Below are 72,089 nucleotides of genomic sequence, written 5' to 3'. Positions count from 1 at the left end.
ATAATCAGTCATATTAGGAGGATCACAAAAGGGGAGATGATATTGCAGACTTGATCAAATTTTAATTGTTCTTACAGGAAGCTGTAGGCGACCATGCCCCCAACGAAACTCAATAGCCATTTCATACTGCCAAGATGAAGCCGGCCGCGAACAGCAAAGGACTGAGTGGAGGCGGCCTTAGTAACAAACTCACAATTGCAAGGAAATCTGGGAACTAACAAGTAAAACTAAGTCTTTCCCTGATCATTTTGTCCTTCCTATTCACTTTAAATACTCATTTTTATTTTTAATTTCCAACCCAATTCATACTCACCACCTTCATCTTCTCTTTCTATGAACATTCCCCCTTGACGTCTTTTCTCCTTTCCTCTCTTTTTATATATGTATTTTCCTCTGAAAGCCAACTTACAGTGACCACCACATATTGATCACCCAATACCATCAGTTTCTTTTTCTTTTTCTTTTTGTCTGTGAGAGACAATGGACTGCTTCCACCATTTTTCTAAGAGGAACACTGGTAGGCTAGTTCTTTTTGAAAGACTTGTAACACAAGGGAGTCAACTTAAATAAACAAATGTCTTCAATGTCGAAAGGCTTTGTTTCCACATGAGAGAGAGAAGGTGGGAAATGGGTAGTGAGTTTCTTGGACATTAAAGAAGCTGGTGCAGTATATGTAATCCTCTGTATAAAACTCAAAACACCTTGTTGAAGAGGTAAACATTAGATACTAGAGCTATGTACAATTATATGGAGAAGGTGTTTTTTTTTTTTTTTAATTTTTTAATTTTTATTATTATTTTTTAAAAATATTCTAATTGAAGTTGAAATATTTTTATATATTTGAATCTCATACTAAAAATGTCAGTTTATTTAAAATTGTTAATTTATTAGGTGGATTGATGATGTATATAAAGGTATAAGTTAATTTTATCATGGTTTGATGGTTATCAATTTTCATTTATTAACAATTAGTTAATATTGATGTAGCAATAGATCCTTGATCCTTGCATTGTGTGTTTTTTCATGGGTTGACTGGAGGAGAATGTAGACTTCTAATTTTGTTTTTGTGCATATACATTTTTTTTTATTATTACCATTATTATTTTATTTTTATTTTTGGTTTTCCTTTTTCTTAATTTTATTTTCATCATTTGATCATTTTACTTTGTTTAATGCTCTTATATTTTATTTATTGCATATTTTGATTCAATTTAAATATAACCATAATCAAATTAAGAAGGTGAAGTACAAGAAAAAAAAAGGGAACATATAATAGCTCGGTTGATGATATGATTTAAAAACAATTTTTTGTTGTTAACAATGTATGAGTCGTTTGGAAGTTGTTCTTTAAAAGTAATTTTTTTAAAATAAAGTGAAATAAAGAACAATTTGAGAGATTAAATAAAAGTTATTTTTACCTTTTTTTTTTAAAGAAAAATATGAGAAATGAAAAATAGCATGAAAAGAATCACAAAAACAAATAAATTATGACATGATTTCATTTTATATTTATTCTCTCTCCATCAACAAATATAAAAAATTTTCAATGATGATTTATTTTCTTAAATTTACATGATTTGTGAACTTCTTATAACTTGAATCTTTAAATTATTTTGATTAAACAAATAAATTTCAAATCTAGTGATATTTGATACATAACATTTATTAAACTAACAAACTAATTCAGTTAGTATTAGAAAGTCATGGATCCTAAAGGTATTTTGTTAGTTTTTTCCTTATGTATAAAGATATTTTTGTAAATTTCTTTTTACTAAGGCAAAAAAACTCCAAATAAAAAGTTTTAATGTGTTTGATTCATTAACGAGTTTAATAGGTTTTAAAAATAATTTGAAACTCAAATAGTAAACTATGTAATACAAGAAATTTATAAATAGAAAAAGTAGAAGATGCAACAAAAAAAAGGAAGAAATTTAGCATAAAAATTAAATATTTCCAACAACCAAATTATTTGTGAAATATGTGAGGGATGAGAGTTTTTATCCATGAAATTTCATTATCAAAATTTTTATCTCTTGAAGAAGATATAAAAATAAGGAATTTGACATTTTTGTTGTAGGGGTTGGATTGAGAAGGGAGAGAGAACATGAACTGAGAGAGAGAGAGAGAGAGAGAGAGAGAGAGAGAGAGAGAGAGAGAGAGAGAGAGAGAGAGAGAGAGAGAGAGAGAGAGAGAGAGAGAGAGAGAGAGAGAGAGAGAGAGAGAGAGAGAGAGAGAGAGAGAGATGGATTAGGAATGGGAGAGAAACAACATTTTTGAAGGAAATAAAGGAGGATATAAATTTCAAAACTAAATAAATCATTTTTTAAAGAACAAGAGTGTTCAATTTTCAAGCTCATGCAAAACAGAGATCTTTGGGGAATGTAGAACCCAACTTGTACATATCCTCGAGAAAATCAGTTCAGACCATAATTAAGCAGCTATACTTCAGCTGATGTGTTTCTAATCAGCTTGACAATAGAAGATAAGATTGTACATTTGATGCCTTTGGAAAGCTTTGTAGCACTACCACCTAAGGTTGTAAATCCATGTGAAAAAATAATAATAATAATTGAAGGATAAGGCCAATGGACAAGGGGATAGGCCTAGAAAGCTGGAATTTTGACAAAATACTGTCTTTTTTAAATATTCCAATTGAATTTGAAATATTTTTCTGTATTTGAATTTCATTAGTATTTGCTACACTACAATGCTAAGATATTAAAGCGTAATAAAAAGTAAGGTTGGCTAAACAAGGGAATAGATACACCATCACTCAGTCTGTTCTTAACCTATGTTAAAACCCTAATACTAGGCTTTACTGATACTTCATTTGAGATTATACATAAATTTAATAAAATTAGAGGGATATACCATCACTAAGTTTCAATATCATATTAAAAATATGAATTTATTTAAAATTGTTAATTTATTAAGTTGATCGATAATGCATATTTATAAAGGTATTCATTGTAAAACTTGATAGTACAATTTTAGTCAGAGTAATTAATTTAGGATTTAACATGGAACTGTCATTTGAAAAGACCAGATTCAATGTAAAAAATTAACTTGTCTTTTCAAAGTATAAGTTCAATGTAAAAACAAAATGGCTAATAAAATGTATATTTTTATGTTTTCTTTTTTTGCTTTTTTTTTAAAAAAAACCTTTTTTAAAATAATATTTGAAAAAATTCTCATCAGTTGTCATGGGCTTGTAAAATCTTGAAATGTTCACTTATAACAAAAGGAGCCATCAGAAGCCATACATGGGTGAGCAGCTCTCCCCCTCGTCTCAACTGCTTGGCAAGTTGGCATGGAGATTCCATCGACACTGACTTGCAGCATAACACAGCATCTCCACCCACACATCACATATCATATGCCCTTTCTGTTCTGGACTCCATTTCTCATATGTCCCCAGGAGTTGTAGGGACTTAGCAAGCCTACAGGCATCGAATAGCACATGCTTGCTTTTGTCTCCTTTCACTTGCAGAGTTAGAACTTCAGTACTGATGGGTACGTAACCTTTGGCAAGCCTTCTTCCTTCTATGCCCTTGTTGTGCTTAAAAAACTGTATGGCCTTGGCGAATCTGTCCTGAAATCAGATCTGTCCTGTACCAGCAGGAAGCATGAAAGGGCACATGACCAGAAGATACAACATATTGTCTGGCAGCAACTTCCTGGCTTTACATTCAACTGGGTTTGGATTCTGTAAATTGCCCTGTTTCAAATACCCAAACCACAAGCTAAATGTATTAATTAGGTGAAAGCTCTGCTGTTCATTTCCAGAACCCACACTGACCACACCAAAAGAAGAAAAAGAAAAAGCAGATGGACTGTAACAGGTTGAAATTAAGGAAGCAGCACAGAGATAGATATCTTATGTCAGGAAGCATTGGATGGAGGTTGTTAGAGAAACTCTCTGTTCTTCTCCTTCAATAACCAGCAACTTTGGTTTGGAGGTGGATGAATCCCATTTCAAATGGGTGTTGTAACTATTGCTCCATAATTATATTGTACGATCCAATATCCAAATCTGTAGTGGTAGGCTCTTCTAAATTGAAAAAAAGGAAAGGGTGTAAGCTTTGAGATTGTATTTGGACTAAATGGACTAACTATTGGAATGGGCAGAGCATGTAAGCGCCCATGCAAGCCATGGTGGGCTCGGATCTGAGCTTGTGAGCAACAGAGTATTACTTTGATATATTAATATAACGTATTTGAAGACTTTGAACCTAATACACTTACAAAATAAGCTACAGAAAGGTGGAGGATTAATCTTACTCTCCTTCATCCATCTGGGCAAGAAGAGAATAGTTATTTTCTCCCTATGTGCATTCCAGCAGACTGGTTAAATTCTATCCAACAAACATCAACTGAAAGAAAAAAAAAACTCTATTCAATCCAAATACAATCACAAAGCAAAATTCTATAACATTCACACCCACAACACCATTGTGTTCATGGTGCCCTGATTCTACAGTTCACAAACACTAGTTATAGAATCTACTAACAAGTACAATACAGTATGCATTTAAGGTTTGAAAGACAAGAACATAGCATCAATGGTAGAACAGAATAATGAGCAGAAGGGATGGAAACCCAATTAAAAAAAATGAGCTCTATAAATTGTTGCAACTGAGAACGGCCCTCATGAGTATTTGAATATCTGCTCCAACAGCAAAAACATTGAAATGGAAAGCAAAGCCCAACACGAAGAAGTAGACCAGAACCTTCTCGCTTACCTTCTCACACCCTAATCAAACAAAAAAAAAAAAAAAAAGAAAGAAAGAAAACACAATGGCATATCAGGTTGTTTGTTAAACAAAACAATCATCTCATGTTAAAGTAGGTTATGAACCAAATTTCAAGAGATGAAGTAGTGAACTTACTGGTCAGATATAATTTCAATTTTCAAGAGAGTTCTATGTAGCAATTCTGCAGGAAGATTTTTCAGATTTCTGCAGAACCTAATCTCCAAATCTCGGAGAGCTTGCAGTGCTCCTTTCTCTACATTCCATTCCTCCAGTTGCTCTAACTTCCATAGTTTAAGAACTCGAAGCTGAGGAAAGCCTCCTAAAGAGCAAAGCATGTTCTTCCCTAAATAAGATTTGGCAAGCAATTTAAGACTTCTAAGATTGGGAAGCTTATCCAGTGACTGCATTGGATCTTCTACAAGCCCTGACCCTGATAAGGTGAGGTCAATGAGGTTGTATGGGAATTGGGTCATAATGGATGGATTCCTTAACCGTCCTAGCAAGTAAATGTAAGAAAGATTCACAAGGGTTACTAAAGGCTTCAATTCTAGATCCCATGGCTGATTGCTTTCATCAATAGATTTGAGCCTTAAAGACCGGAGTTGGTTCAGTTTTAGAACCCAGTCAACTACTGCCTGCAGTTGCAATGTTATTGCCTCTTGTTTAGATGATATTGTCAATCCCAATTTCCTAATATTGAGTAACCTGTCTAGGCCATCTCTTACGGGAGTCTCCTCATCTACAAGAAGCCCACACAATGTTTGGAGAATTGTAGGAAAATTTGTATCATGTCGAAGCATAAGTTTACTTCGACAACTCTCACTCAAGTGTAAGTGTCGCAATTGTTGTAGCTTCCAGATTGAATTAGGAAGAGTGTTGATGCAAGTATGCTTCATGTCCAGTGTTTGAACATTCTGCAACTTGCTTAAAGATGATGGAAGTATCTCGAGGAATGTAGATCTTAAGCCAAGGTACCTTAATCGAGTTAGTTTGCCAATTGCCTCAGGTAACTTTGGTCTGAATACATTTTCGAGATCAAGCACGAGCAGTACTAGGAAGCAACCGCTAGATATGCTTTGACGAAGAAAGTTTCCCACTTCTTCTCCTGGTTTGCTTTCTTTTCGAGTATCAAAGGACAGAAAAGAAAGTACATCTCCGTAATAAGGTGTCAAAGAAGTACTAGAAGTTGTGTTGTTATTACCATGAATATGGTCAAAGCTGATATCTTCTTTGTCAAGATGATCAACAAGACGACGGATCTTATTGGTGCCTAGGGACAAGTCAGATCTTGTGTTAGTATGAACTCCAAGAAATGTGGCTTGTTGAGCTTTGGATGACCAATATTGTCTTAGGGCTTCGGGCAATCGCACCATTTTAACATTCCCATTAAGCTTCTTCTTTGTCACTTGAACCATTCCCTGGGCTATCAACAAATTCAAACACCTTTCTGCAACATCTTCTGGAGTTTCATTCTCGCCCTCTGGCTGTACCAAGTCCTCTGCAACCCACAATGTTATCAATCTTCTTGCCGGAATATCAAAATCTTGAGGAAATAGAGTGAAATAAAATAGACATCTCCTCATGTACAAGGACAAATCCTTATGGATCTTGTAGAGGGTACTGGGCCAAAGTTGCTGTTGGTCATGATGAAATTGTTGAAGTGCAGTGGACCACTCCTCAAGGGTTGCATCCTTGTGTGAGAGTGCTTCTGCCAATTTTACAATCAGCAGTGGCAGCCCCCCACATCTTTTTGCAATTTCGTCTTTCAGCTTTAGCAATTCTGGGGGTATCCTAAATTTCAAGGCATGGGTAAACAATGCCCAACTCTCCTCATCTGTCCGTAACCGCAGTTGGTGAGGATCACTCTTCATTTTGAGATTTGGAGGTAGGATTGTTTCGCAAGTAGTCAAAATCATTCTACTGCCATTTAATGTATCTGGAAGCACTTCTAGCATGTCGTACAAGAGATGCGAATCATCTAGAACTGTGAGAGACCTGTTATTAATCAAGAAAGCTTTCAGCCGTTGCATCTCGTCATCATAACTCCACACATCTCCCAATTGACTTAGATCGGACTCCATCAATTCTTCCTTGTTACGAAGCTGAAGTCGACAGCCATCTGACCTCCTAAGAGCAATGGGGAAATGATCCAGAACAGCTTTATGGTTAAAGATCAAATTTGCTAGGGTTGTCTTTCCAATGCCTTGCATACCCATAATTGGAATCACTGTGAAACTCTCATCATCTGTAAGCAACCGTGCTATCATTGCATGAACATCATCATCAAAGCTGGCGAGATCAGGTTCTTGCGTTGTTGGCTGTCGTGGGATTCGGGCGGTAGAACCCAAGGTAGACTTTGGGTTCCTACTTTGACCTTGTGGGTTGACTGCTGTTGGCCGGTGGATAGAGAGGTTTTGGATCTTGGCATATATTTTGTCCATCTCCACAGCAAGCTTATCCTGAGATTTGAATTTGCCAAAAGCCAAAAGAAATCCCTTGGAAGGTCCCATCCAACTTCTTTTTGTGTGCTGTTCTGTTCTGTTGATGAAGTCCTCAATGGCTATCACAGCAGACAGGCAAACATGGGACAGCTCCTCCATCCAAACCATTCCACCATCATTTAATTCTACTGATTCTAAGCCTTTGAGAAAACCATTCAGAGACCTGAGTTTGTCTAGTACCCGCATGGCCTTCTTCTTGGTATAGGGATGAATTGCCTCCTGAGTTAGCAGAGCTGATACCTTCTCTTCCACTGGGGAAACAGCCGTGTTTGCCACACTCTGACCATGTATCAAGGAGATGTCTGACCAGACTATTTCTTCAATACTGTAGTTAAAAGGGCAGGCACTATGTGCTTCCATAAAATATGGGAGATGAGGAAGAGCGGGGATCTTAGACATGATCAATTCCAGCTTCATGTGAATTCTTATTAACAAAAGCCACCTCTTCCAGTTTCCTATTCTCCTTTGCTTTGCGGCTGATCTGAGTATAAGGTCATCAATCACATCTTCAAAATCATAGGCAACATCCATTAATTGTTCTGGGACATAACTATATGTTAGCCGAGCGTGCATCAACTCTCTTTGGATCCATTGGACCTCCTCTTCAACTCCAGCGAAAACTGCTGGTTCTTGAATCCTCACAACACTTGGTTTCTCTATGACCCTCGACAAGACTATCTTCACCAAATCTCGTGAGTCATCTACCTCCGCCCGATCTATAGTGTCCCAGTCTGGTGTGTCGTTCATCTTCATCGTAGAGTTTCTATGCCGCATCTCCCTAGCTTCTTCATTTCTACCCTCTGCCATCATCCTCCACGCCTCGTCCCTTTGCTTCCTTGTAGAGTATGCAGCCAGCATTTTCCTGCGGGGAAAGGAACAGAAAGGCATTCACACAAATCTTAATTAAAACATATCTTAATAATTATCTAGACGTGTGGATTTTTCTTTTCAATGCGAACAAGAACATATAAACTAAACCAAGGGAAAAAACAAAGAAGAAAAAACTCAGGCAAAATGTCAATATAATGCTGGAGGATGATGAATAAAACTAAACAACTACCAAAATGATTATTAACGCATAAATATTTAATAAAAGGGGAGATGATATTGCAGACTTGTTAAAATTTCATTGTTCTTACAGGAGGCTGTAGGCGACCATGCCCCCGACGAAACCCAATAGCCATTTCATACTGCCAAGATGAAGCCGGTCGCGAACAGCAAAGGACTGAGTGGAGGCGACCTTAGTAACAAACTCACAATTGCAAGGAAATCTGGGAACTAACAAGTAAAACTAAGTCTTTCCCTGATCATTTTGTCCTTCCTTTTCACTTTAAATACTCATTTTTATTTTTAATTTCCAACCCAATTCATACTCACCACCTTCATCTTCTCTTTCTAAGAACATTCCCCCCTTGACGTCTTTTCTCCTTTCCTCTCTCTATATATGTATTTTCCTCTGAAAGCCAACTTACCGTGACCACCACATATTGACCACCCAATACCATCAGTTTCTTTTTCTTTTTCTTTTTGTCTATGAGAGGCAGTGGACTGCTTCCACCATTTTTCTAAGAGGAACACAGGTAGGCTAGTTCTTTTTGAAAGACTTGTAACACAAGGGAGTCAACTTAAATAAACAAATGTCTCCGATGTCGAAAGGTTTTGTTTCCACATGAGAGAGATAAGGTGGGAAATGGGTAGTGAGTTTCTTGGACATTAAAGAAGCTGGTGCAATATATGTAATCCTCTGTATAAAACTCAACACACCTTGTTGAAGAGGTAAACATTAGATACACGAGTTATGTACAATTATATGGAGCAGTTTTTTTTTCTTTTTTTTAAAAAATATTCCAATTGAAGTTGAAATATTTTTCTATATTTGAATCTCATACTAAAAATATCAGTTTATTTAAAATTGTTAATTTATTAAGTGAATTGATTTAAAATTGTTAATTTATTAGGTGAATTGATGATGTATATAAAGGTATAAGTTAAATTTATGAGTCCTCCTAAGGTTTGATGGTTACTAATTTTTGTTTATTAACAATTAGTTAACATTGACAAGCAATAGATCCTTGATCCTTGCATTGTGTGATTTTTCATGGGTTGACCGGAGGAGAATTGTAGACTTCTAATTTTGTTTTTGTGAATATACATTTTTTTTTATTATTACCATTATTATTTTATTTTTATTTTTGGTTTTCCTTTTTCTTATTTTTATTTTCATCCTTTGATCATTTTACTTTATTTAATGCTCTTATATTTTATTTATTGCATATTTTGATTCCATTTAAATATAACCATAATAAAATTAAGAAGGTGAAGTACAAGAAAAAAAAAGGGAACATACAATGGCTCGGTTGATGAAATGATTTAAAAACAATTTTTTGTTGTTAAAAATTTATGAGTGGTTTGGTAGTTGTTCTTTAAAAGTAATTTTTAAAAATAAAGTGAAATAAAGAACAATTTGAGAGATTAAGTAAAAGTTATTTTTACCTGTTTGTTTTAAAGAAAAATATGAGAAATGAAAAATAACATGAAAAGAAATCACAAAAACAAATAAATTATGACACTTTATTTTATATTTATTCTCTCTCCATCATCAAATATAAAAAATTTTCAAAGATGATTTGTTTTCTTAAACATACGTAGTTGTAAACTTCTTTTAACTTGGATCTTTAAATTATTTTGATTAAGCAAATAAATTTCAAATCTAGTGATATTTGATACATAACATTTATTAAACTAAAAAACTAATTCAGTTAGTACTAGAAAGTTATGGATTTTAAAGGTGAGCCTAATTAATATTAGAAATTTATTCCCAATGATTTTGTTAGTTTTTTCTTTTATGTATAACGATATTTTTGTAAATTTCTTTTTTAACTAAGGCAAAAAAACTCCAAATAAAAAAGTTTTAATGTGTTTGATTCATTAACGAGTTTAAATTAAGTGAGATTTAATGTATTGAAATTATTAAGGAGTTGAATAATTTTGAAAAATAATTTGGAACTCAGATATATATCCAATCACTATCAAATATAATATATCAAAACTAATCCATAATGAGTTATGACTTTATTATTTATTGTATATAAACAATTATATTTTTTAAAATTTTCTCACTAAATAAATAGATTCTAAATCAATTGAGATTCAATGCTTTAAATTATTTAATGAATCTTTTAATTCTTAAAAATAATTTAATTAAAAATTGATATGAATAATTGCATATTAAATAAAAAATAGTTCTGAATACTCTCTTTATAATTAAGTATTAAAGGTGTATATGTAACTAAAGAAATTGGTTTATTTATATATGAAAAAAATTAAATAATTTTTTGTTTTAAAATTTATTTTAAATAAAATATTATTAATCATAATTAATTTTAAATTATTATAATTATTTATTTGGAAAAGAATTCAATTTATCCATATTTTTATAATATATGCTAAACTAATATCATTTATATGAACAATATAATATGTGATTTTATTAAAATATTTGTATTTAAATTTTACTAAAAATATTTATTTTAAATGTAATTTATAATTTTGAATTAAATTAAATTAATATTTTATAAATTAAATTTACAAATTTTTTACAAAATTAAAATAGGAAAAGTATTTGTAACATCAACTTAGTTTTTATTTTTATGAATAGTAGTTTTAAAAAAATTGACTTGCCAATCACCTTTGGTTGTAGGAATTATTAAAAGGAAAACTGATTTTTTTTAACCCTGGAAAATACTATCTTCATCCAAGACTGTAGTTCTCCATTATGACCTTCATCTTCAACTTAGAGTTTGCATGCTGCATCTTCTTCATTATTACCTTTATTTTCTCTTTCTAAGAACAATCCTCCTTGACCTCCTTTCCTCTCTATGTATATATATATTTTTCTCTGAAAGCCAACTTACAGCAACCACCACGTATTGACTGCCTAATACCACCAGTTCCTTTTTCTTTTTCTTTTTCTCTATCAAAGACGATGAACTGCTTCTATCCTTTTTCTAGGAGGAATACTGGTAGACTCTTTTTGAAAGACTTGTAACACAAGGAGTCAACATAAACAAACAGATGCCTCTGGAAAGGAAAGGTTTTGTTTTCGCATGACAAAGGTAAGGTGCATGGGAAATGGGTAATGGTTTTGTAGTGACGCCTCTGGTAGAGTTTCATGGACTCTTCAATGGATCGAAAGCAAATTGCGTATTGAGGTTCATAGGCTTTATGAATTTATACTGAAATTAATGGACCTGACCTATGATGATTACCTTATACTCAAATCAGCAGCACATGAGACAGAAGAAGTTTGGGAGATCCGCTTTGTTCAATCATGATTTTTCGGATCAAATTGAATTCAATAAAGCAAAAATAAGGTTAAGATCCTTGCTCTTTCTCTTTGCATTTTAAAAGTTGCCACTTGTATTGTGGACATTGAAGACATAGATCGGTCATACTGGAGCTGGATACAATATCAGAGCACGGGCAATACACTTGCTAGTCCATGATTCAATTTATCCCAAAATGAAGAAGGCCTGACATATATGAGACAAATTCAGGTTCATAAACATTTTCAATTAAGGAGTCAGAAGAGAAGAATTAGATGATAAAGGACTGATTTGAATGGAAGAACTTGGCAGTATTTTAGTATCAGCTTTGGATGTTATGTGGTTATTTCATGTGAGCGACTTAAAAAGTAATTGGAGACATTTTAAAAAGTTATTTTGGTTTTTGACAACTTGAAATTTCAGCATAAGCTTCACTTGGTGATGGACTAAATAAACACTAAGATCTTGGAAATATCAACAGAGGTCAGCATCAAACCTAGAAATAGCCTAAATAGATAGCTAAGTGTTTTCATTATCAGGTTTCCCAAAAGCTAATTCAAGACCATGATTCTATGTTTGGTTTTGATGAGGATATACAGGGAGGGTATTGGTAACATGACTCTATACTTTGACAACCTTCTTCAACGCTTCCAACATGGATAATGCACTAATATTGGCAATTGCAAACTAATCCACAGTGATATTAATTTTTGGCATCCTCCAATATCCCAGAATGCATGCTTCCTCGGCTTCATCATGTTCAGAAGTATTGCTGTTATATTTGTTAATCTTACAGTTCAATGATTTTTTCAAATTTAAAGTAACCTTCAATATTAAGTAATTAATGGTGGCAGGCATATCACACAATTCATTTTTTTTCGAAAACACATTCTATATGTCGTGCTAAGCATACCACAAATTTTACATTTCAGTATAGTTTCTTGGCTAACAACACTCCAAATGAGTATACTCCAAATACGCATTGGAGTGAGATTTCTTTACAAACAGGTGTAGGAGTTCACAAAAATGTAAACCAACGCAAGCTCAACCTTAACCACTGTAAAAGCCTCCTCTGAAAGATTTTTTCGATAGGCTGGTATTGCAGTTGAAAGTGTTGAACAAATGGAATAGGCTGCAGGAGATCTTGAAATGATCATTTTGTTTGGATGAATAGAATCAAATGATGTCTGGGTCACCAAGGGCAAGACACTTGTCGCAGCCCAATCAATAAGGGAGCTAAATGATGACTCTGACCTATCTTGTCCATATACATTTTCTCTCCTTGCTCAACAAGATGATGACAACTTTAGGCTCAGTAAAATCATATCACAGGGTTCCCAGATTTTCTCAAGCTTTTTGGGAAGATCTCCATTTATCTCCTAAAATACCAAACATCTTTATCATTATAAACAACAGAGACGAATTGGTAAGTTGATCTGTAGGTAGCATTTTCTCTGTGAACGTATATATTTAGGAAAGCATAGAAATTTTTATCAATTAGTTCATGTGCGTAATGTGAAAATCCAAGTAGGATATCAAACACAATTCCAAAAGCTATAGCAATAATCCTTGAATTAATGAATAAAAACCTGTAAGACACAAATGGTGGAAATGGGCGTCAGATCTAATAAAAGATGAAAAGAAGATAAGATGAAAAGATTGGACATTCATTTCTATCAAAATCAGCGAAGGCAAACATAAGTGAGCAGCTCTTCACCTTATCTGAGCTACTTGGTATCTTGATCTGGTCAACCCTGTCTTGCAGAATAAGATAGCTTCTCCACAAACACGACTCATCATCTCCCATTTCTGCGCACACTCCCAATGATCCTCTGTCTCTAGCAATCCTGCAGGCATAAAAGATCCCTGATTAGTTCTATTTCCTTTCACTAACAATGTTACGCAGCTTGGTTTCTAACTGTTATGTACTTCCTCTCTTGAAGAAACTCCCAAGGCATATTCTGAAAAAAGAATGAAGGACAGCTGCAATTTGTGCTTGAAAGTGCTGGAAAAGAAGTAAGCCTCATGCGGAATGGCTGCAGTGCAAGAAAGGCTGTTTCCTGCAGCTATATCAGAATTACCTATTGCAGTTACCGGTCATATCACTGTTCCCCAGTGAAATCTTCAAGCTCAAAGCTTATCCAGGAATTTAGGCCTTAAATTTTGCTGGCATTCTGGAAACGGTATTTTAATTGCCCTGTCTTCAAACACCCAAACCACAAGCTAATTTATGGTTCCAAACCCAAATGTCTCACTTGGGTGAAAGCTCTGCTGTTCATTTCTAGAATCCACACTGACCGCCCCAAAAGAAGAAGAGGAAACAGATGGAATGTAAGAGGTTGAAGTTGAGGAAGCAAGACAGAGATAGATATCTCATGTCAGTAAGCACTGGATGGAGGTTGTTGGTGAAACTCTCTGTTCTTCTCCTTCAATAACCAGCAGCTTGGGTTGGAGTTGAAGAGCTTTAGGTGGATGAATCCCTTTTCAAATGGGTGCTATAACAATTGCTCCATAGTTATATGGCATGATCTAACTCCCAAATCTTCTTAATTTAAAAGGAAAAAAAAAGGTGTAAGCCAGTAGATTGGGCAGAGCATGTAAGCAGCCATGCAGGTGATGGTAGGTTCTGATTTGAGTTTGTTAGCAGCAGGATGCATTAATTTGATATATAAATATAACTTATTTCAAGACTTTGAACACAATACACTTTCAAAAATAAGCTACAAATAGGAATATTCTAAACTCTTTAACATATTAGTATTATGATTTCTAACGAAGATGGAGGATTAATCGCACTCTCCTTCACCCATCTGGGCAAGAAAAGAATAGTGATACATGTTATTTTCTCGGTATATGCATTTCAGCAGACTAGTTAAATTCTATCCAATAAACATCTTCAACTGAAAGAGGAAATTACTCTATTCAATCCAAATACAATCACAAAGCAAATTCTATAACATTCACATCCACAACATCATTGTGTTTATGATACCCTGATTCAACAGTTCACACACACAAGTTACAGAATCTACTAACAAGTACACTACAGTATACGTTTAAGGTTTGAAAGACAAGGTGGAACAGAATAATGAGCAGAAGGGATGGAAACCCATTTTGAAATGAGCTCTATAAATTGTTGCAACTGAGAACTGCCCTCATGAGTATTTGAATATCTGCTCCAATAGCAAAAACATTGAAATGGAAAGCAAAGCCCAACACGAAGAAGTAGACCAGAACCTTCTTGCATAGCTTCTCACGTCCTAATCAAACAAAACAAAAAAGGAAAAACACAATGGTGTATCAGGTTGTTGGTTACATTAGGAAATCATCTCATGTTAAGCAGGTCATAAACCAATTTTCAAGAGTCTAGTAGTGAACTTACTGGGCAGGTATAACTTCAATTTTCCACAGAGTTCTATGTAGCAATTCTGCAGGAAGAATTTTTAGACTTCTGCAGAACCTAATCTCCAGATCTCGGAGAGCTTGTAATGCTCCTTTCTCTACATTCCATTCCTCCAGTTGCTCTAACTTCCATAGTTTAAGAACTCGAAGCTGAGGAAAGCCTCCAAAAGAGCAAAGCATGTTCTTCCCTAAATAAGATTTGGCGAGCAATTTAAGACTTCTAAGGTTGGGAAGCCTACCCAATGACTGCATTGGATCTTCTACAAGTCCTGAAGCTGATAAGGTGAGGTCGATAGGCTGTATGGGAATTGGGAAATAATAGATGGATTCCTTAACCGTCCGAGCAAGTAAATGTAAGAAAGATTCACAAGGCTTACTAAAGGCTTCAATTCTAGATCCCAAGGCTGATTGTTTTCATCAATAGATTTGAGCCTTAAAGACCGGAGTTGTTTCTGTTTTAGAACCCAGTCAACTACTGCCTGCAGTTGCAATGACATTGCCTCTTGTTTAGATGACATTGTTAATCCCAATTTCCTAATATTGAGTAACCTGTCTAGGCCATACCTTACCGGGGTCTCCTCATCTACAAATAGCCCACACAATGTCTGGAGGATTGTAGGAAAATTGGTACCCTGTCCAAGCATAAGTTTACTTTGGTAGCTCTCACTCAAGAATAAGTGCCGCAATTGTTGTAGCTTCCAGATTGAATCAGGCAGAGTGTTGATGCTAGTATGCTTCATGTCCAGTGTTTGAACATTCTGCAACTTGCTTATAGATGATGGGAGTATCTCGAGAAATGTAGATCTTAAGCCAAAGTACCTTAGTCGAGTGAGTTTGCCAATTGCCTCAGGTAACTTCGGTCTGAATACATTTTCAAGATCAAGCACGAGCAGTACTAGGAAGCAACCACTGGATATGCTTTGACGAGGAAAGTTTCCCACGTCTTCTCCTGGTTGGCTTTCTTTTCGAGTATCAAAGGATATAAAAGAAAGCACATCTTCATAGTAAGGTGCCAAAGAAGTAGTTGTGTTGTAATCACTATGAATATGATCAAAGCTTACATCTTCTTTGTCAAGATGATCAACAAGACGACGGATCCTGCTGGTGCCTAGGGACAACTCAGATCTTGTGTCAGTATGAATTCCAAGAAATGTGGCTTGTTGAGCTTTGGATAACCAATATTGTCTGAGGGCATCCGGCAATCGCACCATTTTAACATTCCCATTAAGCTTCTTCTTTGTCACTTGAACCATTCCCTGGGCTATCAACATATTCAGACACCTCTCTACAACGTCTTCTGGAGTTTCATTCTCGCCCTCTGGCTGGACCAAATCCTCTGCAACCCACAGTGCCATCAATCTTCTTGCTGGAATATCAAAATCCTTGGGAAATAAAGTGAAATAAAATAGACATCTCCTCATGTACAAGGACAAATCCTTATGGATCTTATAGAGGGTGTTGGACCAAAGTTGCTGTTGGTCATGATGAAACTGTTGAAGTACTGTGGACCACTCCTCAATGGTTGCATCCTTGTGTGAGAGTGCTTCTGCCAATTTTACAATCAGCAGTGGCAGACCCCCACACCTTCTTACGATTTTGTCTTTCAGCTTTAGCAATTCCGGGGGTATGCTCTTTTTCAAAGCATGGGTAAACAATGCCCAACTCTCCTCATCTCCTCGTAATCGCAGTAGGTGAGGATCACTCATCGTTCGGAAATTTGGTGGTAAACTGATTTTGTGAGTAGTCAAAATCATTCTACTTCCGTTTGATGATTCTGCAAGTATTCTTAACACATGGTCTAAGAATAGGATATGAGTATCATCCAGAACTATAAGAGACCTTTTATCAATTAAGAAAGCTTTCAGCCGTTGTAACTCAACATGATAATTCCACACATCTCCTAGTTGACTTAGGTTGGAGTCCATCAATTTCTCCTTGTCACGTAGGTGAAATTCATAGCCATCAGACGTCCAAACACCAAAAGGAAAATGGTTTAGAACATCTTTATTGTTAAAGATCAACTTTGCAAGGGTCGTCTTTCCAATGCCTTCCATACCCATAATTGGAATCACTCTGAAACTCTTGTCATCTGTAAGCAACCGTTTTACCATTGCATGTACATCATCAGTGAAGCTGGCGAGATTAGGTTCTTGCATCGTTGGCTGTGGTGAGATTCGCACGGTGGACTCTGTGTCGCTACTTTGACTTTGTCTACTGAATTCTGTTGGTCTGTGCATAGAGAGGTTCTGGATCTTAGCATATATTTTGTCCATCTCCATAGCAAGCTTATCCTCAGATTTCAATTTGCCAAAAGCAAAAAGAAATCCCCTGGAAGGTCTCATCCAACTTCTTTTTGTGAACTCTTCTTTTTTATTGATGAAGTCCTCAATGGCAGTCACAGCAGACAGGGCAACATGGGACAACTCCTCCATCCAAACCATTCCGCAAGCGTCTAATTCCACTGATTGTAAGCCTGCCAGAAAATCATTCAGAGACCTGAATTTGTCTAGCACCCGCATGACTTTCTTCTTAGTATGGGGATGAATTACCTCCTGAGCTAGCAGAGCTGATACCTTCTGTTCCACTGGGGAAACAATTGTGTTTGCCACACTCCGATGGTGTATCAAGAAGATGTCTGACCAGACCCTTTCTTCAAAGTAGTTATCATGGTTGGCACCTCTTGATATCATGATCGGGAGACGAGGTAGAGCAGGGATCTTAGACTTTACCAATTCCAGCTTCTTATGAATTCTGATTATCAAAAGGCAACTCTCCCAATTTCCTATTCTGCTTTGCTTTCCGGCTGACCTGAGTATAAGGTCATCAATCACATCTTCCAAATCATAGGCAACGTCCATTAATTCCTCAGGGGAATATTCAGGTTTAACCCGAACACGCATCAACTTCCTTTGGATCCACTGGACATCTTCTTCAACTCCAACCAAAACTGCCGGTTCTTGAATCCGCACAACATAGAGTTTCTCTATGACCCTCGACAAGACGATCTTCGCCAAATCTCGTGTGTCGTGTACCTCCGCCCAATTTATTGTGTCGTTCATCTTCAACGGCGAGTTTCTATGCCGCATCTCCTTAGCTTCTTCATTTCTACCCTCTGCCATCATCCTCCACACCTCCTCCCTTTCCTTCCTTGTAAAGTATTCATGCAGCTTTTTTCTGCGGGGAAAGGAACAGAAACATATCTTAATAATTATCAAGAGATGTGGATTTTGCTTTTCAAAAGCATATAGAAACTAAACCAATGGGGGAAGAAATGCAAAATATCCATTAAATTTTGCATTAAATTTCGGAAAGACTTGTAACACAAAGAGTCAACATAAACAAACAAATTAAATGTCTCCACAATGGTAGTGAGTTTCTTGGACAAAGTATAAAATTCAAAACACCTTGTTGCAATACATGTATAAAATTTATCAATTAAATTTTAAGATCAAATTTTGTATCTCTTGAAGAAAATATAGAAATAAGAGATTTGTGTTTCTTTATGAAGATATTGAAAGAAAGCAACCATGTGGTTTCAACTCTATTTTTTTTTTTTATATATACATATAAATATAAATTCAATAAGTAAAAGTTTGATGTCAAATAATATTTGAATATGCAACCATTAATAGTTTTTGTAAGTGTATAAAGAATGTGAAAGAATGTATAAAAAATATGAAAATAAAAATTAAGACTGTGATGAGATGATTTACAAAGAATATAAGTCAAAATATGAAGAATGTGAGAGACGATTGAATCTTATAATAAAAGGTGTGAAAAAAGTAAGAAGAGATACAAAGAATATAAAAATAGGTATATGAAATGTGAGAGGGAGTATAAAGAATATAAGAATGAGTATAAATAAAATGTGACAATAAATACAAAAAAATGTGAGAGATCATATATGAAAAGTGATATGAAAAATATGAGAGCTGATATAAAGAGTATTAGAAAGGATATCAAGAAGAGTAATATATTCCACATTGATCAAGGAATGACTTATATGATTCATAACTCGGGTCATGTCCACAAATTACTTAACAAGCCAAATAAAAGACATATACTTATTTATCTTAACTGATTTTTATGCAATATATTTGTAATTCAATTTTTTTTTTTACATCAATTATATATTAGTGCATTAAACTTTTCTTAGAAACATTATTCACAAGAACACTTTGAAAATAATAATATTATTTTTTGTTTTTAAAAATATAAAATAGGAAGTATATCCACACAAACACTTAGCTTTTTATTAGTCATTTTTTTTATATATTTTATCCAATGACTATTTACTTTTTGATTGTGCAGGGCCATGTTGATCATAAACAAGAGGAAAGTGATGAAAATCATCTTGGAATGTCCAATAAACTAATGGGAAATTTTGCTTAACCTCACCTCACACAAATTACGTTCCTCATCCTCTTGCACAATCGAAGAAAATTTTATAGTTAGAAACTAGGGAATGATTATGCGCAAATTAGATTGCAACACCATTATAACATCTCATAGTAGAGAATTCATTACAATAGAATTTATTTCTATTTTCAAATTCTTGTAATTAGTTGTAACTTCCTATTTTTTGTAATTCCCTAATTCTAATTCTAGGATTGTTTCATATTTTTGTGTTTTGGGTAGATTGTTTTCTATTTTTGTGTTTTAGGTTTGTGTATTTATATTCATTCTTACTCAATGAAAAAGTCAAACCATTGTTTCTCAATAATTCTCTCTCTACTTCAACATGGTATCTGAGCCTAATCTTCTTGGGTGTATTTTCTTACTTTTTTTTCCCTTCTCCTCAATGGCTTCCAGTGCATCCTTCTCTTCCACCAACGATCCTATCACCATCCAAAACTCCCAAGATCGTCAACATCCCCTCCTTACAATCAATCACTCCAATATCACCAAATTGTCATCCACCAATTATCTCACATGGAGCCTTCAAATCCAATCTCTTCTTGAAGGTTATGATCTTCATAACTTCATTGATGGTGCTCATACTCCACCACCACCCATCGTCACCATCACCGTCACTGGTGTTGCATCCCCAAATCCGACATACACAACCTGGAAGCGTCAGGATCATCTCATCTTTAGCACTCTCCTTGGTGCTATCTCCGTTTCACTACAACCACTTATTGCTCGCACCACCACTTCCCTTGATGCATGACAAACCTTAGCCAATACTTATGCCAAACCATCTCGTGGTCATATTAAACAATTGAAGGAACAATTACAGCGGTGTACCAAGGGCTTTCTAACTTATTGAACTTACACCTTTGCCACTGCTGCATATCTCATCAACCGTATGCCCACACCCATACTACATTTCTTATCTCATTTTGACAAACTCTTTGAGTCTCCACCCAACTACACTAAACTTGAGGTGTTTGGTTGCTTATGTTATCCATGGTTTCGTCCTTATTCTTAACATAAACTTGACTCTTGTTCCACTCCTTGTGTTTTTCTTGGTTACTCTTCAATACAAAGTGTTTATATTGTCTATCTTAGTCGTCATCCAATTTCCTCAGCAAATCAACTTGTCGACGCTCTTACTAAACCGCTTGCATGAAGCCACTTCCAAGAATTATAGGTCAAGATTAGCGTCTCCTCCGGAGCTCCATCTTGAGGGGGCATATTAGAGAATTCATTACAATAGAATTTCTTTATGTTTTCAAATTCTTGTAATTAGTTGTAACTTCCTATTTTTTTTGTAATTCTCTAATTCTAATTCTAGGATTGTTTCATATTTTTGTATTTTGGGTAGATTGTTTTCTATTTTTGTGTTTTAGGTTTGTGTATATATATATTCATTCTTACTCAATGAAAAAGTCAAACCACTGTTTCTCAATAATTCTCTCTCTACTTCAACATTTCAAGAGAACAAATTATGTTTAAGTCACTAATTTCTTGTACTCTTGCAATTTATTAAAAAAAAATTAAACCATCACGCAATGGTTTAATTATATATAAAAAATATATTAAGCTTAAATTTAAAGCTTGGTAATATGTAACACTCAATACACCTTCTAAATAAATATACAAGAGTATTAAAGTGCAATAATATTCAAATTCATAACCTTTCCATAAACTAAGGAGATGTTTGTTTTTTAAATTTTTTGTTGAAAGTAACTCATTTGTAGATTTCAAATGATATATTTTTAAATTTTTTTTTAATGATTTATTACTTATTTCTTAAATTTCTTTATTAAATGAAAAAAATAAATATTTGGTTTTTTTGAATGCTAAAAGTGAATTACCATAACTAAAGTGAGTATTGGTCTTGTTTTTTTTTTTTTTTTACTTCTTAATATTTATAGAATATATTAAAAAATAACAAATAATTTAATATTGTTAAGTATTAAGTACAGTTTAATCTTAAGTTCTATTTACACTTAAGTAAAAAAACAAACAAACACTATCTTGAAAGAAAGAATTTATTTTTATTCACTATATTAAATCATGTACATAGTTACTAAATATATGAACTTGACCTCCTATTGTAAGAAAAGAAAAATATTTTTCTACCCTAAAATAATAAGAAAGTCCATAGGAGAATCACAAAATGAAATAAACATATCATAATTTAGTTTCGGCAAAAGAAAATCTAGCTTATAAATACTAGTTTTACACTTTGCACCTGAGAATAACATATTTTAAAGCTAAATTTCAAAGAAAAATTTAAAATATGTAATTCTCAAGTGTGTGGATTAATATTTACACTCCCAAATTGTTCCTTCTCCTTTTCCATAATGTTTGATGATAACATATGCCATGGTTTTCTCAATCGTATCATCAGCTACCAACCATTTGATCACCAAAATTAACATAGTTTTTGCCTTTGTTTCTTCTATGGTATCCCAAGATTTTGTGAAACTCTCTAGGAAAAATGATTTTGCTCTTCCTCTCTCTCTCTCTCTCTCTCAATATATATATATATTTGTTTCTCTCTATATATATAGATATTTGTTTCTGCAATAGAAGAACCAAGGACCAACAACATATAAGGGACGACCCCTCACCTTACCCTGCAGTCAAGCAGCAAACTGTAAATTAAAGGAATAATCCATTGGGGTGGCAAGTAGTGAAGGCTCCTGAGTTTTGTCACAAAGCAGCCATGCACAATCTGAGAACTTGTCTTGGCCCAGAGCAAGCATCCATTTTCTAGCCTATTTAATTCTCTGTTAAGTTTCTTGAAATGTGAGATTAGAAAAGAAATTGACACACAAAATTTAACCTCATCTGAGTAATCGAGGGCTATATTTTGTCATTTAGGCCTTAATATATGCTAGCATTCTGTAAACTGTATATATAGTTTAAATGCCTTGTTTCATTCACCAGTGCCAAAAGCTAAATTTGTTGTTCCAAAACCAAAATGCTTCACAAGTGAGAAAGCTTTGGTGTTCATTTCCAGAATCCCCACTGAGTATACCCGAAGAAGAAGAAAACGGATTATGACAGTTTTATAATGGTGAAGCAGAACTGGTATAAAAGACTTGTTATGGAGAGCATTGTACATAGGGTGATAGGGAAACTTTCTATTCTGCTCCTTGGGGAATATTCAACAGCTTTGGTTGGTGAAGTTGCTCAAGTAATCAACTTCTTGCAATTTTTTCTTAGTTTTGTTTATGTGATTTTTATGAAGATCCTCCCTTTGTTAGGTCTTTTATAGAGGGCTTGTCAGTTTTTGTTTATTTTTCTTTCATTTGCTTTTGCTTCTTTCATAAAGTTACAGGGGGCTAAAATGCAGTTTAGGGCCAAAATAGCCCTATTATGGGAAAAAAAATTAAGTTACTTAAAGGAATGATTAAGAGTGAAAGAGTTAGAAGAATTAGATGATAAAAGAATGATTTAAACAAGTGAACTTCTCAGTGTTTATGTATCTGCTTTGGATGCCATTGAGTTATTCATGAATAAAAGGAAACAACTTAAAGGGAATTGGAAGAGAGACCTTTAGGAAAGTTATTTTGACTTTTGATAATTTTAAATGTCAGCCTAAGCTTGTCTCGGAGATTGACCAAATATATACTAAGATCCAGAAAGGCCCCACAGAAGGCCACCAACAAGCCTAGACATAGTCTAAATAGAGAACCTGTGTTTATTATTGTGGATTCCCAAAAGCTAATGCACGAAAATATGATTTGCCTTAGCTTTGGTAAAGATGTAGATGTAAGGTATTGTTAAAACATATCTAGATAAGATGAATTACACCATCATTTCTCTGGATGTAACTTTTGAACTCAATTTAGTCAAGACATAATAGAGCATAATATTTATTATGATGACAAAGGAGACGGATGCTGAATAGTGTTTTCTTGTTGGAACATTTGGCTGCAATAACTTATTTTTAAATTTTAGTATTGTTTGAGACTTTCTCTAGCCAAAGCTTATTTTGTGTGATTGCTTGAATATTTGATAACTTTTAACTACATTATTCTTAAAATGGATGATACAGTAATGTCAATGAGTGCAAATTACTCCAATATCTCATAGCCATCACGGCTTGTTATTAATTTTTGGCATCCTCTAGTGTCCCAGAATGGATAGTTTGTCACCTCCATATTCAGAAATATTGCGGTTATATTTGTTAATGTTATGGTTCAAATGATTTGTTTCAAATTTAATGTAACCTTCAATGTTAAGTACATGCTTGCAAGTTATGTCATATAATTCACACTTTCTTGCCAAACACATTCTATATGTCGTGTTAAGCATGTCACACATTTTATGTTTCACAGATGGTACTCTCCTCCAAATGATAAATTCGCCAATTAGGCATTGAAATGAGAGTTTTTCTTTTCACCAAATAGATGTGTGGATTAAATTGGGTTTTGAAAAAATTTACATAAATGCAAGGCAACCTCAATCACTCTGAAAGCCTCCTCCCAAGATTTATTCAGAATAAGTGATTTCTTGTTTTTTCAATAGTCTTAAAAGCTTACAATTAGATCTACAAATAAGCACTTGAAAGCATTGAAAAAGTAGAAATCATCATGCAAATGATACAATTATTGTTGTTTCTTGTATCACTGTCACCAATGGGCCCTTGCTAAAGGGAGACAAAGACCGAGTAGGCTATTTGACTGACCTAACCAGCAAAAAATTGTATACATTTATTTTCTTTGGTTCAGATTCAAAAGGCTTGAGAAGCTTTATAGTCTTCCTTATTGTCAGAGTAGAGGTCTTCCTTTGCTTGGTATTGCAATTAATCATACTCTGATTGTTCAGCAGACATGACAGCTTCAGAGCTGTGGGAAGCAGATAATATATGTTCTATTTTTCGGGATGAAATTTTTGTAACTCACAATATCATATTCTTCAGATACAGTCTATAGTTGAGGACACAGCCTCTAACCAAGCTTAAAGAAATAAATTTGAGCTCAGCTTGTCGAATGCTAAACAAGGTTGTAATTCTCTCCTTTGACCATCAACAATTGGATGTCTATTGTATTTTGTGTTGCAGTTCTCTTTTGTCCTAGGCAAAAGAATCCAAATATATATATATTGTTAATAAGGAAAGTAAAATGGTCTTTTGTCCTACATCAACTTATCAACTAGGACATTCTCATTCCCTTCAAGTTTTATTAGCAGTATTAAATTGCAAGCAGCTTAGCCCTTGCATGGCTAAGAAGGCAGAGTAAATCCATGTGCTTGCAGGCAACGATCAAGTAATCAAGTTCAATCTTGCTGACATTTTGTTTAACTCTATTTCTATTGCTCTTGTTTCATTCACAGCCTAAACTTTGTGGTACTAAAACCAAAGGCTCTAGTCTGTGAAAGCTTTCTTGTTCACTTCCCTAAGGACCATACAGACAGACAGATTTTCGGAATGATGATGTAGGAAGCAGAGTGTGTTATATGGAGGGTGACACAGTGAGGGTCTTTTCTGCTTCTTTGAGAACAAGAAGCTTTGTTTGAAGTTGAAGAACGGCTTCAATGGATCAGAAATAAATTGTGTATTGGGGTTCATAGGCTTTATGGATTCATACTGAAATTAATGGACATGACTTATGATGATTACCTCATACTCAAATCAGTAGCACATGAGAGGGCAAGAAGAATTTTGGGAGGTCTGAACGAGCCCACATTAAGATCCTTGCTCTTCCTCTTTGTATTTTAGAAATTTCCCTCATATTGTCGACATTGAAAAGACAGGACCGGAACATGTGAAATACAGTTGTTTTGCAATTAATCCCAAAATGAAGGAGGACAGAAAGATAAGACAAATTCAGGTTCATGTACATTTCCAATAACAATTCAAGAGGAGAAGAATTAAATGATAGAGAAATGATTTGAATGGAAGAACTTTGCAGTGTTTCAGTATCTGTTTTGGATTGGAAGAGACATTTACAAAAGTTATTTTGTCTTTTGACAATTTGAAATTTTAGCATATGTTTGCCTTGGAAATGACCAAACATACACTAAGATCCTGGAAGTCTCCACCTAAGGCAGCTAACAAGTCTGTACATAACCTAAATAGAGAACCAGTGTTTATATAATTGGGATTCCCAAAAAATAATTCAGGAGTGTCTTGGTTTTGATGAGGATGTACATGGATGCTGTTGGTAAGACAACTCTAAATAAGCTGATTTACACTGACGATTTTTGGTCTCAATTTAGTGAAGACACACAGAAGTACACTATTTAATATATGAAGACACAAGTTAATGGAATCAACTAGGAACATATGCTAAATGATTCTTTCTGGTTGCAGCATTTGATTGCAATAACTTGTTTTTAAACTTCAGCAGCAGGTTTCTCTAGTGTTCTTGTGTGCTACCACTGGCATACTTCGATAACCTTCTGCAACACTTTCAACATGGATGATGCATTAATATAAACTACTCTACTGTCCAAGGTCGTTCAATGCCCCATGTGATGGTGTTATTGATTTTGGGCATTCTCCATTGTCCCAGAAAACATGTTTTATCAGCTTCATGTTCACAAATATTACTGTTATATTTTTTTAATCTCATGGTTCAAGTGATTCTTTTCAAATTTAAAGTAACCTTCAATGTTAAGTAAATGGTGGCAAGTTATGTCGTACAATTCATATTTTTTTTTGAAACTCATTCTGTATGTTGTACGAAGCATATCACAAATTTTATATTGCAGTCTACTTTGGGAATGAGTTTGAGATAAGTTTCTTGACAAATGGTATTCCAAATGATAAATACTCCAAATAACAAATGGTATTCCAAATGATAAATAGTCCAAATAGGAATTGGAGTGAGATTTTTTTCACAAACAGATGTATGAGTTAAATTTATGCCAAGGCAAACTCAAATTCAATCACTCTGAAAGCCTCCTCCCAACATTTATTCTCAAATTAGGGGTTGGCTGTTGTTGCAGTTTAAAATGTCGAACAAATAGAATAGGCTGCATGACATCTTGAATTGATCATTTTGTTTGGATGAATAGGCTCAAATGATGCTTGGGCCACCAAGTGCAGTAGAAGAAGTGGTGCCTCCATTACCACATTATTTGAAATTATAATCTTGATCTTAGTTCATGTGCTAAATGCAAAAATCCTATTATAACATCAAACACAACTCCTAATGCTATAGCATAAATCCTTAAATTAATGAAGAAAAAACTGCCAACCTATATCACTAATGATCAAATGTTAGTTGTAAATGGTTGAAATAGGAGTTGGATCTAACCAAAGAAGAAAAAAAGATACGATGAAAAGATTGGATATTCATTTCTATCGAAATTAGCCATCAGAAGCTAGACATAAGTGAGCAGCTCTTCACCTTATCTGGGCTAGTTGGCTTGTTGATCTGATCAACCATACCTTACAGAATAAAATAGCGTCTCCACAAACATGACTTGTCATCTCCCATTTCTGTGCATAGTCCCAATGATCATCTGTTTCTAGGGTTTACAAAGCTTTAGCCATCCTGCAGGCATAAAAAATCCCTGATTTGCTTCTATCTTTTTTCATTTCCAACATTGTGCGGCTTGGTTTCTAGCTGATGTGTACTTCCTCTCCGGGAAAAACTCCCAAGGCATATTTTGGAAAAAGAATGAAGGAGAGCTCCAATTAAGTGCTTGAAAGTGCTGAAAAAGTAGTAAGCCTCATGCAGAACGGTTGTAATGCAGGAAAGGCTGCTTCCTGCAGCTATATCAGAATGTCGTATTGCGGTTGCCAGTTATATTACTCTTCCCCTGTGAAATCTTAAAGCTCAATAGTTTCTGACGTATACTTGTCCATTAATTTAGGCCTTAAATTTTTTTAGCATTCTGGAAACTGTATTTTAATTGCCCTTATTACTGGTTTTACCAAAAGGAAGGAAAGGGAGAGAAAACAGAGTGAATGCATTGATTCTTTGATTCTCAACCTCTCAATAGAATAAAGCCAAAAGGCTAGTTTATATGGGAGCCGGAGTAACAAACCGTAACCAACTCTCAGCTTAGAAAAAGAAAAAAAAAACAAAGAAAGGGTAATAACAACCAAAGGGTAATAATCAAGGGTACTACTTGCCCTTATTACAGAAATGCCAAAGCTCTAATACTCCCCCTCAAGATGGAGAATGAAGATTATGAATTCCCATCTTGTTGAGGAGATATTTGAACTGTGCTGGAAATAAAGCTTTAGTGAAGAGGTCGACAATCTGGTGCTGTGAGGACACATGCATTGTTTTGAGACAAACTGCTTGTATCTTCTCTCGGACAAGGTGACAATCAATTTCAATGTGCTTCATCCTTTTGTGGAAAACAGGATTGGCCGCAATATGAATAGCCACTTCATTGTTACAAAATAGTGTAGCAGGTTCTTTGCTTTGAATACCAAAATCATGAAGAAGAGCAGTCAACCAAATCGGCTCACAAGTCACGTTGGCCATTGCTTGGTATTCTGCCTCAGCTGAAGATCGAGAAACATCACTCTGTTTCTTAGATTTCCATGAGATTAAGGAGTCCCCAAGGAAGACACAAAAACCACTAATGGATCTCCTCATATCTTTCCAGGCTCCCTAATCCGAATCAGCAAAAGCCTTAAGATGAACTGATGATGTAGTAGAAAAGTAAAGACCTTGTCCTATTGTACCCTTGATGTATTGTAGAGCTGGCCAAGTATTGACTAAGATGATTCACTGAGTAAGCCAAATTTGGTCGTGTGATTGTAAGATATAAGAGCTTGCCAATTAGACGTCTATACAAGCTGGGATCCTCCAATAACTCTTCGTCATCTTGTGAGAGATTAATGTTAGCCTCCATGGGCATGCTTGCAGGTTTGCAACCTAAAAAACCAAAATATGATAATAATTGAAGTGCATAGTGTCTTTGGTTAACAGAGATACCCTTTCTTGACCTAGCAACTTTAAAACCAAGGAAGTATTTGAGTTGTCCAAGATCCTTTAGCTTAAATTGACTGTCAAGGAAGGTTTTCAGCTTTTCAATAGTTCTGTAATCATTGTCAGTAATGACAATGTCATCAACATACACCAACAATGCAAGGAATGACTCACCACTGTGCTTGGTAAATCCTTTGTCCAATAAAAAACCAGAAAATTTAGCAAACCATTGCCTTGAAGCTTGCTTTAGGCCATAGATTGATTTGTGTAATATGCAAATAGTGTTAGATGGTAGTGTCTCCCTCTAATGTGGATACCCTTGAGGCAAGCTCATGTAAACTTCTTCGGTTAAATCACCTTGAAGGAAAGCATTATTGACGTCTAATTGAACAAGACACCAGTCGTAGATAGCAGCTAAAGCCAATAAAAGTTTAACAGTTACCGGTTTTGCTATAGGTGAGAAAGTATCAATGTAATCCACACCTTCTTGTTGAGTGTATCCTTTGGCAACTAGGAGAGCTTTATGCGGCTCAAGAGACCCATAAGCTCAAAACTTGAGCTTGTACACCCATTTACATCCCACATCCCGTTTGCCAGGGGGTAAAGTTGTTAAGGACCAAGTACCATTCTCCTCAAGAGCATGGAGTTCAACTCTCATAGCCTGTTTCCATTCTGAGATCATAGTAGCTTGAGTGTAAGAAGTTGGCTCAACATGAGAAGAAATGGCATGGACGAGAGCACGATGTGAGGGGGAAAGTTTATCATAATCGAGAACACCAAAGAATGGATATAAGGTAGATGTGGAAGCAAGTGTGGTGGAATAACAGTGGTAGTCTTGAAGATAAGTTGGTGATCTAGTTACACTAGTTGGCCGAGAAATGGAAGAAATAGGGGACTTAGTGGAAGTGGTTGGATTGGAATCAGTAAAAGAAGGAAAATGTGAACGAAAGGTGTTGGCATGGGATGATGGAAGGACACTGTCAGAAAGAAAATCAGAAATGGAATATGACAAGTCGTTAGATTGAAAAGGAAACGATGTTTCATGAAAGATAACATCCTAAGTAATATATATGACATTAGTGGAAAGATTCAACAATTTATAACCTTTGTAACCCAGTGGATACACAAGAAATATTGAAGGAATGGCTCTAGGTGAGAGTTTGCTATGATGACGTGCTAGTGTAGAACCATAACACAGACATCCAAAGGCACAGAGATGACTATATGAGGGGACTCGATTGCACAAAATTTCAAATGGGGTTTTATTGGAAAGAATGGGAGATGGAATTCTATTTATGAGATAAGTAGCAATTAAAATGCAATCACCCTAATAAGCTAGAGGAATATTGGATTGAAATAGTAATGCTCATACCACATTCAAAAGGTGTTGATGCTTATGCTCTACCACATAATTTTGTTGAGGAGTGTCAACACATGAGTGGAATGGAAAAATCCCCTTTTTACAAAACTAATCCGAAAAAGCAAGTTCAGGTGCATTATCACTATAAACCGATTTAATGTTGGCCCCAAATTGTGTGTGAATGAGAGTACAAAAGGCAGAAAAAATACTATTGACATCAAATTTTGTTTTCAACAAGTACACCCAAGTAAAGTGAGAATAATCATCCACAATTGTCAGAAAATATCGAAAACCATCATGTGTTGGTAAATGAAAAGCACCCCATATGTCTATATGCAACAAATCAAAGGGACATTGTGAAAAAGAATTGGAAATGGGAAAGGGCAACCGTTTTTGCTTAGTCAAATGAAAAATAGAACAATGAGGTGAATGATCAACAACATGCTTAAAATTCAATATATTTTCCAACAGATTAAGTCTTACATAGGAAGAGTGGCCTAAACGAGTATGCCAAAGTTCATGATTAGTCTTAGAAACATTATTACAAAGACCTGAGGTGCTATCTAGTGTGGGAAAAAGATTGGCTGGATCCAAAACATAGAGATTGCCATTACACCTACCCATCCCAATCATTTGCCCCTGCATACGATCCTGAATAAAACAAGATTTAGACTCAAATTTGACAAAGCAATAATGAGACTGAGTGAGAGCAGTAATCGAAATGAGGTTGAATCAAAATTGTGGAACTTACATGACATTTTCAAGAGTGAAATGGTTAAATAACTTGATTGATCCTATACTAGTAATAGTAACAGATTCACTAATGGGAAGAGTAACTCTTGAATTGAAGGATGAGAAAGAATTCTTGAACAAATCGAGGGAGGAACAGAAATGGTGTTTTGCCCCAGTATCCAAAACCTAGGAATTATGAGGGAATGGATTATAAGAAGAAGAGAAAGTCAATTTACCACTGAAGCTAGAAACTGAGGGACCATCCTGTTGCTGCGATTCCACAAGGGCAGGTGAGCTACGTTGTAGTTGTGAACTCAGAAGAGCGATTAGTTGTTGGCACTAACTAGGGAAAAGACTGTTGAGCGTCATATCTGTGGTTCCTAAGTCCTCAAACACAATAGAAGTGGCTTGATTAGCTTGGGCCTGGCCCAATTGAGTCTTGGATCTGGGCTTGTACCCAGGTGGGTATCCATGCAATTTGTAACAACGATCAATGGTATTGTAGACCCTCAATTTTGTCCCTTTAGCACATGTCTTTAAATTCGTTTTCGGTGCCCCATAGTAACTCCTTGGTGGCCCAGTACTACTCACCACTTACCTTTTTTTGAGTCACCTTGGAGACTTTGGTTGAGGGATTATTTGATCCCTTATTGTGACCCTTGGTAGCCCTAACTTAGACTTAGGCTTTTCTTGTTTTTTTTTAGGATAGCTTTTAGATACACTTGGCCCATTAGGCACCACCCTAGGCCCACTTAGTCTCGTCATAAGCCCGTTTAGGCACACTTGGCCCATTTGGACATTTTTAGTGTGACTTGTATGACTTGCATGGTTACATGGCTTTTGGGCTCGACTTTTGTTTATTGGTTTATTTTTATTTTATTTTATTTTATTTTTAGTTTTAGTTTTATGATTATCATTCACTTTTTATTGGTCATCTTCCTCTTTATATTATTTTCCTTAACTTATTTATTTATTTATTATTTATTTTTGTTTATTTATTTATTTATTCTTACCGTTGCCTAATTTATTTACATGCTTATCTATTCATTCAATTATTTAACTTCAAGAATTTCATGTTTTTGCAAGGAAACTTACCATTGGAGTTTAAGGAAGGTGGGACTCTCCTTGGAAGGTTTTGGAGGGGAATTTGAAATTGGGAAGATTGCTTTTGATTGGAAGATTTAAAAAAAGGAAGAGAAGAAGAAAGGAAATAGGAGAATTTTCCTTTTGGGGAAAGAAATTTAGGTCTTGAGGGAAGATATATATGTGAGAAAAGGAAAAGATTTGGAGAGGGGGGCACGCATTGGAGGAGGAGGCGAGAGATTCTTTGATTAAGGGAGGAAAAGCACAGAAAAACGAAAAAGGAGCAATGGCAACCGAGTTTGTCCAGGTATGCTTCTTGTTACTCTTGGAATTCTTACTCATATTCGATTTCTCTGTGTGTTCGTTCCTGAATATTTAATATACTGTTGATTGGTGTGGACGGAAAGGGCCACAAATTGTTTTGTTGATATTGGTTGCTTACTTATTTTGTCCCGAATCTGTTTATGATCTTCCCACTAGCCTGAACCCATTGAAAGACCATGAGATGTGGTTTTATCTAATTTCTTCCCGCATGTTCCTTCTCTCTTTGTTTTCTTTGTTTTCCACCACACTTGTTTTTTTTGGTTTTCCTTCTACTCGTCATGTAGCTGTCAACTCTTCATATGGGGGTGACTCCAAGTGTTTGGGCATACAGTCACGAGATTCAGCGAAGAGATCGCTTCAAAATTCTGTTTGGACATGCCATTCTGTCGGTTCGTATACAAGAAAGCCAATGACAGCTGCCACATTTTCTGCCAATGGTTATGTTCTATTGCTGTGGAAACTGTTATCGCAATATGGGATCCAGAGAAGATTTTCCTAGTGGCTTGTGGGCTGCTTATGCACTTGTTAAGCTTGGTTACGATAATGTAAATTTGCGGGTTGATATGGGGGTTAGAGATGAAGCTTCTCGGAATTCCACCAGTTCAGGGTATATACATTGAGGGCAAATTGAGGAGCACGAGAGTTATTTGAAGAAATACCAATGAGAAGAAATTTGGTTTTCCAGATTGCAATGATAAATGTGGGTGAGAGGGATAGAGAAAAGAAAATACTTCCGCGGTTTTAGAGAAAAAGAGAGAAATACAGAGAGATCGTTGAGTGCAGTGACGGCTGACCCGCATAAACCTTCGTGATCACTAGAAGAAGAAGAGTAGCAATTTCATAATACAGCTCCAGCTCTTCTTTCTTTTCAGGTCCCTGCATCGGTTTAACAAGTCAGTGAAAGTTCATTCTCCTGTTCTGGACTCCCTTGTTGAGGACTGGGATTCTCTGTATAGAATATAGTTTGCCGCAAGCAAAGTTCTGCTTTGACGTTAGACCGGTTGCACTTGTGCTGAAATGCGTGTTGGTATGACGTACATGGCTTCTTATTTCAGGTATTTTGTCCAAGTGAAGTTGGACTACATGGAGAGGAATCTCAGAAGGGAAAAGGGAGTAACAGAAAAACTATGAACAAGTTCGATACAACATTATGGAAGTGTTGGCAGGGGAAACCTGGAATGTCATATATCTTGTCATTAATGTCTGTTATATTGAGTCATCCTGATGGAATCTATGGACCAAATGACACCAGGAGGATTGTTATTAGTAAGATTATTGATAAGTTTTGCTTGTTCGATTGTTGAAGAAAAGTTGGAAGATATTTATAGAGAACTGAACAGTAAAGAAGGGAAGCGCCAGAAGGCTGTTCTCCTGCTGATGGCTTCAATAGTTAGACGTAGCTCAAGTTTGACTTCTGAGGTTGCAAAGAGTTTTAATTTCGAATTCCCAGTCTTTCCAAAGTCTGCGGAGTATAACTTGAAGCAAGCTGAAAAGAAAAAGAAGCATCAGCATATTGACCTCAAAGTTACCAATCCGTTTCGAGTCCCACGGATGCCCAAGCTGTCTTTGAAACTCTGACAAGAAGGAGTAGCTATTCAGACCATCTCCAACAGTACACCCAGTGCTGATAGTTTCTGGTGAATAACAGGGGTCATTACAAGGAAATAGGAAGGTGTCGCCGCTATTCTTCTAAGGGAATTGAACTGAATGGCACAGCAGCATGCTATTAGTGCCCAAGAACATCAGAATAACATGAACTCTTATCATTTCATCATGGAACAGCCTCCACGCTCTCTGCAGAACTCTGGGATGCAGAACATCTTTGGCATTCCACAGAACTCAGTAGGGAATTCAATGGGACAAGGGGTGCCTTCAAATATGTTTGCCAATTCTCAGAGGCAGAGCCGAGGAAGGCCACAGGTAGTTCCACAACAGCAACAGCAGCAGTCCCAGAGCTCACAGCAGTACATTTATCAGCAGTGGTTGCAATATCACCTTTTAAAACAGAAGTATCAGCAACAGCAGCAGCAGCAGACTCTGTTACAATCAAATCAGTTCCAATCGTCTCAGCAATCCGTCATGCAAACTTCATCTGGTATGCAATCAGCTCCTCTGTCTGGCCTTCAACAGAATCAACCGTCTTCTGTTCAACAGTCATCACAATCTGTGCTTCAGCAACATCCACCAGCGGTTCTCAGGCAACAACAACAGCCACAACAGACTCCTATTATGCATCAACAGCAAACATCAATGACACAGCAGCCAATATTGCTCTCACAACAGCAGCAGCAGCAGCAGCTTATAGGACAACCACCCAATGCTACAACCATGCAATCAAATCAGTTGATTGGACAACAAAATAGCTTTTCTGACTTGCAGCAGCAGCAGCACCAGTTGATGGCTCAGCAGAGCAACCTTTCGAATATTCATCAGCAACAGCTGGGCCATCAAAGTAATTTTTCTGCACTGCAGCAGCAGCAACAAATGCTTGGAACTCAATCTGGTAATCCTAGTATGCAGACTAATCAGCACCCTGTACATATATTGCAACAATCCAAGGCTCCAGTTCAGCAACAAACGCAGCAGGGTGTGTCAAATTTGCTGGCAACACAAGGGCAGCAGTCACAACAACAACCATCCCCAACTAAGCAAGAGCCGGAATTGTTATCTCTTGTTAATTTCTACTGTCACCCGTGATCAAATGAAGCCTTTAAGCTCTCTTCTAGCAATATCTTTGATATTAAATACCCACCAGAATCCCCATTCAGTAACTGCTTCAATTTGAGCTCATGGATCCAAGGAAAACATGGATAGGGAAAATTGGTTGCGCCAGGGTTCGTATTTCTCAAGAGCAATCCAAGTTTGCTGGGATTCTTCATCCCTCATTGGAAGTCACCAAAACTTTGAACAACAGGGAGCTTCGGAATGGCAACCTTACTACGCACACCTTCTTCTCTATTTACTTCTTTGATTGGGAGCTTACTATTTTAAATTGAATTTTTGAACCATTGTTCAACTAAACATTCCCAACTTTGAAAAATCCATCTTAGGAGCATCTAGGTATGAAATCCCAATTTTATCATGCTGTTTTGCTGCCATTTTCCTTCGGGCATGCACTTTCATTGTTTTATCCGATTTTTAACTATTTTCATGATTTCCTTGATTTTTAACAAGCATGAACAAACTTCATGATTCCAAGCAATGGAATTTATGGAATCAAGTCATGCGAAATTGATTAGGGCTTTGGTGGGGGCCCGACATTCATAACACTCACTTTAATACTATTTGCTTGATATGTTGATTTTTGATTCTTCTTGATGAAATACTTGAATTCACTTAATATCTATTGTTGAGATACCCTTGTTCCCATAGACATGTGGATGCTCGCTAATCGGGTACGCTTTCTCTACCCCCCAACTTTGAAATTCTATGAATATGTATGTTATCATGAACCATGACCGTGTTTGATGCCATATTTGATTGTGTTGATGCTTGTTTGATCATCTTTGATGAAAAATACATACCATGTGTCATATTTCCAAACTAATCTCTTATGTTTCATGATAGCGCTTGAGAAGTCGTTCAGGTACGCACTTCGATTCCCTCTCATGGTTTGTTTTCTTATTAGACATGCAATATTTGAAATCACCTAGTCTACTTAGGTATCCATGATCAACCATTTAATTGCCACGCTTCCCTTAACTTAGTCAGTAGAGACCTTTTTAGGGCTTAGAGGGGTGCTACCTCCTAGAGGTACCTTCCCAATAAGTAACCTGATCCCCGGATTTAGACTCGGGTTTTTCAAAGACACGCTTTTCCAAAAATTATGGAGTCATTTTTTTAGGGTTTTATTTCTTGTTTTATTTTCCCTTCAAAAATAAAAATAAAATAAGTGGCGACTCCAACTTTTTTTCAAAAATCAATTTTTCACAAAATAAAAAGCGAGTCTCGCCGATCGAGTGGGGACGCACGTGAAAAATGCGGGTCCACAGGTATGACCCTGTAGTCCACAATGGCTACATTGAGGTCACTCACGTTTTTCCTTTGAAGCTGAATTCCCTGTATGAGCATTAATCGAAGCAGAACCTGCATCACCCAGATGAAGAGACTCCGACAAAGATGAAATTCCATTGTTGATAGATCGTTGTCATTCTTCTTGGATAACCAATGCAAAAACCTTTGACAGAGGTGGAAGAGGCTCCATCATTAAAATTTGACCCCTCGTTTGGGCATAGGAATCATTTAAGCCCATTAAAAACTGAATCACATTCTCTTGCTGCTGATATTCTAACAACGCTTGTAAATCACCACAATGAAAAGCTGGTAATGGTTGAAAATTCTTGAGTTCTTCCCAAAGAACCTTGAATCTGGTGTAATAAGTGTTAATGTCAAGAGCTCCTTGTTGAAGCGTTATAAGATGTTTCTTGAGTTGAAAAACTTGAGGAGCATTGCTGTGTCGAAAATGATTGCGCAAATTGGTCCAGATCCCGACTGCTGTAGTAATATACATCAAACTATTTGCAATATCCTTTGAAACGGAGTTGATAATCCACAAGGTCACCATGATGTTGCAGTGATTCCAAGCATTAAAGAGAAGATCGACTTGAGCTGCATGAGGAATGGTTCCATCAATGAAACCAAACTTGTTCTTTGCTGTTAATGCCATGGCCATAACTCTGCTTCATGTGTTGTAACTGCTCTTAGTTAAGTTGTGTGAGACAAGGATGAGTCCAGGATGATCACCACTGTGAAGAAAAAAAGGACTACTCACATCCTCCATTGCTGACACTTCAGATGATCCAATCACAGCTCGTTGATTTGGTTGATTACCTTGAGCCATCAAAAAAAAATAATCAGAGAATGAGCAGAAGGAATTGCTCTGATACCATATTACTGGTTTTACCCAAAGGAAGGAAAGAGAGAGAAAACAGAGTGAATGCACTGATTCTTTGATTCTCAACCTCTCAACAAAATAAAGCCAAAAGGCTAGTTTATATGGGAGCCAGAGTAACAAACCGTAACCGACTCTCCACTCAGAAAAAGAAAAAAAACAAAGAAAGGGTAATAATCAAGGGTACTACCAGTCCATTGGGTGGTTTCAAACACCCAAACCACAAGCTAAATGTATGATTCCAAAACCAAATGTCTCACTTGGGTGAAAGCTTTGATGTTCATTTCCCGAACCCCCATACTGACCATACCAAAAGAAGAAGAAGCAGATGGACTGGAACAGATTGAAGCTAAGGAAGCAGGACGGAGATAGATATCTCATGTCAGGAAGCATTGGATGGAGGTTGTTAGAGGAACTCTTTGTTCTTCTCCTTCAATAGCTGGGAGCTTTGGTTTGGAGGTGGATGAATCCCATTTCAAATGGGTGTTGTAACTATTGCCCCGTAATTATATTGCCCCATTATTTATTTATTTATTTTAAAAAAGAAACGGGTGTAAGCTTTGAGATTGTATTTGGAGTAAATGGACTAACTATTGGAATGCAAGCGATGGTGGGCAGTGGGCTCTGATCTGAGCTTGTGAGCAACAGGAAGTATTATTTGATATATTAATATAACGTATTTCAAGAATTTTAACCTAATACAGTTACAAAATAAGCTGCAGATAGGAATATTCAAAACTATAATATATTAGTATTATGATTTCTAACGAAGGTGGAGGATTAATCTTACTCTCCTTCATCCGTCTGAGAAAGAAAAGAATAGTGATATATGTTATTTTCTACATATACATTCCAGCAGACTAGTTAAATTCTATCCAACAAACATCATCAACTGAAAGAAGAAATTGCTCTATTCAATCCAAATACAATCACAAAGCAAATATCTAGAACATTCACACCCACAACACCATTGTGTTCATGATGCCCTCATTCTAAAGTTCACACGCACTAGTTACAGAATCTACTAACAAGTACACTACAGATGCATTTAAGGTTCGAAAGACAAGAACTTAGCATCAATGGTAGAACAGAATAATGAGCAGAAGGGATGGAAACCCAATTCGAAATGCGCTCCATAAATTGTTGCAACTAAGAACTGCCCTCATGAGTATTTGAATATCTGCTCCAATAGCAAAAACATTGAAATGGAAAGCAAAGCCCAACACGAAGAAGTAGACCAGAACCTTCTTGCATAGCTTCTCACGCCCTAATCAAACAAAACAAAAATGGAAAAACACAATGTTGTATCAGATTATGGGTTACATTAGGAAATCATTTCATGTTAAGCAGGTTATAAGCCAATTTTCAAGAGACTAGTAGGGAACTTACTGGGCAGGTATAACTTCAATTTTCAAGAGAGTTCTATGTAGAAATTCCGCAGGAAGAATTTTCAGACTTCTGCAGAACCTAATCTCCAAATCTCGGAGAGCTTGTAGTGCTCCTTTCTCTACATTCCATTCCTCCAATTGCTCTAACTTCCATAGTTTAAGAACTCGAAGCTGAGGAAAGCCTCCTGAAGAGCAAAGCATGTTCTTTCCTAAATACGACTTGGCAAGCAATTTAAGAGTTCTAAGGTTGGGAAGCTTATCCAGTGACTGCATTGGATCTTCTACAAGTCCTGACCCTGATAAGGTGAGGTCGATGAGGCTGTATGGGAATTGGGACATAATGGATGGATTCCTTAACCTCCCAAGCAAGTAAATGTAAGAAAGATTCACAAGGCTTACTAAAGGCTTTAATTCTAGATCCCATGGCTGATTGTTTTGATCAATAGATTTGAGCCTTAAAGACCGGAGTTGGTTCAGTTTTAGAACCCAGTCAACTACTGCCTGCAGTTGCAATGACATTGCGTCTTGTTTAGATGACGTTCTTAATCCCAATTTCCTAATATTGAGTAACCTGTCTAGGCCATCTCTTACCGGAGTCTCCTCATCTACAAGAAGGCCACACAATGTTTGGAGGATTGTAGGAAAATTTGTATCATGTCGAAGCATAAGTTTGCTTTGACAACTCTCACTCAAGTGTATGTGTCGCAATTGTTATAGCTTCCAGATTGAATTGGGAAGAGTGTTGATGCAAGTATGCTTCATGTCCAGTGTTTGAACATTCTGCAAGTTGCTTATAGATGATGGAAGTATCTCGAGGAATGTAGATCTTAAGCCAAGGTACCTTAGTCGAGTTAGTTTGCCAATTGCCTCAGGTAACTTTGGTCTGAATACATTTTCGAGATCAAGCACGAGCAGTACTAGGAAGCAACCCCTGGATATGCTTTGACGAAGAAAGTTTCCCACTTCTTCTCCTGGTTTGCTTTCTTTTCGAGTATCAAAGGACAGAAATGAAAGGACATCTTCATAGTAAGGTGTCAAAGAAGTAGAAGTGGTATTGTAATCACCATGGATATGATCAAAGCTTATATCTTCTTTGTCAAGATGATCAACGAGACGACGGATCTTGTTGGTACTTAGGGATAACTCAGATCTTGTGTTAGTATGAAATCCAAGAAATGTGGCTTCTTGAGCTTTGGATGACCAATATTGTCTTAGTGCACCGGGCAATCGCACCATTTTAACATTCCCATTAAGCTTCTTCTTTGTCAATTGAACCATTCCCTGGGCTATCAACAAATTCAAACACCTTTCTGCAACATCTTCTGGAGTTTCATTCTCGCCCTCTGGCTGTACCAAATCCTCTGCAACCCATAATGTTATCAATCTCCTCGCCGGAATATCAAAATCTTGGGGAAATAAAGTGAAATAAAATAGACATCTCCTCATGTACAAGGACAAATCCTTATGGATCTTGTAGATGGTATTGGAATAAAGTTGCTGTTGGTCATGATGAAATTGTTGAAGTGCAGTGGACCACTCCTCAATGGTTGCATCCTTATGTGAGAGTGCTTCCGCCAATTTTACAATCAGCAGTGGCAGCCCCCCACATCTTTTTGCAATTTCGTCTTTCAGCTTTAGCAATTCTGGGGGTATGCTAAATTTCAAAGCATGGGTAAACAATGCCCAACTCTCCTCATCTGTCCGTAACCGCAGTGGGTGAGGATCACTCTTCATTTTGAAATTTGGAGGTAGCTTTGTTTCGCAAGTGGTCAAAATAATTCTACTGCCATTTATTGCATCTGGAAGCATTTCTAGGTCGTCGACCAAGAAATTCCAATTATCGACAACTATCAGAGACCTGTCATTAATCAAGAAAGGTATCAACCGTTGCATCTCGTCTCGATTACTCCACAGTCTGCGTTGACTTGGACCGGACTGCAACAATTCTCCCTTGTTACGTAGCTGAAATCGATAGCCATCTGACCTCCAAGCAGCAAAGGGGAAATGATCCACAACAGCTTTATGGTTAAAGATCAAATTTGCTAGGGTTGTCTTTCCAATGCCTTGCATACCCATAATTGGAATCACTCTGAAATTCTGATCATCTGTAAGCAACCGTGCTATCATTGCATGCACATCATCACCAAAGCTGGCGAGATCAGGTTCTTGCGTTGTTGGCTGCCGTGGGATTCGCTCAGTGGAACCCAAGGTATACTTTGGGTTCCTACTTTGACCTTGTGAGTTGACTGCTGTTGGCCGGTGGATAGAGAGGTTTTGGATCTTGGCATATATTTTGTCCATCTCCACAGCGAGCTTATCCTGAGATTTGAATTTGCCAAAAGCCGAAAGAAATCCCTTGGAAGGTCCCATCCAACTTCTTTTCGTGAGCTGTTGTGTTCTGTTGATGAAGTCCTCAATGGCTCCCACAGCAGACAGGCAAACATGGGACAGCTCCTCCATCCAACCCATTCCACCAGCATCTAATTCTACTGATTCTAAGCCTTTGAGAAAACCATTCAGAGACCTGAGTTTGTCTAGTACCCGCATGGCCTTCTTCTTGGTACAGGGATGAATTGCCTCCTGAGCTAGCAGAGCTGATACCTTCTCTTCCACTGGGGAAACAACTGTCTTTGCCACACTCTGACCAAGTATCAAGAAGATGTCCGTCCAGACAATTTCTTCAATGTAGTTAGAGGAGAAGCCACCCTGTGCTTCGCATGTTCCCCATAAGATATCGTCTAGAGCAGCGATCTTAGACTTGATCAATTCCAGCTTCTTGTGAATTCTGATTAACAAAAGGCACCTCTCCCAGTTTCCTATCCTCCTCTGCTTTGCGGCTGATCTGAGTATAAGGTCATCAATCACATCTTCAAAATCATAGGCAACATCCATTAATTGCTCTGTGGCATGCATATAATTTAGCCAAGAGTCCATCAAGTCTCTTTGGATCCATTGGACCTTTTCTTCGACCCCAACGAAAGCTGCTGTTTCTTGAATCCACACAACAAAGAGTTTCGCTATGACCCTAGACAAGACTATCTTCACCGAATCTCTTCTGCCGTTCATCTTCATCATAGAGTTTCACACAAATCTTAATAATTATCAAGATGTGTGGGTTTTGCTTTTCAATCCGAACAAGAATATAGAAACTAAACCAAGGGAAAAAAAAGAAAGAAAAAAGAAAACTCAGGCAAAATATCTAACATAATGCTGGAGGATGATGAATAAAATGAAACAACAACTGAAATTAAGAACGCATAAATATTTAATAATCAGTCATTTTAGGAGGATCACATAAGGGGAGATGATATTGCAGACTTGATAAATTTTCATTGTTCTTACAAGAAGATGGAGGTGAGAAAGCTCCCGACAAAACTCAGTAGCCATTTCACACTGCCAAGATGAAGCTGGCCGCGAGCAGCAAAGGACTGAGTGGAGGCGGCCTTAGTAATAAACTTGCAATGGCAAAAAAATCTGGGAACTAACAAGTAAAACTAAGTCTTTCCCTGATCATTTTGTCCTTCCTTTTCATTTTATATTCTCATTTTCTTTCTTAATTTCCAACCCAATTCACAGTCACCACCTTCATTTTATCTTTTCCTCTGAAAGCCAACTTACAGTGACCACCCAATAGCATCAGTTCCTTTTTCTTTTTCTTTTTCTTTTTCTTTTTCTCTGTCAGAGACAATGGACTGCTTCCACCCTTTTTCTGAGGGGAATACTGGTAGGCAAGCTCCTTTTGAAAGACTTGTAACTCAAGGGAGTCGACATAAACAAACAGATGTCTCCGATGTGGAAAGGTTTTGTACTTCCACATGAGAAAGATAAGGTGGGAAATGGGTAGTGAGTTTCTTGAACAAAATGAGAAATTCTACCAAGTATTCAGGATTTGAGTAACTTCAGAAATTAAAGAAGCTAGGGCAATATATGTATTCGAGGGTATAAAATTTAAACACCTTGTTGAAGAGGTAAACATTAAATACTCAAAGAGTTATGTTATGTATGATTATATGGTGGAGGTTTTTTAAGAAACATAATAAATTTTTAAAATTGTTGTTCTTCATTTTTATCAGTTATCATTTAATAGACTGCTTGGCGCCACCGAAAGTATAACCAGTTGTAGCCACCTAAAACATAACCGCTTAAAACAAGCTCAATTGAAAATAGACACCTGTTATAACAACTTCCCCCGACCTACGTGTAACCCACCTCCAGGACTTGTAAAAGAAGTTCCACCAACTTTGAACGTCTATCGGAAAAGGCTGCAAATCCATGTGACGATCACATTGCAAGCTTTGACTTTCAACCAGACTATACAAACGTTTGAACCACATTAAGAACCAAACATTGCAAATCCATGTGACGATCACCTGTTATTGTAATTCTTGTAAGTAGAAGATGCAAAAAGAGGTAAAAATTTTGACGTAAAAATTAAATATTTCTAACAACCAAACTGCTTGCGAAATATGTGAGGGATGAGAGAAGATAAAGAAATAGGGAATTTAACATTTTAGTTGTAGGGGTTGGATTGAGAATGCATGAACTTGGAGAGAGAGAGAGAGAGAGAGGGAGAACCTAGCTTGTACATATCCTCAAGAAAATCAGTTCAGACCGTAATTAAGCAGCTGTACTCCAGCCGATGTGTTTCTAATCAGCTTGACTATAGAAGATAAGATTGTGCATTTGATGCCATTGGAAAGCTGTGTAGCACTACCACCTAAGGTTGTAAATCCATGTGAAAAAAAATAATAGTAACCGAAGGATAAGGCTAGTGGACAACAGAATAGGCCTAGAAAACTGGGATTTTGACAAAATACTGTTTTTTTTTTTTTTAAATATTTCAATTGAATTTGAAAGATTTATGTATGTTTGAATCTCATTAGCATTGGCTACACTACAATGCTAAGATACTAAAACGTAATAAAAAGTAGGGTTTTTTATACAAGGGAACAGGCCCACCATCACTTAGTGTGTTCTTAACGTATGTTAAAAACGTAATACTAGGGTTTATCAATATTTTATTTGAGATTATACATAAATTTAATAAATTAGACCAATATACCATCACTAAGTTTCAATATCATATTAAAAAATATCAATTTATTTAAAATTGTTAATTTATAAAGTAGATAGATGATGCATGGAAAGGTATTTAGACTAAAATTTGATAGTATAATTTGAGGCTGAGTGATTAATTTAGGATTTCACATGAAACTCTCACTTGAAAATATTAGGTTCAGTGAACTTATCTTTTCAAATGAAGAGTTCATTGTGAAAACAGAAGGGTGAATAAAATATGTGTATTTTTATGTTTTCTTTTCAAAAATCTCATCAGTTGTCATGGGGTTGTGAAATCTTGAAATGTTCACTTATACCAAAATGAGCCATCAGAAGCCATACATGGGTGAGCAGCTCTCCCCCTTGTCTCAGCTGCTTGGCATGGTGATTCCATCGACACTGACTTGCAGCATAACACAGCATCTCCACCCACACATCACATATCATATGCCATTTCTGTTCTGGACTCCATTTCTCACATGTCCCCAAGAGTTGTAGGGACTTAGCGAGCCTACAGGCAACGAATAGCACATGCTTGCTTTTATCTCCTTCACTTGCAGAGTTAGAACTTCAGTGCTGATGAGTATGTAACAGGTTCAAATTAAGGAAGCAGGACAGAGAGAGATATCTCATGTCAGGAAGCATTGGATGGAGGCTGTTAGAGAAACTCTCTGTTCTTCTCCTTCAATAACCAGCAGTTTTGGTTTGGAGGTGGATGAATCACATTTCAAATGGGTGTTGTAACTATTGCTCCATAATTATATTGTACGATCCAATGTCCAAATCTGTAGTGGTAGGCTCTTCTAAATTTAAAAAAAACAGGAAAGGGTGTAAGCTTTGAGATTGTATTTGGACTAAATGGACTAACTACTGGAATGGGCAGAGCATGTAAGCGGCCATGCAAGCCATGGTGGGCTCTGATCTGAGCTTGTGAGCAACAGGAAGTATTACTTTGATATATCTATATAACGTAATTGAAGACTTTGAACCTAATACACTTACAAAATAAGCTACAGAAAGGTGGAGGATTAATCTTACTCTCCTTCATCCATCTGGGAAAGAAGAAAACAGTTTTTTTCTCCCTATGTGCATTCCAGCAGACTGGTTAAATTCTGTCCGACAAACATCATCAACTGAAAGAAAAAATTACTCTATTCAATCCAAATACAATCACAAAGAAAAATTCTATAACATTCACACCCACAACACCATTGTGTTCATGATGCCCTGATTCTACAGTTCACAAACACTAGTTATAGAATCGACTAACAAGTACAAAACAGTATGCATTTAAGGTTTGAAAGACAACATAGCATCAATGGTAGAACAGAATAAGGAGCAGAAGGGATGGAAACCCAATTCAAAAAAATGAGCTCTATACATTGTTGCAACTGAGAACTGTCCTCACGAGTATTTGAATATCTACTCCAACAGCAAAAACATTGAAATGGAAAGCAAAGCCCAACACGAAGAAGTAGACCAGAACCTTCTCGCTTACCTTCTCACACCCTAATCAAACAAAAAAAAAGAAAGAAAGAAAACACAATGGCATATCAGGTTGTTTGTTACACAAAGCAATCATCTCATGTTAAAGTAGGTTATGAACCAAATTTCAAGAGATGAAGTAGTGAACTTACTGGTCAGATATAATTTCAATTTTCAAGAGAGTTCTATATAGCAATTCTGCAGGAAGATTTTTCGGACTTCTGCAGAACCTAATCTCCAAATCTCGGAGAGCTTGTAGTGCTCCTTTCTTTACATTTCATTCCTCCAGTTGCTCTAACTTCCATAGTTTAAGAACTCAAAGCTGAGGAAAGCCTCCTAAAGAGCAAAGCATGTTCTTCCCTAAATAAGATTTGGCAAGCAATTTAAGACTTCTAAGATTGGGAAGCTTATCCAGTGACTGCATTGGATCTTCTACAAGCCCTGACCCTGATAAGGTGAGGTCGATGAGGCTGTATGGAAATTGGGACATAATGGATGGATTCCTTAACCGTCCGAGCAATTAAATGTAAGAAAGATTCACAAGGCTTACTAAAGGCTTCAACTCTAGATCCCATGGCTGATTGCTTTCATTAATAGATTTGAGCCTTAAAGACCGGAGTTGGTTCAGTTTTAAAACCCAGTCAACTACTGCCTGCAGTTGCAATGTTATTGCCTCTTGTTTAAAACCCAGTCCTTGGTCTGGCTGCCTTGGAGAGTTTCTAATGGAGATATGCTTGTTGTCTTTCAAAGGCAGCCTTCCTTTTTGTTGGAGGAGTCCTCCTCTGTTTTTCTCTTCTTTCTTCAGACTTCTCTCTCTGTGCTGCTTGCTTGTCCATTCCCAATGTGTGCTGAAAGTCTCATTTTTTCCAAACCTTCTTTTTTCCTCTTCCTCATGCGTGCTGAAAGTCCCCCCTTTTAAAACTCCATCTTTCTTTCTTTTTCCAATCTTTCCCCAGTTCTCCATGCGTGCCCCTTCAAAGTCCCTTTTGAAAACCTCCTCAAGGAGAGTCCCTTTTCTTTCAAAATCTGCAGTCGTATTGATGTTCAGAATCCCTTGTGGCCTCCTTCTACGACTATGTGATGGTGAGCCTTAATGAATCAAAACTCCCTTTTCTTTTAGATGCCCGCCATGTCTATATGCCATGTCTTTCCTTTGAATTTCAAACTCCTCAAAAACCTCTTTTCCAAGTAGAGTCCCTCATTCCTTAAAATCGAATGGTAAGTTTCCTTGCAAAAGCGTGGAATTTATTAAATTAAATAATTGAATGAATAGATAAATAAGTAAATAAATTAGAAAATGGTAAAACAATAATAAATAAATAAGTTAACTAAAAATTAAATATATATAAAAGGAAGATAACAAATAAAAATAAGCAAGTGATTGATAATAATAAAAGTAGAAATGAAAATAAATAAATAAATAAAAACTGAGCCACACAAGGCATACAACCATGCAAGTCATACAAGTCACGCTAAAAATATCTAATGGGTCAAGTGTGTCTAAATGGGCCTAAGTAACCCAAATGAGTCCAAGTGACCTAAACATGCCTAAGTGTGCTATCTAAAAGTGCACCTAAATGCTATCCCAAAAAGAAAGGAAAAAAAAAAAAAAAAAACTAAGTCTAAATTAGGGCTATCAAGAGCACAATGAGAGGTCTAATAAATCCTTCAACTAAAGTCTCCGAGGTGGCTCAAAAAAAGGTAAGTAGTACAAGTAGTAATGGGCCACCAAGGAACTATTGTGGAGCATTGGAAGTGAACTTAAAGGCATGTGCTAAAGGGACAAAATTGAGGGTTTACAACCCTTCATTTTGTCCCCTTAGCACATGTCCTATTGAGTGCTCTTTTAGTATTCCACAGTAGTTCCCTGGTGGCCCATTGACACTCATACAACTTCTTTTTATGAGCCACCTATAGGGACCCTTGGTTCAAGGTCTCATTTGGACCCTCACTATGACCTTGGTCGCTCTTCGATTTTAGGTTAGGTTTCACTTAGATCATTTTCCGCTTAGTTCACCTTTTAGGTTAGATTTCACTTAGACACTTCTTAGGCTTAGGTCACTTAGATGCTTTGTTTTAGTTCACTAAATTTTTTGCTAAGTGTTTTAATGTAAAATTTTTAGTGGTATGTACGTAAATATAACTTTGGTAAGTTAATTGTTTAAAAAGTTTTAATATAAAATTTTTAGTGGTATGTATGTAAATATAATTTTGGTAAGTTAATTGTTTAAAATATTTTAATATAAAATTTTTAGTGGTATATACGTAAATATAATTATTGGTAAGTTAATTCTTTTTTGAAAGTGTTTTTAATATAAATTTTTAGTGATGTATGTAAATATAGTTTTGGTAAGTTAATTGTTTAAAGTGTTTTAATATAAAAATTTTAGTGATTTGTACGAAAATAAAATTTTTGATAAGTTTTTTTTTTCTAAAGGTTTTAACATATATATTTTTCTTAATAGTTATGTGCATATATTTAGAAACCACTTTCCATTGTAAATATTAAAAACTATTTTCAAAAGCCACTTTCCAATATAAAATTAAAAAAATCTCTTTCCATTATAAATATCAAAGCAGTTTCCACATGAAAAGAAAAAGAAAACATGCTACCATATTCATATAGGATATTCTCCCTAAAATTTTTTGTAATTAAATTTACATTCTAGCTACTTTTTTAGAATTTGTTTTGTGAAGACTCCTATTTTTTATTGCATGCTGATGACTTTTACTGTACTTGACATGTTATTTATTCTAAAGCTATTTGACATATCTTGACTTAACTTTTTGGTTTGTGTTCTGTAATATAGACATATATATATATATTTGGATGAGATATTGCTTTTAGATACTTATTTCGAATTTTTCTTATGAATGTCTCTATTATGAGTTTGCTGAGTGTTTGAAATAAGTTATCCATTCTGACATCTTTAGTTCACTTGTAAATTAATCTAACTTTGGTTATGTGTTATAAACATGTCATACAGGATAGATAAGCTTTTATTTAAGTCTTAGGATCACTTTTGGTATTTTATGTGGTTTCATTTGGTAATTGCATGTTTATTGGAAGTATGGGCCTTGGTGTTGTGTATTATTCGAATTTCCTAACTCTTAATTCAATTTGTAATACATCATGTAGAATATGGGGTTTTGATTAGGTTAATTATTACTTCTTGTAAGCTAACCCTCTTCTAGCTATATACAAGCGCATTGTGAGTTATGTATAGGGATGGCAATGGGGCGGGTTCGGGATGGGTTGCCCTCATCCCAACCCCGCCCCGTTTATTCAAAGTAATTCACATCCCTGTCCTATTTAAAAAATTAAACAGGGCGGGGATGATAAATTCCCATACCCGCTCCACCCCGTTTAACTTTTTTTTGAATTTTAATTTTTTTTAAAAGAAATTACTTTTAAAATTTTTAATTACATTAAAATAAACATATTTTATAAATAATTAAATTATTATATTTTTTATAACTTACTTTATTAAAAATATTTTATTATTATCTATATATTAAAATAGTAAAATAAAAATTAAATTAAATTAATTTTATATATAATCGAGGCGGGGCGGGGCGGGGCGGGGCGGGGCGGGGCGGGGCGGGGCGGGACCAAGCAATACCCGAACCCGCCCTGGGTTTTAAAAAAAATCCCAAACCTATTTATTAAAATTGAACCTTGTCCCATTAGGGGTGAGGCGGGGCGGGTACCCGAAAAAACCCGCCCCATTGCCATCCCTAGTTGTGTATGCATGCTATTTAGGTATGTCCCTTGCACTTCCTACTTCTTTAATTTTGTAAATATGTAGACCTTGTTTGTAATCTTTTTAATGTATGATATTGTTTTGATTGCTTTGATTATTTGAATGGATTGAATGCATGTTGTATGTTATATTTGTTAAACTAACTTTGAATGTTTTCATGAAAGCGCTTTGGGATGTAGCTCAAATACGCCAATCTCCTTGTCCTATATGGGTGTTTCTTTTGGTATGATTGTTTTGTTGTGAATAACATGTTGTTTGACCTTAGACAAAATCATCATTTTTTTTTTCTCGATATCCCTAATCTATTAATTAATTGTAATGTTTCCCTCAACTTAGTTAGTAGAAACCTAAAGTGCTACGATTGATCACTGTACCTTCTCAATAGGTAATCTAATCCTTGGACTTATACTCAAATTTTTCAAAGACATGTTTTTCCAAAAGTTTAATAGTTAATGGAGTCATTTTTCTTAGGGTTTTAGTTTTTTATTTTGTTTTCTTTATAAAAAATAAAAAAAAGTAGCGACTCCAATTTTTCATAAAATACAGTTTTTCATCTTAAAAAACGAGTCTTGCCATCCAGTGGGGATGCATGCAAAAATGTGGGCCCACAACCTTATTCAAGCCCAAGCTAGAATAAAAATGTATGCAGACCAAAAAGGACATTTGAAGTAGGAGATATGATCTTCCTTCATTTGCAACCTTATAACAATTACTATGGCATTCAAAGATAATAAGTTGTCTCCTTAATTATTTGGGCCATACAAGATTATTCAATGGGCTAGACAAGTTGCCTACAAATTGGAATTACCACCAGTTGGGTAAAAAATTCATCCTGCTTTTATGATTCTTGCTTAAAGAAGAAAATTGGGAAGTCAATCAATATTGTCATTGAGTTACCAGCAACGCAAGAAGATGGACAGTTGCAACTTGAGCCTATTTCTGTCTTGGATAGGAGAGTGGTCAAATAGAAAAATTGTCCTATGACACAATGGTTGGTTCAATGGTCAAATTCGTTTTCTGAAGATGCAATGTGTGAGGATGCATTTAAGTTACAACAAAGGTTTCCTCCGTTTCAGCCTTGAGGATAAGGCTTTTCTGAATGGGCAGACCCATTTTATTCTATGATCTTTAGGTTTTATTTTGGGTTATTTTGAGTATTTTTGAATAAGCCAAGTTTGGCAATTGTTTCTTGATTTCATTCCGTGATTTTTTATTTCCTTTTATTTTTTGTCAAGTCAATGAATATAAAAAGGGATTGGTTCTCTTAGGTAGGATTCATCGAAGATTATTCAATAAAAAGTTATATTTTTCAATCAAACCTGTCTTCTTCTCCCTATATGTTTCATTTTCTATGTGTGGATTTGGGATTTGGTTCAATTTGTTTAATTTGAGGTTTGAGGGTTTGTGTCTCTTTATGTGTATGTGTGTTTTTTTTTCGGCATTTTTTTGTTTAGTTAACAGTGTAGAAAACAAAGAAAATATCTTCAAATTGTTCTCCAAAAAATCAATTTGAGAACATAGAGAACAACCTTGTGAACAAGGAGAACAATTGCCAAACATGTTTTTTAGTGTTTTTTGTTCTCAAGCAAAGAAAACAAATTTTGGAAACACGTTCCAAACATACCCTTTTATAGTTGAGTTTACCATTGGTCAAATGGAAACAACCTGGTTATATTTGTTGTTAATTTGTTTTTAACCAACTTCAATATTTTTGTATCATTTTATTTATCTTACTTTTTACCTTAGGCATTGTAAAAAATTATTCATTAATTTAAAAAAAAAATTAAACCATATTTTTCATATAAAACATATGTTTTTTTTTTCTTAAAAAAAAACCTTTGACTTTTGAATCATTTTTTTTTCTTATATAAGTACGAAAATATGAGAATGATAGGAAACATTATAAGAAAGTACAAAAAAAATATGAAAAAGGGATATATAACTATCAAAGAGGTGCCATGCAAGAATGACAATAAGTACAAAGAATGTGTATGAGGAAAGGTACAAAGAGAGTAAAATATGTTACAAGGAATAAAAAAAGTAAATGATATAAATAATATGAGAAAATGTACAAAGAATATATTTCACAATATTGATTAAGGAATGACTTATATGATTCATAGCTCGGGTCATGTCCACAAATTACTTAACAAGCCAAATAAAAGACGTGTAGTTATTTGTCTGAACTATTTTTATGTAATATATTTATAATATAATTTTTTTATTCACATCAATTATATATTAGTGTATTAAACTTTTCTTAAAAACATGAACATGTCTTCATGCTATTATCCTATCAACTATTTGCACAAACTTTGAACCAAGCTTTTAAGTCGTTAAAATTTTGGATATGAATTTCCTTCCAAAACCAAATGTATGATAATGTATATTTCAAATCTAGGTTACCATTATAATTAAGTATAAGATCCAATTTAAAAAATGATTGTTGCTATTCTTTCTCCTTTTGTTGGTTGTTGACATTTGAAAATTCTATGGAATTCTAGATTTCATTCCTCCTAGATGTTAAGAAATAAACCATGCCAAGTATAGGTGACCTAAAAATTCAAGTATGTCTTCTTCCAATGATCAATTAGTGTTGTTTAAGTACATATTTTATTTATTTATTTATTTTAAAAATTAATAGTTATAATTTGATATAAAAAGTAAAAAATTTTATACAAAAATATAGACTCGCTTTTTCTCCTTAAAAACTATTATAAATTTTTTTTTAATTTGAAAACAATTATATCTCTAAAAGTTTTATTGCTTTACATAGAAATTACAAATTAAACACAAAAATTACTATTATTTTTTGTTTTTAAAATAGAAAATAGAAAGTATATTCACACCAACACTTAGCTTTTTATTAGTAACTCTGCTATATTTTATCCAATAACTATTTAATTTTTGGTTGTGCAGTACGATGTTGATCATAAACAAAATGATCAACATATTTTCAAACTAAACTACAGATAGGAATTTTCAAAAACTAGCTATAATGTATTAGTATTATGATTTCTAACATTAAAAGTGGAGGATTAATCTTACTCTCTTTCATTTATCTGGGCAAGAAGAGAATAGTGATATATATTGTTTTCTCCAAATATGCATTCACAAACATCATCAAGTGAAAGAAGAAATTACTCTATTCAATCCAAATACAATCACAAAGCAAAATTCTACCATTTTCACACCGACAACTCCATTGTGTTCATGATGCCCTGAATCTACAGTTCACACACAAGTTATAGAATCTACTAGCAAGTACACTACATTATGCATTTAAGGTTTGAAAGACAAGAACTTATCATCAATGGTAGAACAAAATAATGAGCAGAAAGGATGGAAACCCAATTTGAAATCAGCTCTATAAATTGTTGCAACTGAGAACTGCACTCATGAGTATTTGAATATCTGCTCCAATAGCAAAAACATTGAAATGGAAAGCAAAGCCCAACACGAAGAAGTAGACCGGAACCTTCTCGCATAGCTTCTCACGTCCTAATCAAACAAAACAAAAAGGGGAAAAACACAATGGTGCATCAGGTTGTTGGTTACATTAGGAAATCATCTCATGTTAAGCAGGTCATAAACCAATTTTCAAGAGACTAGTAGTGAACTTACTGGGCAGGTATAACTTCAATTTTCCACAGAGTTCTATGTAGCAATTCTACGGGAAGAATTTTTAGACTTCTGCAGAACCTAATTTCCAGATCTCGGAGAGCTTGTAATGCTCCTTTCTCTACATTCCATTCCTCCAGTTGCTCTAACTTCCATAGTTTAAGAACTCGAAGCTGAGGAAACCCTCCAAAAGAGCAAAGCATGTTCTTCCCTAAATAAGATTTGGCAAGCAATTTAAGACTTCTAAGGTTGGGAAGCCTACCCAATGACTGCATTGGATCTTCTACAAGTCCTGAAGCTGATAAGGTGAGGTCAATGAGGCTGTATGGGAATTGGGAAATAATAGATGGATTCCTTAACCATCCGAGCAATTAAATGTAAGAAAGATTCACAAGGCTTACTAAAGGCTTCAATTCTAGATCCCAAGGCTGATTGTTTTCATCAATAGATTTGAGCCTTAAAGACCGGAGTGTTTCTGTTTTAGAACCCAGTCAACTACTGCCTGCAGTTGCAATGACATTGCCTCTTGTTTAGATGACATTGTTAATCCCAATTTCCTAATATTGAGTAACCTGTCTAGGCCATCCCTTACCGGGGTCTCCTCGTCTACAAATAGCCCACACAATGTCTGGAGGATTGTAGGAAAATTGGTACCCTGTCCAAGCATAAGTTTACTTTGGTAGCTCTCACTCAAGAATAAGTGCAGCAATTGTTGTAGCTTCCAGATTGAATCAGGCAGAGTGTTGATGCTAGTATGCTTCATGTCCAGTGTTTGAACATTCTGCAACTTGCTTATAGATGATGGGAGTATCTCGAGAAATGTAGATCTTAAGCCAAAGTACCTTAGTCGAGTTAGTTTGCCAATTGCCTCAGGTAACTTCGGTCTGAATACATTTTCAAGATCAAGCACGAGCAGTACTAGGAAGCAACCACTGGATATGCTTTGATGAAGAAAGTTTCCCAAGTCTTCTCCTGGTTGGCTTTCTTTTCGAGTATCAAAGGACATAAAAGAAAGCACATCTTCATAGTAAGGTGCCAAAGAAGTAGAAGTTGTGTTGTAATCACTATGAATATGATCAAAGCTTACATCTTCTTTGTCAAGATGATCAACAAGACGACGGATCCTGCTGGTGCCTAGGGACAACTCAGATCTTGTGTCAGTATGAATTCCAAGAAATGTGGCTTGTTGAGCTTTGGATAACCAATATTGTCTTAGGGCATCTGGCAACCGTTTTACCATTGCATGTACATCATCAGTGAAGCTGGCGAGATTAGGTTCTTGCGTCGTTGGCTGTGGTGAGATTCGCACAGTGGACTCTGTGTCTCTACTTTGACTTTGTCTACTCAATTCTGTTGGCCTGTGCATAGAGAGGTTCTGGATCTTAGCATAAATTTTGTCCATCTCCACAGCAAGCTTATCCTCATATTTCAATTTGCCGAAAGCAAAAAGAAATCCCCTGGAAGGTCTCATCCAACTTCTTTTTGTGAACTGTTCTTTTTTATTGATGAAGTCCTCAATGGCAGTCACAGCAGACAGGGCAACATGGGACAACTCCTCCATCCAAACCATATCGCAAGCGTCTAATTCCACTGATTGTAAGCCTGTCAGAAAATCATTCAGACACCTGAATTTGTCTAGCACCCGCATGACTTTCTTCTTAGTATGGGGATGAATTACCTCCTGAGCTAGCAGAGCTGTTACCTTCTGTTCCACTGGGCAAACAATTGTGTTTGCAACATTCCGATCGTGTAATAGGAAGATGTCTGACCAGACCATTTCTTCAAAGTAGCTATCATGGTTGGCACCTGCTGCTATTATGATCGGGAGACGAGGAAGAGCAGGGATCTTAGACTTTATCAATTCCAGCTTCTTATGAATTCTGATTATCAAAAGGCAACTCTCCCAATTTCCTATCCCCCTTTGCTTTCCGGCTGACCTGAGTATAAGGTCATCAATCACATCTTCCAAATCATAGGCAACGTCCATTAATTCCTCAGGGGAATATTTAGGTTTAACCCGAACACGCATCAACTTCCTTTGGATCCACTGGACATCTTCTTCAACTCCAACCAAAACTGCCGGTTCTTGAATCCGCACAACATAGAGTTTCTCTATGACCCTCGACAAGACAATCTTCACCAAATCTCGTGTGTCGTGTACCTCCGCCCAATTTATTGTGTCGTTCATCTTCAACGGAGAGTTTCTATGCTGCATCTCCTTAGCTTCTTCATTTCTACCCTCTGCCATCATCCTCCACACCTTCTCCCTTTCCTTCCTTGTAAAGTATTCATGCAGCATTTTTCTGTGGGGAAAGCAACAGAAACATATCTTAAGAATTATCAAGAGATGTGGATTTTGTTTTCAATCCGAACAAGCATATAGAAACTAAACCAATGTGGGAAGAAAAACAAAATATCTAACATAATGCTGGAGGATGATGAATAAAAGGAAACAATAACTGAAATTATTAACGCATAAATATTTAATAACAGTCATTTCAGGAGGATAACAAAAGGGGAGATGATATTGCAGAGTTGATCGAATTTTCATTGTTCTTACAAGAAGCTGTAGGCGACCATGCCCCCGACGAAACCCAATAGCCATTTCATACTGCCAAGATGAAGCTGGCCGCGAACAGCAAAGGACTGAGGTGGAGGCGGCCTTGGAAACAAACTCACAATGGCAAGGAAATCTTGGTACTAACAAGTAAAACCAAGTCTTTCCTTGATCATTTTCTCCGTCCTCTTCATTTAAAATTCTTAATTTCCTACCCAGTTCACGCTCACCACCTTCATCTTCTCTTTCTAAGAACATTCCCCCTTGACCTCTTGTCTCCTTTCCTCCCTATGTATGTGTATAAAGTATATACTTTCCTCTGAAAGCCAACTTTCAGTGGCCTCCATATATTGACCACCCAATACCATCAGTTCCTTTTTGTTTTTGTTTTTCTCTATGGGAGACAATGGACTGCTCCACCCTTTTTCTAAGAGGAATACTGGTAGGCTCTTTCGGAAAGACTAGTAACACAAAGAGTCAACATAAACAAACAAATTAAATGTCTCCACAATGGTAGTGAGTTTCTTGGACAAAGTACAAAATTCAAAACACCTTGTTGCAATATATGTATAAAATTTATCCATTAAATTTTAAGATCAAATTTTGTATCTCTTGAAGAAAATATAGAAATCAGAGATTTGTGTTTCTTTATGAAGATATTGAAAGAAAGAATCCAAGTGGTTTCGACTCTAATTTTTTATATATATATATAAATATAAATATAAATTCAATAAGTCAAAATTTGATGTCAAATAATATTTGAATATGCAACCATTAATAGTTTTTGTAAGCGTGTAAAGAATGTGAAAGAACGTACAAAAAATATGAAAATAAAAATTAAGACTGTGATGAGATGATTTACAAAGAATATAAGACAAAATATGAAGAATGTGAGAGATGGTTGAATCTTATAATAAAAGGTGTGAAAAAAGTAAGAAGAGGTACAAAGAATATAAAAATAGGTATATGAAATGTGTGAGAGAGTATAAAGAATATAAGAATGAGTATAAATAAAATGTGAGAATAAATACAAAAAATGTGAGAGATCATATATGAAAAGTGATATGAAAAATGAGAGATGATATAAAGAATATTAGAAAGGATATCAAGACGAGTAATATATTCCATATTGATCAAGGAATGACTGATATGATTCATAACTTAGGTCATGTCCACAAATTACTTAACAAGCCAAATAAAAGACATATACATATTTATTTGAACTGATTTTTGTGCAAAATATTTGTAATACAATTTTTTTTTACATCAATAATATATTAGTGCATTAAACTTTTCTTAGAAACATTATTCACAAGAACACTTTGAAAATAATAATATTATTTTTTGGTTTTTAAAAATAGAAAATAGGAAGTATATCCACACAAACACTTAGCTTTTTATTAGTAATTTTTTTTTTATATTTTATCCAATGACTATTTACTTTTCAATTGTGCAGGGCCATGTTCATCATAAACAAGAGGAAAGTGATGAAAATCATCTTGGAATGTCCAATAAACTAATGGGAAATTTTGCTTAACCTCACCTTACACAAATTGTGTTCCTCATCCTCTTGCACAATCGAAGAAAATTTTATAGTTAGAAACTAGGGAATGATTACGCGCAAATTAGATTGCAACACCATTATAACATCTCAAGATAACAAATTATGTTTAAGTCACTAATTGCTTGTACTTGTGCAATTTATTAAAAAAATTAAACCATCCGTGATGGTTTAATTATATATAAAAAACATATTGAGATAAAATTTAAAGCCTGATAACATCCAACACTCAATACACCTTCTAAATAAATATACAAGAGTATTGAACTGCAATAAGATTCAAATTCATGACCTTTCCATGAACTAAGGAGATGTTTGTTTTTTTTAATTTTTGTTGAAAGTAACTCATTTGCAAATTTCAAATGATATATTTTTTTAATTTTTTTTTTCTGATTTATTAATTATTTCTTATTTTTTTTTATTAAATGAAAAAAATAAATATTTGGTATTTTCTCAATGCTAAAAGTGAATTACCATAACTAAAGTGAGTATTGGTTTTTTTTTTTCTTACTTCTTAATATTTAATAGAAATATTAAAAAATAACAAATAATTTAATATTGTTAAGTATTAAGTACTGTTTAATTTTAAATTTTATTTAGAATTAAGTAAAAAAAAAAACACTACCTTGAAAGAAAGAATTTATCTTCATTCACTATATTAAATCATGTACATAGTTAAACTTGACCTCCTATTGTAAGAAAAGAAAAATATTTTTCTACCCTAAAATAATAAGAAAGTCCATAGGAGAATCACAAAATGAAATAAATATATCATAATTTAGTTTCAACAATAGACAATCTAGCTTATAAATACTAGTTTTACACTTTGCACCTGAGAATAACATATTTTAAAGCTAAATTTCAAAGAAAAATTTGAAATATGTAATTCTCAAGTGTGTGGATTATTTACACTCACAAATTATCCCTTCTCCTTCCATAGTGTTTGATGATAACATATGCCATGGTTTTCTCAGTCAATCGTATCATCGGCTACCAGTCATTTGATCACCAAAATTAACATAGTTTTTGCCTTTGTTTCTTCTATGGTATCCCAATATTTTGTCAAACTCTCTAGGAAAGTAGCTGCAAGCTTTGCTGATATGAACAAAGAAAAAGATTTTGCTCTTCCTCTCTCTCTCTCTCTCTCTCTCTCTCTCTCTCTCTCTCTATATATATATATATATATATATATATATATATATATATTTGTAGATAGATAGATAGATAGTTGTATAGATAGATAGATGGATAAGGGAAGCAATAGAAGAACCAAGGACCAACAATATATAAAGGACGACCCCTCACCTTAACCTGTAGTCAAGCAGCAAACTGTAAATTAAAGGAATAATCCATTGGGGTGACAAGCAGTGAAGGCTCCTGAGTTTTGTCACAAAGCAGCCATGCACAATATGAGAATTTGTCTTGGACTGGAGCAAGCATCCATTTTCTAGCCTATTTAATTCTATCTGTTAAGTTTCTTGAAATATGAGATTAGAAAAGAAATCGTGTAACACCCCAAAATTTAATCTAGGGGAAAAATAGTAATTTATAAAGTAATTAAGTAATTAATTAAATTCATTAAGGGTGAAAGAGTTCTTTTACAATTAAAAATCCTAGGTATAAATTAGATTTTCCTTTTGTCTTCTTTATTCAGAAAACTCTATAAACTAGAATTAGATAATTGGAGATCGAAGGGCTCAAGGGTTAGAGGTTTAGAGTTTGAAGTTCAGATTTTTCCAGGTAAGATTCTAACCCTAAATTAATATATTATATTTGTTAGTTAGTTCTGAACACGCTAGTTATTCTTTGAATTTTTTTTAATTTATTGTTGGAAATTGGAAAATCTTAAGTTTTTTAGATGAAAAAAAAAATTCTTTGGAAGATTTCGATTTAGGCTAGGGTTAATTTATTTTAAAACTTTTAGGTCAAAATATTGAAATTAGAAATATAGGTTTTTTTATTGATGAAAATAGGGAAATTCAAAATTTCTTAGATGAATAGATCTAAGCAATGGAATTTCAAAAATTAAATGAGTAAATAAATATATTATTATATGTGGGAGTAAAAAAAAAATTATAAGATTTCAATGTATTGGGTGATTTCTAATAGTGTGTAATAATAATAAATAGGTTTTGAAACTGTCACAATAGCAAAAAAAAAAAAAAAAATGTTGCATGCGTGTGGAAACTGGAAGATAGAAGAATGATGAAAAAAAAGAGTTGCATGCGTGTGAGAACTGGAAGATAGAAGAATGATGAAAGTGATAATAATAATGAGGCATGCACTATACATGGATTGTGTGAGTGTTAATAGTAGTTGTGTTTAGAAAAATATGAAAGTGGTAGAAATAATTATGTATAATAAATGAGGTGAAGTACAAATTAGTTAAATTATAGTATTATAATTAGATTAATGATAAATATTAAATTAATAAGTAGCATAAAATTTAATTAGTGAAATAAATTGTAGTTTAATTAAATTATGTCATGTCCTAAAAAAAAATTGAAAATAAAATTTAAGTTTTATATGAATTAGAAATTTATAAATTTTTCTAAATAGGAATAGATTAAATTATCTTTCATAATTAAAAACATTAATTTGAATATCTAAAATTTTAGGATTGTCAAATCTATAATTTTAGATAAATAATAATGGTTATTTCTCTTATACTTTGTTAGGTGAAGAGTAGATTTTCTAGAATTATTTTTCTCCAAAGTTTTTGAGGACTTCTTTTGAGGTAAGGGAAATTAATACAGATTTTGTAAAAAAAAATAATTATATATATATATATATATATATATATATATATATATATATATATATATATATATGTTTTTTGAAATGTGTAATTGTTAATTTTTCTTTTAAGCATGGATCAAATATATTTTTGCATGAAAAAAATGTGTTATAACATTTATTTTGTTTATATCAAAATACTTGGGGATTTTCTACTTTTGTCAGTTGGAATAAATAAAATAAAGAATTTGACTCTAGTTTGTTCAACCCTTGTCAACGGGATATAATAGTTGACTTTTTGGCTCTTGTCAATGGGATATAATAGTTGATTTTTACATTTTCATGATAGGAAATGTAATTGATTTGGACCCCAACCTCTAAGGGTTTGGATAGAGGTTACTAGTACTAGTAGTATTTGGTTTCGTCCACCTTAAAAGGAACATTTGAGGCTAACCACCTATTTGTAAAGTCCCACTTAAATGGACACTATTTGTTATTTGATAACCAGTGTGAAAACAATTGAATTGTATTTGAAATGAAATGATTTTATTTTTTAGCATTGTTTAGATGTTAAAATTTGTTTTCCATTAGTATTATTTGAGTTTGGAGTTATTTGGATAATAACACTTGGTTTGATGTGTTAGTTTAAAAAAAATTATTATTTGGAGATTTTAGAATTTTTGTTCTACTATTCTGAACAGGAATTTGGTAATTGGTAAATTTTCAGTTACAATATGAATGTTTGTGTTGTTTCCGCTTTGAACTTTTGGGCTTGAAGTGTGAAATGACCGTCATGCCCTTGGAGTGGGTTTTGGGGCGTGACAAATTGACACACAAAATTTAACCTCATCTGAGTAATTGGGGGCTATCTTTTGTCATTTAGGCCTTAATGTATGCTGGCATTCTGTAAACTGTATATATAGTTTAAATGCCTTGTTTCATTCACCCGTGCCACAAGCTAAATTTGTTGTTCCAAAACCAAAAGGCATCATTAGTGAGAAAGCTTTGGAATTTCCAAAATCCTCAGTGAGTATACCAGAAGAAGAAGAAAAAGGGTTATGACAGTTTGATAATGGTGAAGTAGAACCGGTATATGGAGAGCATTGTACATAGGGTGATTACTACTCAAAAAGGGCTATTTGATAGCTTGTAATTAACTCTTTTAAACAATTTTTGAGTAGTAGTTATTTCCTTTTAAACCCAATTAACATATTGAGGACCTTTGCAATCACTTCTAATCATTTTGTGTAAGTTTTGGTGTTTTTGTTAATAATTTGATCACCAAAGAAATCCAAGATGGAGGAGAGTTATTTGGAATCCATGGTAAAGCAATGGAAAGCTCAGGAACATGAAGAATCAGAGCTTTGAAGCCTTAAAGTCCTTTGCCATAACCAATCCGGATTGCAAGGAGGAGAAGTAAAGAGAGAATCCACCTTGAAGCATTCTTGATGACAGTCATTTCAGCCACTTTTGGAGTACTTACTGAAGTCCAATTTATGCATACTTTATGTCGTTTCGAAGATCGGGAAGTCAACAATCCAATGCTTCAAACGGTTCACAAATCAGAGTTGAAATGAAGAAGTTAGAGCCAATGGAAGCAGATCACTCCAAGCTGAAGGCCAATTTCGCAGGGCTGCGAAATCAGCCTTTGGCTACGAAATCAGCCTTCGGCTGCGAAATGATTTCGCAGCCATCTTGTTCGTCTGTGAAATTTCGCAGCCATTTTGTGCGCCTGCGAAATTCTCCTGAGTGCTTCCAGATATTTGCGACCAACGTTTTTTGATATTTTGCTTCAGATATTTGTTGTCTAAATCCCATTTCTCTCCTTGTAATCCACCAATTAGATGATTCCTTAGTTGTTTAGCAAGGATACAGGGGTAAACAACCTGTTATATATTGTTTTGTAATTTTCATTTTAAGGGGTCGGGGAACTTTCTCCAGGAGACCAACTTATGTAAATTTTACACTTAGCTAAATACATAGTATCTTTTGCTTTCTTTTTCTCTCTTCTATTTTCTATTTTCTTAGTAGCCAAACATCCTTGGAGGATGAAATCCCCAAGGATGAGAGGCTAAAACCTTTTAGTTTCTTGAAGTAATGGATGCCATGTGAAGCTCCCGTGTCAGGATGGAGATTTCCAAGCCATGAATGTAAGTAGCTGAGCATCATAAATGTTTTCATTCAAAGTAAAGCTTTTAATCCCTCTGACTTGCTTTGAATGGCCAATACTTGATAACCTTTTGGTCTCAGTGGATTCTTATTGTTAGATCCACTGACGTTCATTAGTTATCTCCTACGAGCCATTGTATTGCAAGTCGAGGAGATGACCTATATCATTAAAAGAGCATTTATGAGGTTCAGCTACCCTTTTTGTAAGTTTTGAAGGACTAAAACTCAGTTGTTAAACACATACCGGTTCGGGAAGTAAGCATCACCTTAGTTGCTTCCCCAACTCGAGGTGAAAAGTTCCAAAATCTCCATTTTTACACAGTGAGTTAAGCATGGCTATCCAAAGCTTTGAGAAACTTCTTTTTCCATCTTTTAACCTATTTTCAAGTTAGTTTAGTTTACAACACCTTTATCTTTTTATGTTTTCATCTTAACCTTATTTTTATTAAGAAAAGTTCACTCCATCCTCCGAACTTCACCAGTTAAAGTAAAAACCCTTCCCAGTGTTCGATCCTAGAGCCACTATGCTATAGTAGCTTTGCTACTTTAGTGTAAGGACCTTAGGTATAAATTTTGTTGATACCCTTACATGCCAAGCTACCAAGAGTCGGGTTATCAAATGGCGCCGCTACCGGGGAAGGTGCTACTTCACTGTGAATATATCAGCCGGAGGTAACTTGTGAGACTTCTCATGAGTAAGGTGAATTCTATCTCATTTTTCATTTACTAACTTTTTATTTTAGTTTTAGAACATTTTTAACTTAGTTTAGATAAGTTTCTTTTAGCTTTTAACTTTCATTTTTAGTTTATTTTTCATACTCTGTTTTTCCTTCCGCATGCTCTGTTTTTTTTTTTTTTTCCTTTGTTTTGTTTGTTTACTTTGTTCCAGCTGAATCCGTGCATGCCCTATTGGATTAGAGACCAAGAGGGAAGGTTAGTGCGGATAGAGACTCCACGAGCTATTGAATTAGAGATTATTTTAGAAGTCATGGAGAATCAGCCAGAGGATCAACATTCACAACACGGGCAGGGGAATGATCCGAACTTGTATAGGTCCATGAGGGACAGGATGCACCCTCCGAGGATGAGTGCACCATCTTGCATCGTTCCTCCTACAGAGCAATTGATTATCAGGCCACACATCGTGCCTCTGCTTCCTACTTTCCATGGGATGGAAAGTGAAAATCCATATGCGCACATAAAGGAATTCGAAGATGTGTGCAATACTTTTCAAGAAGGGGGAACAACTATTGAGCTTATGAGGTTGAAGCTCTTTCCATTCACATTAAAGGACAAAGCCAAGATATGGCTCAATTCCTTGAGGCTGAGAAGCATAAGAACATGGACAGAACTTCAAGCTGATTTTTTGAAGAAGTTTTTCCCTACTCACAGAACAAATGGATTGAAGAGACAAATCTCCAACTTCTCAGCACGTGTGAGAATGAAAAATTTTATGAATGCTGGGAGAGGTATATGGAAGCCATCAATGCATGTCCTCACCACGGCTTTGTACATGGCTTTTGGTGAGCTATTTTTATGATGGCATGTCATCTTCAATGAAGCATATATTGGAGACAATGTGTGGGGGCGATTTCATGAGCAAGAACCCTGAGGAGGCTATGGATTTCCTAAGTTATGTCTCAGAGGTTTCCCGTGGATGGGATGAGCCCACTAACAGAGAAATGGGGAAGAGGCCAGTTCAGCAAATGTCAAAAGGGGGGATGTACAATCTGAGTGAAGACATGGAGATGAAAGCCAAGGTAGCAGCCATGGCTAGAAAAATAGAGGAAATGGAGTTGAGAAAAGTTCACGAAGTCCAAGCTATTTCAGAACCTCAACAACCAGCCAATCCTTGCTCCATATGTCAGTCATTTGAACATATGGTGGAAGAATGTCCCACCATTCCGGCAGCAAGAGAAATGTTTGGGGAACAAGCTAACCTGATTGGCCAATGGAAGCCAAATTCAAATGCTCCCTATGGCAACACGTACAACTCTAGCTGGAGGAACCACCCAAACTTTGCATGGAAGCCAAGGCCAAACCCATATCAGTCACCAGCCCAATCAAACCAACAGAGTCAAGGTCAATCCTCAGTTGAGCAAGCACTCATAAGCCTTAGCAAGGTTATGGGTGACTTTGTGAGTGAGCAAAAATCCATCAACTCTCAACTAAATCAGAAGATTGACAACGTAGAGAGTACATTGAACAAGAAGATAGATGGGATGCATAATGAGTTGTCTCAGAAAATTGACAACATCCAATATTCCATCTCAAGGCTCACAAATTTGAACACTGTCAATGAGAAAGGAAAGTTTCCCTCTCAGCCTCACCAAAATCCTAAGGGGATACATGAAGTGGAATCCAAAGAAGAGGATTCTTCAAAGGTGAGGGACGTGCAAGCTATTATCACTTTGAGAAGTGGTAAGGAAGTGCATCAGCCGGAGCATGATCAGAGGAAAGCCAAAGAAGACAAGGCTGATAGAAATGAAGAAAAGAAGAATGAACGAAAGGGAAAGGAAGTTCAGATGAAAGAAAGCATCATTCCTAGCATGGATGAGGAACCTCAAATTCTTTTAAAGGAAGGCATGATGAAGAAGCACATGTCTCCTCCATTTCCTCAAGCCTTGCGTGGGAAGAAACCGATCAAGAATGCTTCTGAGATTCTTGATGTGCTAAGACAAGTGAAGGTGAATATTCCTTTACTTGATATGATCAAGCAAGTACCCACATATGCAAAGTTTTTGAAGGACTTGTGCACTGTGAAAAGAGGACTTAATGTTACAAAGCAAGCCTTCCTAACCGAGCAAGTGAGTGCTATAATCCAATGCAAGTCTCCAATCAAATACAAAGATCCGGGGTGTCCTACAATCTCAGTTAATATTGGAGGAACCCAAGTGGAGAAGGCATTGCTTGATTTGGGGGCAAGTGTTAACTTACTTCCATACTCTGTATACAAGGAGCTGGGGTTGGGAGAACTCAAGCCAACATCGATCACCCTATCCTTAGCTGACCGATCAGTGAAAATCCCCAGGAGGGTAATAGAGGATGTATTGGTTCAAGTTGACAAATTCTACTATCCAGTAGATTTTGTGGTGCTTGATACAGATCCCATTGTCAAAGGGATCAACTATGTTCCAATCATCCTTGGAAGACCATTCCTTGCAACATCCAATGCAATCATCAATTGTAGGAATGGGGTCATGCAACTCACTTTTGGGAATATGACATTGGAACTCAACATCTTCCATCTATGTCAAAAGCACATCCATCCTGAAGAAGATGAGGGCCCAGAAGAAGTTTGTATGATAGATACCCTAGTGGAGGAGCATTGTAATCAGAGTATGCTTGATCAATTTGAAGAGAATCCAGATGAAAGCCATGAAGATCTTGATGATGGGTTAGCTGAACCCATGGGAATGAATGCCGTTATGTCAAACTGGAGACAAAAGCCAATGATCCTCCCTTTGTTCAAGGATGAGGAAGAGATGAAAGAAGCTAAGGATGCAATCCTTAAGCTTGAATTGAAGACCCTTCCTGCCGAGTTAAAGTATGCTTACTTGGAGGAAGGCAATAAAGCCCCGGTGGTAATTTCTTCTTCTTTAACAGTTTCACAAGAGGACAATCTTCTTAGAATCCTTAGAAAGCACAAGAAGGCCATCGGATGGCAAATTTCTGATTTGAAGGGGATAAGCCCATTGATTTGCACGCACCATATTTATATGGAGGAGGGAGCTAAGCCAACTCGTCAGCCACAGAGAAGATTGAATCCTCATATGCAAGAGGTAGTAAGGGCTGAAGTGTTGAAGCTTCTTCAAGCGGGCATCATTTACCCCATTTCGGATAGCACTTGGGTGAGTCCAACCCAAGTTGTTCCAAAGAAGTCCGGGATAACCGTAGTCAAGGGGGAAAATGGAGATGAAGTGTCCACACGCCTCACAACTGGTTGGAGGGTGTGCATTGACTACAGGAAGCTGAACGCAGTAACGAGAAAGGATCACTTCCCTTTACCTTTCATGGATCAAGTCCTTGAGAGAGTATCTGGGCATCCTTTTTATTGCTTCTTGGATGGGTATTCCGGGTATTTTCAAATAGAGATTGCTGTGGAGGACCAGGAGAAGACTACCTTCACTTGTCCATTCGGCACCTATGCTTATAGGTGGATGCCTTTTGGATTATGCAACGCTCCTGCTACCTTCTAGAGATGCATGCTTAGCATCTTCAGTGACATGGTTGAACGAATCATGGAAGTCTTCATGGATGACATAACTGTCTATGGGACTTCTTTTGAGGATTGTTTGTCACATCTTGAAGATGTTTTGAAAAGATGCATAGAGAAAGACCTTGTACTCAATTGGGAGAAGTGCCATTTTATGGTAAATCAAGGTATTGTTCTTGGGCACGTAATCTCAAAGAAGGGTATAGAGGTAGATAGAGCTAAGGTGGAACTAATTGTGAAGTTGCCACCTCCCACCAATGTAAAAGGAATAAGGCAATTCCTGGGGCATGCCGGGTTCTATAGGAGGTTTATAAAGGATTTTTCCAAGATTGCTAAACCTCTTTGTGAATTATTGGTGAAGGATGCCAAGTTTGAGTGGGATGATAAATGTCAAAGGAGTTTTGAGCTTCTTAAGCAATTCTTGACATCAGCGCCCATTGTGAGAGCACCAAATTGGGAATTGCCATTTGAAGTGATGTGTGACTCAAGTGATTATGCCATTGGGGCTGTTTTGGGACAAAGAGAAGATGGTAAACCTTATGTGATCTACTATGCAAGCAAGTCTTTGAATGATGCTCAAAGGAATTACACCACTACTGAGAAGGAATTACTTGCTGTGGTGTATGCTTTGGATAAGTTCAGAGCTTATTTGATAGGGTCTTCCATTGTGGTATTCACGGATCATTCAGCTTTGAAATATTTGCTAACCAAGCAAGATGCCAAGGCTAGGTTGATTAGGTGGATACTTTTGCTTCAAGAGTTCAACCTCCAGATCAGAGATAAGAAAGGTGTTGAGAATGTGGTAGCTGACCACTTGTCAAGGCTCAACATTGCTCATGACACCCATGGACTTCCCATAAATGATGATTTCCCTGAGGAATCCTTGATGCTTGTGGAGGAAGTGCCATGGTTTGCACACATTGCCAATTACTTGGTCACGGGAGAAATACCAAGTGAATGGAGCTCTCAGGACAAGAAGAATTTCTTTGCCAAGGTCCATGCATATTATTGGGAGGAGCCTTTTCTCTTCAAGTATTGTGCGGACCAAATTATAAGGAAGTGTGTGCCTGAACAAGAGAAGCATGGGATCCTATCTCATTGCCATGAGAATGCATGTGGAGGCCACTTTGCCTTTCAAAAGACGGCAATGAGAGTTCTTCAATCGGGCTTTTGGTGGCCCTCACTGTTTAAGGATGCCCATGAGGTAAGTAAAGGATGTGATAAGTGCCAAAGACTAGGCAAGCTTTCAAGGAGAAACATGATGCCTTTGAACCCCATCTTGATAGTGGATCTTTTTGATGTTTGGGGCATAGACTTCATGGGACCTTTCCCTATGTCTTTTGGCCACTCCTACATCTTGGTAGGAGTTGATTATGTTTCAAAGTGGGTTGAAGCTATACCCTGTAGAACCAATGATCACAAAGTGGTTCTCAAATTCCTAAAAGAAAACATCTTCTCGAGGTTTGGAGTGCCTAAAGCAATCATCAGTGATGGAGGCACTCACTTTTGCAACAAGCCCTTTGAAGCTCTTTTGGCCAAGTACGGAGTCAAGCATAAGGTAGCTACACCTTATCATCCTCAGACGAGTGGCCAAGTAGAGCTAGCCAACCGGGAAATTAAGAACATCTTGATGAAGGTGGTAAACACCAATAGGAAAGATTGGTCTGTTAAGCTCCTTGATTCCCTATGGGCGTATAGGACGGCTTATAAGACTATCCTTGGGATGTCACCGTACCGTCTTGTTTATGGCAAAGCTTGTCATCTTCCCGTTGAGATTGAGTTCAAGGCATGGTGGGCCATTAAAAAGCTCAACATGGATTTAACTAAGGCTGGGCTAAAGAGGAGTTTGGATTTGAATGAGCTTGAGGAATTGAGAAATGATGCCTATCTCAACTCAAAAATAGCTAAGGAAAAGCTAAAGAGATGGCATGATCAGTTGGTGACCAAGAAAGAATTTTTCAAGGGACAAAGAGTCTTGCTATATGACTCTAAGCTTCACCTATTTCCAGGAAAGCTCAAATCAAGGTGGGTAGGGCCTTTTATCATCCACGAAGTACACTCACATGGAGTAATTGAGTTACTTAACTCAAATAGTGCAAAGACCTTCAAGGTCAATGGCCATCGTCTCAAGCCATTCATTGAACCATTCAAGCAAGACAAGGAGGAAATCAACCTCCTTGAGCCACAGAAAGCCTAATAAAAAAAAAGGGTTAGATGGGCTTGGTTTCACCAAAGTCCATATTTTTGTTTAAGTTTATTAATTTGAAAGCTTTATTAATTCTTTTGATTTTAATTTTGGTTTAAAGTTTTGTTAATTATATGTATCTTCATCTTTTTTAATGATCTTTTGTAGGAGGAATTGCAAAGAATATGAAGGAAGGTCTCAGAGGGCCAAAAGGAGCTCAAAACCAAGAAATTTCAATGGTCTGCGAAATTTCGCAGCCCAAAATAGCCCCCTGCGAAAATGGCCATCGGCTGCGAAATAATTTCGCAGCCCTTTGGTGTCCGCTGCGAAATCGAGGTGTGGCTGCGACAATGGCCCTCCGCTGCGAAATAAATTTCGCAGCCCAACACCTCCTCTGCGAAAATTTTCGCAGCTGCGAAACCACCTCTTGGCACTCGTGTGCCATTTCGCAGCACAGGAACTCCATTTCGCAGCTGCGAAATGGCTGCGAAATCCCCAAAGCGTCAAATCTTCAATTTTCGCAGCGATAGCCTCATTTCGCAGGGTGTTTCGCAGCTGCGAAACACCCCTTTGGCACTCGTGTGCCATTTCGCAGCACAGTAACCCAATTTCGCAGCTGCGAAATGGGCTGCGAAAAGGGCCCTCCTCTGCGAAAATGCCCTTTTGTTGCGAAATCAGCCCTCCTCTGCGAAAATTAAAGTGACCCTTGATATCCAATTGTTAACGGTATAAATTCCAAATTTCTAATATAACCGGTCATTTGAACTTTAAATAGTGCCAGAGAAGACCCAAAAACAGAGCAACCTTCCATCTTCTCCCTCTCACCTGAACCTCTGCCGCGCGCACTTCTGCCCATTTCCGCCGGCCCGCCATGGCAAGAACCCGAGGAGCTAAGTCCTCCTCTCTGTCAAGCCGCAAGAGAGCTGCGCCACAGACCCCTGTCCAAGGCTCCACATCCGAGCCTCCGCGACCACCGCGCGTCCCACCTCCAGTTGAGGGCGCACCAATGAGCCTTCCGGTCAGGCGCTATCATACACGGGCAAGTAGCCAGCCACCCAAGAAGAAAGCTAAGGTATCTGAGCCAGCGTTAATTGATTTATCAGAGCCAGAAGAGCCAGCTACAGAGCCTCAGCCGTCTCAGCCAGCTTCAGAGCCTCGGCCGTCTCAGCCACCGCCTTTAGATTCTCAGATCCCCTCCGGCATGACTCCTGAGATGATTATCAAGCGCCCCATGCTCACTCAGCCGCCCATAGAGGGTAATTTAGACTGCAGGGCTAGGCCTTTCCACTCTGAGCTCTGTTTTGACGTGGCCACTTTCAGACTTCAGCCCCAACTCAGGGACTCCTTCCATCTGCTCCGGAGGTATCATATGGAACAATTGCTTACTCCAAGGGATTTCTTTTATCCCCGTGTAGCAATGGATTTTTATCAATCCATGACCACACACCATGTCCGAGATCCTACTGTCATCCACTTCACCATAGACGGACGTCATGGTATTCTGGGAGCTAGGCACATAGCAGAGGCGTTGCGCATTCCCTACGAGCCAGCTAGGCCAGAGGATTATCGAGTCTGGACTAATCCTTCCCCGTGCGACATAGTTCGTATTCTGTCCAGAGGGGCATCCACAGGCTAGTATCTACAGAGGAAGGAGCTCCCTCCTAGCATGTTTTTCATAGATGCTCTCCTCCGCCACAATATCTTTCCACTACAGCACTGGGTGCAGAGGCGAGGAGCTTTGCTGGAGGCATTATATCGGATATCTGAGGGATTCTTCTTTGGCCCTCATCATCTCATTGTGGCCGCCCTTCTGTATTTTGAAGAGAAGGTCCATCAGAAGAAGCTGCTCAGAGCTGATGCCATTCCTTTACTGTTCCCCAGATTGTTATGTCAGATTTTGGAACACTTGGGCTACCCAACTGAGCCTCAATTTGAGCGCAAACGGATTTGTCGAGAGATATTCACTCTTGACAAATGGACGAATATGACAACCTATAGTGCAGAGCCAGGGGCCCCAGCTGGAGTAGAGCATCCAGGGATTCCACATGCAGAGCAGCCACAGGAGCCACAGCCCAAAGAGACACCAGCTGACACGAGAGCATCTGCCCCTGCAGTGCCCTCTGCAGAGCCCATACCTGAGGTTGCACTCTCTGCTTCTCCTGCCACATCACAGCCCTCCTCTTCAGCAGAGCCGAGGACTACCATATCCATTTCCGAGTACAGAGCTCTATGTCACACTTTGCAGACATTGACCACTTCACAGAGCACTCTTACTCAGGAGATGGCAGCTCTTCGTGCTCATCAGGAGCAGATTATTGCCACTCAGACTCAGCATACTGCCATCCTGAGGCAAATTCAGCACCATTTGGGTATTCCATCAGCTCCTGAGCACCAGATGCCTGCCCCCTTAGAGCCCACAGAGCCGACTCCCGGAGACACACAGACATCCACCTGAGTCATTATCTTTACATCATCAGCACCCATCTACTTGATCATTTCCATAGTTTACTTTATGTATTTTCTTTATGCATTTTCTTATTATAATAGCACTTGCAATCCCATGCTTTTGTTATGATATATATTGGGATTGGTTGTATTACTTGTTATCATCTTTAATGTACTTTCATGAAGTAATACAACTCTATCATTTTTTGCATACTTTTGGTATTATTTTATTTTTATTCCTCTACTCATATCTATTTTCTTTTTGAAACATGTGGTTTCTCCTTATCTACTCAAATTACATACCACTCAGGAGGCACCATTTCCTCCCTGTAATTGCAATCGCTCATACAATATTGAGGACAATGCTCAGCTTGGTTGGGGGGACAGTTGAGGAAGGAAGTTTTTTATTATTATTATTGTTAATACTAAATATATTAGTAATTTGGGTTGCTTTTGTTTAATTTTAAAATTTTTCTCTATGGTTGTTAAAGATAATTTCTCAAAAATAAAATAGGATAAGTCGAGTTTTAACTTAATTATTTAAGTCTTTGAGTTTGTTTTATGCTTTCAAAGTTGATAATCTATTAAAGCTCTCTTTGATTTCGAACTTATTTCTTCCATTTCAAGCTTTACACACACAGTGCACATTAGATCCCGGATATATGATGTAAAACTTTCTCACCTTCTAAGCTTAGGAAAATTTTGACTTGGTTCATTACTTAACCTCTCTTTAATAGTGTTGGGACACCTCATAAAGGCCAATGAGTCTTTCAAAAAAAAAAAAAAAAAAAAAAAAGAGAAGAATAAGCTTCTATTCTTTCCTTGAAACCTAAGCATGATCCGAAGGGGTGGCGAAAGCCTTTAAAACCCGATGCCCTAAACCTTGATTGGTTGGGAGTCATCGATCCTCTGCTTGCTACATAGGTGAATTGGTTAAAGTTTAGTGAGTAAAAAGAATTGTGAATAAGAAGGTGCGTTCCTAACCTATTAAGAGTTGGTTAATTTTGCCATTGTTCGAGAAAAGCTTAGGTTGGAGGGTGAGGATAGTTGTATATACTATATCCGGAACCTAATCTAGTTAACACTTAGCTCAGTATGGAAGAGTTTGATTTGGAACCTTGAGAGTAGAGATTCTTTTGATACTTAATTGCATAATCTCCACTCTTTGTACTTTTTGTTTAAGTTTTAGCTTTGACAACTCCTATTGCATTTTGAATCTTCATATCTTTAGTTCACCATGTGAGATGTGTTTTGATATCGGTCATGCCACTCAATTATTTTTTTGGAATGATTTGCATGACCTTTTTTATGTTTATTACTTTGTTTGCTTAGTTTTTCTCTCCTTAATTGCTAAGGGACTAGCAATATGTCGGTTGGGGGGAGTGATTACTACTCAAAAAGGGCTATTTGATAGCTTGTAATTAACTCTTTTAAACAATTTTTGAGTAGTAGTTATTTCCTTTTAAACCCAATTAACATATTGAGGACCTTTGCAATCACTTCTAATCATTTTGTGTAAGTTTTGGTGTTTTTGTTAGTAATTTGATCACCAAAGCAATCCAAGATGGAGGAGAGTTATTTGGAATCCATGGTAAAGCAATGGAAAGCTCAGGAACATGAAGAATCAGAGCTTTGAAGCCTTAAAGTCCTTTGCCATAACCAATCCGGATTGCAAGGAGGAGAAGTAAAGAGAGAATCCACCTTGAAGCATTCTTGATGACAGTCATTTCAGCCACTTTTGGAGTACTTACTGAAGTCTAATTTATGCATACTTTATGTCGTTTCGAAGATCGGGAAGTCAACAATCCAATGCTTCAAACGGTTCACAAATCAGAGTTGAAATGAAGAAGTTAGAGCCAATGGAAGCAGATCACTCCAAGCTGAAGGCCAATTTCGCAGGGCTGCGAAATCAGCCTTTGGCTGCGAAATCAGCCTTCGGCTATGAAATGATTTCGCAGCCATCTTGTTCGTCTGCGAAATTTCGCAGCCATTTTGTGCGCCTGCGAAATTCTCCTGAGTGCTTCCAGATATTTGCGACCAACGTTTTTTGATATTTTGCTTCAAATATTTGTTGTCTAAATCCCATTTCTCTCCTTGTAATCCACCAATTAGATGATTCCTTAGTTGTTTAGCAAGGATACAGGGTTAAACAACCTGTTATATATTGTTTTGTAATTTTCATTTTAAGGGGTCGGGGAACTTTCTCCAGGAGACCAACTTATGTAAATTTTACA

The 72,089-nt window shown here is 36.3% G+C and overlaps 4 protein-coding genes and 1 long non-coding RNA gene across 6 annotated transcripts in view; all 5 read right to left on the bottom strand.

The window, feature by feature from the left end:
* LOC104879490 (probable disease resistance protein At1g58602) overlaps positions 1-435 on the bottom strand; it is a 4,319-nt gene extending 3,884 nt beyond the window's left edge. The window contains exon 1 of the mRNA XM_010652355.3: positions 76-435. Within this exon, the coding sequence (XP_010650657.3) occupies positions 76-125 (50 nt within the window). The 5' untranslated portion in view covers positions 126-435. The remainder of the gene's footprint in view (positions 1-75) is intronic.
* A 3,940-nt stretch (positions 436-4,375) lies between these two features.
* LOC100259295 (probable disease resistance RPP8-like protein 2) lies at positions 4,376-8,457 on the bottom strand. The gene is made up of 3 exons (XM_010652354.3): positions 8,395-8,457; positions 4,890-8,117; positions 4,376-4,753 (listed from the first exon to the last, which is right to left on the bottom strand). The coding sequence occupies exons 1-3, from the start codon at positions 8,442-8,444 to the stop codon at positions 4,747-4,749; spliced, it is 3,285 nt and encodes a 1,094-aa protein (XP_010650656.2). The 5' UTR covers positions 8,445-8,457; the 3' UTR covers positions 4,376-4,746.
* Positions 8,458-14,449: 5,992 nt separating this feature from the next.
* LOC104879489 (putative disease resistance RPP13-like protein 2) lies at positions 14,450-54,812 on the bottom strand. The gene is made up of 3 exons (XM_019220179.2): positions 54,547-54,812; positions 14,963-18,156; positions 14,450-14,840 (listed from the first exon to the last, which is right to left on the bottom strand). Exons 1-2 carry the CDS (start codon positions 54,594-54,596, stop codon positions 15,243-15,245), a joined length of 2,964 nt encoding a protein of 987 aa, XP_019075724.2. The 5' UTR covers positions 54,597-54,812; the 3' UTR covers positions 14,450-14,840; positions 14,963-15,242.
* LOC109122679 (uncharacterized) lies at positions 27,284-30,822 on the bottom strand. Its single transcript, XR_002030141.2, has 2 exons — positions 30,609-30,822; positions 27,284-28,952 (listed from the first exon to the last, which is right to left on the bottom strand). It is a non-coding gene; the product is annotated as an uncharacterized LOC109122679 (long non-coding RNA).
* LOC100854933 (toMV susceptible protein tm-2-like) lies at positions 37,564-41,798 on the bottom strand. 2 transcript variants are annotated; one of them, XM_059737165.1, is made up of 3 exons: positions 41,401-41,797; positions 38,060-41,207; positions 37,564-37,937 (listed from the first exon to the last, which is right to left on the bottom strand). In XM_059737165.1, the coding sequence occupies exon 2, from the start codon at positions 41,131-41,133 to the stop codon at positions 38,770-38,772; it is 2,364 nt and encodes a 787-aa protein (XP_059593148.1). In that variant the 5' UTR covers positions 41,134-41,207; positions 41,401-41,797; the 3' UTR covers positions 37,564-37,937; positions 38,060-38,769. The 2 variants fall into 2 exon arrangements, with proteins under 2 accessions (XP_059593148.1, XP_059593149.1); XM_059737166.1 differs by having other exon boundaries at positions 38,060-41,798.
* Positions 54,813-72,089: the final 17,277 nt, after the last annotated feature.

Source organism: Vitis vinifera, chromosome 5 (genome assembly GCF_030704535.1).
Source record: "Vitis vinifera cultivar Pinot Noir 40024 chromosome 5, ASM3070453v1".
In the NCBI taxonomy this organism is placed as follows: Eukaryota; Viridiplantae; Streptophyta; class Magnoliopsida; order Vitales; family Vitaceae; genus Vitis; species Vitis vinifera.
The sequence above is the reverse complement of the archived record's forward strand: the minus strand, read 5'-3'. Positions and strand labels throughout refer to the sequence as shown.

Excerpts from the sequence above, each read along its gene's own strand:
- LOC100259295 (XM_010652354.3), bottom strand. The coding sequence starts at position 8,444 with ATGAAATGGCTATTGGGTTTCGTCGGGGGCATGGTCGCCTACAGCCTC. Across the intron at positions 8,118-8,394 it reads ATGGTCGCCTACAGCCTCCT|GAAAATGCTGGCTGCATACT; the intron begins GTAAGAACAATG and ends CTTTCCCCGCAG.
- LOC100854933 (XM_059737166.1), bottom strand. The coding sequence starts at position 41,133 with ATGATGAAGATGAACGGCAGAAGAGATTCGGTGAAGATAGTCTTGTCT.
- LOC104879489 (XM_019220179.2), bottom strand. The coding sequence starts at position 54,596 with ATGAAATGGCTATTGGGTTTCGTCGGGGGCATGGTCGCCTACAGCTTC. Across the intron at positions 18,157-54,546 it reads ATGGTCGCCTACAGCTTCTT|AAAAAAGCTGCATGAATACT; the intron begins GTAAGAACAATG and ends CTTTCCCCGCAG.